This window comes from Mytilus edulis, chromosome 1 (assembly GCF_963676685.1).
Source record: "Mytilus edulis chromosome 1, xbMytEdul2.2, whole genome shotgun sequence".
Classification (NCBI taxonomy): domain Eukaryota; kingdom Metazoa; phylum Mollusca; class Bivalvia; order Mytilida; family Mytilidae; genus Mytilus; species Mytilus edulis.
In genome coordinates this window covers 7,507,301-7,579,389 of record NC_092344.1, presented here as the reverse complement: position 1 = coordinate 7,579,389, position 72,089 = coordinate 7,507,301, and the positions used below count along the sequence as shown (strand labels likewise).

The following is a 72,089-nucleotide window of genomic DNA, read 5'->3' as shown; positions in this document are numbered from 1 at the left end:
AAAGATTTTAATATGCGCATATGTTCCTTGACTTTAATAATAATAATAAAATTCTTTATTTAACGAAGGTAACACATTTCATATCAATGATAATTCATGTCACCACAAAAGTGCTGATTATTTGGGCTGTTGAAACATGCGGTTCACGATTGCTTACAATAAAATGATCTTACTATTATTATTATTATCATAGATTATTACTGTTGTTGTTATTCAATTATTTTATTTCATATTTTCATCTCATCTTGTCATGTGTGTTTGTGTTGTGTTATATAACTTTTGATGAACTTCATTGTAGCATTGTAACTTTATAGTGTTTGAGAAATAAAAAATCTTGAAATCTTGAGCCGGATCACCCCTACCCAGTCCGATATGCGGTTTAAAAAGAACAAAAGAATTCGACCTCTTATGTTAAGAAGGTAGAAAAGTGAAATGAACTTTGTATACGGTTGTCAAGATGTCAAAAAGTTACTTTCCGTAAAATTATTATGAATATTTGCATTCACGTTGAATAGTTTTCGTATTGTACAACTGTTAAAAATGCAACTTGCAAACAATCGTTTTTAAAACGACCATAAGTCAAGTTGTTACGTCAATTCGGGGGTCTCCTTATAAACTGCTATTTTTTTTTGCCCGACATAGAAAAAAATCTGGGGATAATTACGATTATAGAAAAATGAATTATCTATCGGTTCAGACCATTCCCAAAGTGGCACACTTCAATTTGACATTTGTACCCAATTTCAAAGTTGGGTGTTATATGGCGGGGTTTTGTTAATTAATTAACACATGGAACACACTCCGTCCTATATATGTAACATCACATGACATTTTAGTGATTAAAACTATTATTTAAAAATAATATTTCCATGTTTGACATGTTTTTATTCTTAAACAATTACAATTACTCCGACAGTCATAATTTCTGAAAGTTTTGTTACATATTTTGTTACAATAGTTATACAGTAACCCGGATTGGTTGACCAATGTCAAGTTGAGTTTTTTGGGGTAGCATAGATTTATATCGTTGTATTCCTTTTGTTTGTGTTAACCAATTGTACTTTCGGAATTACTTTTTAAAACATCTTTTATTGATCTTGTATTTTCTTTTTAGTTTGCGTCTTATTTCTTTGGTATAGTTCTCTGGTATCATATTTTGACCCTGTTTGTGTTCGATCCTATATGCTCGTATACTAAAGATGTATGTATATGCCACTGTTATTGTTGTTGTTACCAATTATGTAAATCAATTGTATCTGATTTAATGCCCTTTATGGATTAGTAATTTGGGGAAAACAATATTATATTCTATATTCTATTCTATAGTATTGACAATTCGACAGTTGTCCGCCAATGGCGTTAACTTTTTATTTCTTGTCAATAACATAAAGTATGCCACATTGATCTGAGAAAATCGCCCGCCAGCCCAATCTTAGTCAAATTCCCGACTTTGACGTCCGACACCTGACCAATTATTTGCTTGCAATCGAAAGAAAGCAACAACTGTGAAACGTGCAACACTGTTCGGTCAAAGCAAGCCAGGAAACCATCCCTCAACAAGGAAGCAACTATTTAACTTCAAAGGGAGTATGGTTTTCTTGTAAGAGCTTGAACATTTTTTCCGCCTCCGTTAATCAAATATTTTTTTCTTTCAAAATTTAACACTATATATGGTATTGGGAAATCAGAATTCGTAATGAGTACTTTTTTGGGTCATAAATTTTGCCTGACAACAATATTTTTTCCAACGAATTGAGGATCAGACGATATCTTTTTGAATGAATCTTACCCTCCCCCTTTCCCGGTTTCATATTTTGCAGAGGAATGTTCCTTATGTAAATAACCAGCACAAAGACTTTCATTACATATATATGTTGTGAACAAGTTATCATTTTGTACAAATTGTAATTTAAAAAAATTGTACAAATTATAATTTGTTTTTTGACTTTGGACTTAGTACAAATTGTAATTTGTACAAAAAGTGCCTACAAATTACAATTTGTACAATATTTGACGAAAATTCACTTATAACTTGTACAAAAATTCATAATATGGATTTTGATGAAAAAAGCATGGATACACACCATTGTTATTAAATGACCATACAGTATATCTTATTTACAAAATACAAAATTATTCTTTATCATTCGTTTGGGCAGATGATTGAAGTATGGTATTGGGAATTGCATCTTTTGACTTACAAAATATCTCTTCTTAAACACTTTGCCACGGCTTATTACTATATATATATGGTGTCAATTGCTTTAATAAGTTGCCAAAGCTATATATTATCCTAAGATTTGTTATTTACACTCTATAACATGTTTAGTCATTTACTCAATTGATGTAATAGTGTTAACATGGATGGCATTGTTGATCACAAGGAGAAATTTTTATGAACCTAGCAGGGAATATTACACGAAAGAATAATTCGGTGTACACCAAGGACAATCATAATGGGCTTATAGTTAAATTGTGTAAGACACCGATATTGGAACACCGATCATTCTTACAAGGAAGTGTGCACTGTGTGTACAATAGATCCAAGACTAATATCTTACCACAAAAACACCCAGTAACTATCATAACTTGATGTTTGGGTTAATGTCATTAAACATATTCCTCAGTATGATCGTGTCCAAACCTGTCCTCGATATATCTAAGGATAGTTATGTCTTAGAGTTAAATCGAAGCTCTGAAAGACGCATGTTTATTCACAGCAACGGTTTTTTGCGCTTCAACTCCTTGTATTTGAAGCAGTTTAAAACAGCCTTTAATAAACAGGTTGTCAGGTGTTTCTTTCATGTAAATGCAAAGGCGGTACAGTACTTTTAAATGTCAAAATTTGAAAGTCAAAAGATGATGGGCAATTCCCGATGCCATCTCAAACGAATGCTAAAGAATTGTTTTAGTATTTGATAAATAAGGTTAATTGTGTGTTCATTTATTAACTATTCTGAAGTGTGTATCAATGTTTTTTTTCCACACAAATACACATTATAAAATATTGTACAAGTTATAAGTGAATTTTCGTCAAATTTTGTACAAATTGTACAGACACTTTTTGTACAAATTGTACAGACACTTTTTGTACAAATTGTAATTTGTACAGGCACCTTTTGTAAGAATTACAATTTGTACAAAATGATAACTCGTACACAACATATATAAGATGCCCAGGTGGTCGTGTGGTCTAGCGCGCCGGTTACAGTGCAGGCGGTTTAGTGTCGCGATATCTCAGTAGCATGGGTACCCGGCGAGGGAAGAACAAAAAAAATGCGAAAGCAAATCTACAGATCTAACATTGTTGGGTTGATGTTTAGACGATTTGTATATATATATATATATATTAAATTGAGGGTAAATTTTATGGCCTTCCAAATACCGTTTCGATCCCTAATATCACTGAAGAGACATTTATTGTTGAAATCCGGATCTGGTGCACTAAAAAAAAATATTGACACCTCATGTTTGTGGCATAACATTTTGGCCACAAGTTTATTGTTTTCTGTTTAGTATTAGATTTATATTTAGATCCATTTTGTTACATCTTGTGATCAATTTTATTTGGCAATCGCCAATGGCAGTAAGCAGGGTTAAAGAACATCAGTTGTTCGACCTGTTAGTCAAATGCGTTTTGTTTAAACATACTTTTTCACTTTTTTGGTCTTTTGGAAAATTTTGTTTGTGCTGTATTTAGACCCTTCTACAACGAAATTTGTTTTACATGCACACGTATAAGAATTGCGGTTTTTATCCAACGCAATAATAGGTCTGAACGTAGTTTTCAATTTGGACTTGTTACTATACTATATATAAAAATATTAATTTTCGCGAACCATTTAGGTCACGGAAATTCCAAAATATGGCATCAGTAAGGAGAGTTGTGCAAATAATGTAAATACACAGAACCCCGTCCAAACTTTCTTTAGCTAATAGTATTCATCATTTTCTATTTTATATGTACTAACAACATTCCATTTTTCTATAATTTCGATTAAAAAATTCCAAAATCTGAGCTAACATAGGTCGAATGCCCCAAATAAACATTTTGTGATTGGTTGAAGTACTGTGGCGTCGATTATAAGCATAGCAAGCCTCGATGTAAAGCTCACGCTTCACAGGAATAAGGAGAGTTTTACAAATAATGTGAATACACAGATCCTCCATCCTATTTATGTTTTGCTGAAAATGTTGCAGTGTTCATCATTTCTGTTTTGATTCTGCTAACAACATTACATTTTTTCTATAATTCCGATTTAAAGATGTGGAAACCCGTAATAAAAATAGATGGCCTCAATGATTTAAAAGCAACGCAAGAAATTCCGTTAATATAAACATGTTGAACTTCTACCCTGAGTTTAACCGGGGTTATTAAAACCGATTCACAAATAAAATTCTCCTTGCGCTCAAATGTAGTTCTTAGTGAAGTATACTGGTAAATTCGTTTACGGACATTTATACACACTTTATTATTAAAATATTACCAGGCTTTTGCATATTCACGTTTTTTTTTTAACTTTAGTCAAATTTTATTCTATACATTTTTTTTTACGTAAAGCAATAGGAGTAAGAATATTATTTCGCGCCAATTTAACCAGCATCATCACCATCATCAAAATTATTTACCGTTATCTTTGTGAAATTTCAGTTATATAGTTTATTAATTAGAGAAATTTGAGTAAGTATTACTTATTAACGTTAAGTTCTACTGATGTGCTTCTCTAGACCTTTTTGACGGTCAGTTTTATCTCATTTATCTCAATATTATCCCCGATGACAGAAATGTCAACCCGACCTATTTGTGTCAAAAGTGAAAATCGCATCTATTTGATGAACTTATTTCTTCATAAACTGTACATGCATTATTTCTGTATTATTTGATAACCAATCACATTCACGTTGCATGTTTGCATGATAATGGGTTATGTATTAGTGGATTGTAAGGGCGATGCAACATGTGAGGTCTGCGCGATCACGTGAAATTATTATTTGTAAACAAACATGCTCCCCGTGTAACACGTGTAAATTATCCTTTCAAAGTGTTATGAATCTTTCAATCACTATTTTATGATATATTTTTCTGTTTGTTTTTGGGGAAAGACGGCTTCAATCCGGAAAAATCAGAATGACGAGATATTCTAAATATATCCAACCTACATTAAAATATAGTGACGTCATTATTGGAATGCCAAACTACACAGAAGCAAGGATATCCTTCATTTGTTATTTAAATCATTCTCAGAGATCGTGCACTAATTAAAAATTGGTATTTGTTAAACTTAAACATAATTTTGTTTGCTGTAGATGATTCAAACATCAAAATGCAATACTTTAATTAGTAGGTCAACAGCTTTCAAAGAAAACAAAGTCAGTGGGGACACAAAAGATTGGGGAGAGAAACGATTTTTTTCACTTTTTTCTGTAAAATCCTGTTTTGAGAATCTTCCTCCTATTCAGGAGCACCTCAATTGATGAGTAATTATCCACTTTAAAAAAATAATGTATCTGAACACTTAAAATGTGACATTTAGTATATGATTAGTAGTCTTCCATTTAAACTAAATTTGTGTACCAACATTATCATTGTAATGGTAAAAAAAATATTAAATAAAAAAGGTTGCATTTTGTAGTTTTAACCTTTTTATTCATGAAATTTACAAATATTTCAAAATTTAGGATCTGGAAACAAGCTTCTCACAGTTTACATCAATCATATTGTTTTGTATAAGTACATGTATCCCTGTGATGAGAGTTGTAACCATACCTGTCAACCTGTGAGGTTGAAAATGCAGGTCATGACCTGCATTGAAGAATCAAATCTCAGGTCATAACGCGTACGAACTTTTTCGAGCTGAATTTCAGTATTTATGGTACATTTTCTTATAATGTATATCAAAGATACCAAAACATCAAAGCATGTTCACTTGGTTAAGTCATTTTAAATCTTATTTATTATTATTTCATTGCGCTTTTAAAGATTTTTTATAAATTTGTGTAACACAGTCTAATGTTCTTTACTTTTTGTCATCATCTAAAATTTATTTTTCAAATGTAATTTTAAAACAAGACTACTGGCTATGTAGCCTTTAAACATACCATGTAGAGGTATTACATCTATGAACATTCATCTCTCAATTAACAAGGAAATTAGACTATGATAAAATATAGTAATACAGTAAAAGGAAGTATAAATGTAAAAAATAATTTTCAACTTTAAAAAAAAAAAATTGTATAAAGGTATAAAAATAATGAAAAGTTATTTTTCAATATGTATTTGAATTATATATTTTTATGATTTAATCTTTTTCACCCATAAAACGTAAAAATAAGGAATAATTTTGAATGGTGACAAATAAGGGGAAGTAACTCTAGTTCAAATATGTTTGTAAACCAGTAGTTCAATTTATTTACGACCTAAAGCTAAGGTAATTGGTGTTAATTAACAGTGTGTTTGACACCAAAGCTGTCAAGTGAAGCCATGAACTTAATGGGTCACTTAATTTGACAGTTTACATAGCTAGATGAACTGCCTGTTCATGGAAGAATTACGAATTTGCCGGTATTTCAAAGGAATATTACTGATGAAAATCAATCTCAAGGCTAAGAAATACGGGTGAAATCGGGTCATTTTCGGAATTCCCGGGTTATTTCAATGACCCGGCGGGTGTCCCGGGTCAGTTGACAGGTATGGTTGTAACTGGGCACTTAATCCTTGGAAATTTAAATTACTAGATTTTTCAGTCCTAACTTTCTTGACAAAAAAATTAAAAATCTTAAGAGTACTGTCACAAAAAATGGAAAAATCGCCCTAGCCTGCAGTTCAGTGGTACACAATTGAGATTTAAAAAAAAATGTAATTGTCGTTATTAAAATGACAGAATTCAGTTGAATTTCAGATAATTAACTATCAACTTTAATCAAATGTTTAGATTTAGAAGATGCAGATCTCTTCCATTGGGCAAAACTGAATCCCAAACTAAGGAAAGGAAATTACATTAAACAACAATTGATTTCAATATTGTCAACCTGTTCTTATTTTCATTCTTACTCCCTCCCCCCAAAAAATAATAATAGCGAAACAAGGGACGTCTTTCCCCTCAGAGCTATTCAGCTCTTTGATTAGGTTTGTATATCAGTAGTCAAAGTGAATTAGACATAGTTCTGAGTAGTGTGTGTGTTTTTTTAGAATTAGAAGGTAAGTCTACATAACTTCATAAGTCATTATTTAACTGAAGTCTGAAAAGATGACTCAACTTTCCCTCTAATTCTCCCTCTATTTTTCAAACCTGCATACCAAATTAAAGGGCATTTGCTCCCCTTGAACACTATTTGGCCCCTTCCTTGTCATTTCCCTTTAAATTTGCTCAAAAGTCATACTTTGAGTCCATTTACAGTAACGGCTGATTTGTGATTTTACCCTCTTAACTGCAATTTTCATATTGTACTACATATATATATTAAAATATTAACCATTTAGGTCATGGAAATTCCTAAATATGGCATCAGTAAGGAGAGTTGTACAAATAATGTGAATACACAGAACCCCCATACAAATCATCTTTAGCTAAAATTATTCATCTTTTTCTATTTCATATGTACATTATGTACTAACAATATTCCATTTTCTATAATTTCGATTAAAATGTGCCAAATTCTGAGTAAACATAGGTCGAATGCCCCAAAATAAACATTCCCTGATTGGTTGAAGTACTGTGGCGTCCATGTGAAGCATAGCAAGCCTCGATGTAAAGCACACGCTTCACAGGAATAAGGAGAGTTTTACAAATAATGTGTATACATAGACCCTCAATCCAATGTATGTATTGCTGAAAATAATCAATTGTTCATTTATTTTCTGTTTTGATTCTGCTAACATTCCAATTTTTTCTATAATTTCGATTCAAATATGTGAAACCCTGCAATAAAAATAGATGGCCTCAATCATGTCAATGGTAAAGGCAACCGCTAAAATTTTCTGTTAATATGTTAACATCTTAAACTTTGAACCTGGGTTCAAAGGTATTAATTAATAAACCGATCCACAAATAGAGATCCCCTTGCGCTCAAATGTAATCCTTAGTGAAGTATACAGGCAACTTCGTTTACAGAAATATATACACACTTTATCAGTTATATATTGTCATGCTTCTGCATATTCCCTTTTTTTATGCTGAACTTTAGTCAAATTTTATTCTATACAAATTTTATTACGTAAAGCAGTAGGAGTAAGAATATTTTGAGCGCCAATTTAACCAGCTTCATCGCCATCATCAAAATTACTTATCATTATCATTGTGAAATTTTACTTACGTAAGGTTTATTAATAGAGAGTAATTTTGGTAAGTATGGCTTATTAATTATAAGGTTCTGGAGATGTGCGTCTCTAGACCTATTCGTGTCAAAATCTATTTGATGAATTAATTTCTTCTAAATTATATATGCATTAATTCTGTACTATTTGATAACCAATCACATTCACGTTACATGTTTGCATGATGATGTGTTCTGTATGAGTGAACTGTAGTGTATTGCAAGATCAATGCAAATTGTGACGTCAGTCCGCCTTCACGTGACATAATTATTTGTAAACAAACTGGCTTCTCATGTAACACGTGTCTGAATTGTACATTTTTAAAAAGTGCAATCAATCTTTTAATCACTATTTTATGTTATTTATGTGTCTGTTTTTAGCTTTGCATATTAGCTGATCAATAGTCGAAGTAAATCAGACTTGGTGTCATTTTTCCTGTTCTGAGTTGCATTTTTTTTTTTATAGAATTAGAAGGTAAGTCTAAGTAAGTCATTATTTAAGTGTGGGATTGGAGTTGTCCTGATCACGAAATTCTGACATAAAAAACATGAAATCCTGAAGTCCCAAATTAAAAAAATATCAAATCCCTACATCCAGATTGAGAAATTAAAAAAAAAAGACACACACCGAAAGGGTCAATAGAACATGGGTTTGAACGCATGAAATCTCTAGTCTAAAAATGACAGTGATAGAAAGATAAACAGATAAGCAACTGTCTAGGGCCAAATAAGGGAGGGAAAAAAACAGTATTAGCACTATTTCGCAGGACTATATACAGATGCATAGACAGACCAAGGGGGTGGGGGAAATTAAGTTGATTATATACACGTAGGAAATCATTGAACCATGACGGGATATGGCAACCCTCTGGTCAGTCAGAACCCCCCACCCCTTTATGAAAAGTTCTGGATCTGCCACTGAGATTTGCAGGTTTTCTTGGTAACGATACCTTAAAATATCACCAACTCTGATTGCATGAGCACACAGTTTGATTCATTTTAGCTCATTAGCTGGGCTCACTTGCTAAAAATGTTCATTGCGGTTCACTGGCAAATATTTTATGATAATCATGTGCAGGTAAGCTGATAATTTATACATGTGTGCAAGATAGAATGATAAACAGATAATCAGGTTTTCTTCGTATAGATCCCTTAATATATCCCCCACTGAGGACACAATTTGATTCACATTAGCTCATTAGCTACACTCGCTCGCCATTAAGTTCATTGCGGCTCACTGGCTTAAATGAAGAATAGCTGATAACATGTACATACATGAGGGTGATAATGCCCTTAAATTTACTGTCAGGTGTCAAAAAGTCATTTTCCGCTACCGTTAGCTTCAAATTAGTTTAAATTTAACTCGCTGTGATAAGTGAAAATATTCTGAAGGTGATTTGACAGATTCTCAAATAATTATCATTACTGTTATTTTTGGAAAACATATAGCGTGATTTGTCAAAATTCAGCTGATTTTTTTTATCTTCTGAAAAAAAGTGTACATTTTATCGTCACGTCTAAAAATTACCGTTGTTTTCATTTGGCAAAAATACTTCAATAAGGTACCCCATTACTTCCCTCATACATGTACATTTGTATATGGTCAGATCATATGTTTTCGTATGTCATTTGAATTTGTACTTCGCCTTTTCAAATGAAATTGTGACGCCAGAATGCATTCTTAATAGCACAGTAACTGATGAGAAGAGGACACATATGTCAACCAAAATCTTTGCAGCCACGTCAAAATGTGTGAGGACACCATTTCAAGCTTGCGTTCATGTTGTGTGAAAACTGTTTTAGGAAGCTGAAAAATACCAACAATAGAACAACAAATAGATAAGGGAGCTACCATTTGACAACTCGTCTAAACATCAACCCAACAATGTTTAGACGAGTTGTATATACATTATGTACACAGCCATGTATCACCATCATTGATGGCGATCCGATGGATACATCTGTTGTAGGGTTGTCACTGACTCAGACGTACTTATATATATATATATATATATATATAGATTGCCTAACAATGTAATTTTAACACACTATTTAGTATGTAAATATAAGAATGTTTAAAATATTTACAAAATGATGAAAATAAACGCACAGTCTGTATGTATGTGCCTGTCCCAAGTCAGGAGCCTCATAATTCAGTGGTTGTCGTTTGTTTATGTGTTTGTACATATTTGTTTTTCGTTCATTTTTTTATACATAAATTAGGCCGTTAGTTTTCTAGCCTTTTATTAACTGTCTATGAGGTTTGGGCTTTGCGCATTGTTGAAGGCCGTACAGTGACCTGTAGTTGTTAGTTTCTGTGTCATTTTGGTCTCTTGTAGAGATTTGTCTCATTGACAAACATTTAACGAAGTTTATGACTATAGGCTAGCGGAACATTTCCTTCATAGCTGATGAAGATTTCTGTTATATTTTACTGTCATGCAAAACCGAATATGAACTAGACTGTGAGCAGGAATAAAAACGTTTTCAATTTTTATGCTTCTCATATATGTTTACAAATTTTGCAAAACATTTTGTTATAATTTGTATATATTGTGTTATGCATGGTTATTGTAATATTATCACTATCTCACTTAAGGGAAGCTAATAAAGATATATATATATATAGAGGGAAGAACCAAAAATTTGCGAAAGCAAATTTACAGATCTAACCCAACAATGTTAGATCTGTAAATTTGCTTTCGCATATAAGTGCCTATAAATAGCAGCACATGACATACAAATCTATGGGAGTGTGGATCTGAGGTGTGGATTAATCAGTACAGAGATTAATTCAATTACACAAATAAAATTATAGATTGCCTAACAATGTAATTTTAACACACTATTTAGTATGTAAATATAAGAATGTTTAAAATATTTACAAAATGATGAAAATAAACGCAATATTTCGCTAGACCAACTAGCTTTATCAAGCGTGCATCTATCCAGGTGAAATCGGATGTAGATGATAAGTAACTTTTGCAGCTCAACGTCTGTGTTGCACTGAACTGCCTTCAAAATAAGAAAATTTTGCAGCTCAATGTATATGACCTCTTGCATTTAGCTGCTTTGAAAATAAGAAAATTTTGCAGCTTAATGTACATGTTGCACTTGGATTTAGCTACCTTAAAAATACATAATTGGTAGTTGAAGTTAGCAACGTCCATTGGCCAATATTACGGGATAAAAAGGACGATGCTTTGTTTTAAATTATTCTTTATCTTTCCTGTATCTTTTTTCGTCTTTTTCGTTAAGACCATCAGGTTCTAAAGTGTGGAGTTGGTGGATCCAAAAGTTTTCTCTTCTCCTTCTCGCCGTGGTGTCCCATTCGGTGTTGACTTCTATAATTTGGAAAGTGACATTATCAAAAGGATGTTTCGTTGAACGAAGATGTCTTGTGAGAGGACAGTTTTTGTTGGCCTATAGTCATAAACTTCGTTAAATGTTTGTCAATGAGACAACTCTTTACAAGAGACCAAAATGACACAGAAACTAACAACTACAGGTCACTGTACGGCCTTCAACAATGCGCAAAGCCCAAACCTCATAGACAGTTAATAAAAGGCTAGAAAACTAACGGCCTAATTTATGTATAAAAAAATGAACGAAAAACAAATATGTACAAACACATAAACAAACGACAACCACTGAATTATGAGGCTCCTGACTTGGGACAGGCACATACATACAGACTGTGGCGGGTTAAACATGTTAGCGGGATCCCGTTCCCCTAAACTGTGACAGTGGTATAACAGTACAACGATAGAACGAACTTTAAAAATCAGTTGAAAAAGGCTTAACTCATCAGATGGATAAAAATACAAGTGGACTTGAACGGGTACTTGTGCAACCTAACAACAAAAATACACTAGGTACAAATCTGAGAATACTCGCAGTTAACAGGCAGCTAGTCCAAAGCCTCTAAAAACTAATAAAAAATCATCAATCTAACACTAATATTTTCCTTTAACTGTTTTTAAACATGGCTCCAATTAAAAATAAAACGAGTTCAGATGGTCAAGTTCTTTGAACAAAGAGAAAGGGGAAACCAATGGCACTGCTATATCATGTCAGCAATTATATCATCTAGCTTCAATATGTTAATAAATATATGAAGAAGAAGAAATACAAGGGTACATCTGAATAACCATCAGTTTTACAAATATATGAAGGATACGTTAACATCCCCTTTGTTCTGAATACGTTTGACAAATTCTGTATGTCAGATAAAAAACAGTTCATATTGTGGAATAATTTTATTCATATAGATTATTTCTCCTACATATCATTATATATTGCTTTCTATGGTTCTAGTTGGAATCTCAGATCAGCATATGATACTTTAAAATAATTCCAAGACATCTGACTTTCAGATGTATAGCAGCCAGAACTTCCATACATCATTTAAACGTGCTTTTAAATTGGGGCTTTTCTGTCAATGGAACAGGTAGGGCATCTCAATTGCTTGCACTAGACGAGGGTCATTAGTCTTTTATACGCTGATGTTTAGTAATCTAGTAATCTATTCGGAGACAATCTTCATCACTTCTTGATAAAAATACTGTCTATCATCCTTTTCGACACTGAAGAAAAAATAGAACAGGTAATTAAAACGGGCTTTCCAACCACATGTTCAATGCACAAACGGATCTTAACACAGAACTTTTCCCCGGATCTGCCACTGGGTTTATACATCAGATGCATTACAAAAAAATACATGTTATGATATATACTAGTATATGCAACAAAGAAAAATATAAATTGAAAATGTGGAATTATCATTTATGTCTACGAAACCACAAGATCCTACTTAATTGACCATGTTTTCAAATCATATATGTTTTCATTTGTCTGTACTTGTTAGAAACATGTACTGAATTCATTGTTAGTTTAATTATCAATGTTCGGTTATTGCATATTCTTCAGAGCTGTATCTTTATCTAATGAATTAAAATAGAGGGGGTGGATATATGAACTAAACATTTGTCTTTATTTCCAACATATCTAACAAATATGTGAGAAATACCAGTTTTAGAATACAAAATATCTATCTCATTATGTAAACAGATATTGAAGGATTGTTACGGTATTTTGGTGTTTTTTTAAAAACACCCCCCATTTTTGTAATATACACCACAAACACATTTAGTTAGGATAAATAACTTCTAAACGGTAGCGCTATAATGTAAGGCTTCAGAGGTTCATATAATTCATATTCCACAATTTTATCGGATTTTTTTTTACTATCACTTCTGAGTTATATATTATCATTTACATTCAAAGTTTTTGTCGGATTTGTTTTTACTATCTACCGTTCAACGATCTTCAACATTGATAGTAAAAAAAATCCGATAAAAAACGTTGAATTTAAATGATTTGAACCTCTGAAGTCTTTTATTATAGGACTACGGTAAATAGAATATTTGAAATTGAGTTAATTGTGTGGGTTACTTTGTCGCTTTTTTTAGTGTGTATTTATATAATAGTTCTTGAAAAACTGGTCATTATCGTGATATATGGACTGCCCACAGGACAGTGGTATTGACTAAGATAGTGATAATGACTGAGCCGAAGGCGAGGTCATTATCGCTGTCGCAGTCAATACCACTGTCCTACGGGCAGTCCATGTATCACGATAATGACCAGTTTTTCAAGAACTATTATGTTTATTTCATTGAGAAACCATGTTTTGGAAAATTCTCATAAATTCAAAACGCCTAAAGCGAACTCGAGTAGTTGTACGATTTCTATAGTAAAGAGTGAAGACCAGTCGTAGTAATACTGCCATTCATTTTAGTGCGATTTTTCAGTATATAAATTCTTAATTAAGTTCTCTTTAATTTTACAATTAACGAAAAAATATAATTAACAATTCAACAACTTAAATGTTATATTAAAAACAGTAACATGTTTTATAAAAGGTACATCTTTCTAATCAGAGAAACCACGCCCCATCGGTCATTAACAGAGAAACCACGCCCCAACAGTCAATATCAAACGGAAACCACGCCCCAACGGTCATTATCAGACGTAAAACACGCCCCACCGGTCCATATCATGTAAAAGTTCATTAACGACCGGTTTTCTGGTCCGTTTTGTTCTGTTAATGACCGATGGAATTTATTACTGAAGATTAATGAATGTCATGTGACCCCTTTTTATCCAATAAGAAAATCTTATTCTCAACCGATATGAAATAATATATAATGTTACAGTGTAACAAACCTATCAAACACCCCGTAAAATATAATTGTGTTTTCCCGCGTTTCGTTTAGTATAAGTATAGCGGGAAAATATTGTATTGACGGGTACGGGTCGTATGAATATATAATAGGGTCACAAATAGTGACCAATGGGTATACTTTCTGGTAGTAAAGCATATGGTCACTTTCAAGCTGTCGTGCAACGAGTGAACACTCAACTTAAGATGGACGCCGAAATTCTATCCAAGATACATAATGAAGTTCAAGCTGCATTGCAGACCACACAGACAACAATATTGGAAAGCATGACCACCCTTCTAGATAACCGCCTGGAATGTTTCAACAAAAATTTCCAGTCTACTCAAAAGGCAATAGCGGAATCCCACTTGGCAAAGACGTTGTCCGATAATTACAAGTTCAAGAAAAGGGGAACGAGGAACAACACAAACATAACAGTAAAGTTTTGGTGAAGTTCAAGGAAGCTAACAGTGAACTAAAACGGTAACATCTCACAAAGGACAATATCGAGTCGGCAAAGGACAAGATAACAGAAGGTATGCGTTTAATTAGAGACGGACAAAAGTTAATAAAGCTAGCTGACTCATCAGAAGCAGGTTGGTGAATTGTTGCAGAATATATCGCTAATCCGTTAGCTGAAAATTCAGAGGACGAGAAAAGAATGTACAAAGCCCAAACAAGAGCGGAGGCAAAAATAAAGAAAGGAAAGTTAAAAAGGAAAACAGCTTCTAGTTCACCAGCTCCGTACATCATTCCAACAAAAACATCCCATATCGACAGACCAGGGAAATGTTTCAACTGCAACAAGACGGGTCACTGGAGAAGAGAATGTCCAGAGGTGACAAGAAATGCAAGTCAGAGTCGAACAAGTGATAAGATAAGTACTGTTTTTTGTTTGATATTAATGACAGTAATAGTAGATATATATACAACAAAATTGTCTTGCGACAACCCCTCTGTTATGAAATAAACAACCAAAACAATGAAATTGACATCTCAAATGTAAACATTACATCGCCGGCAGATAGCTTAAGAACTCACATTACCAAATGGTTATAATAGAGGTCGGTCATTTAAAGACGTATCAACCGTATCGTTTACGTTGACGTATCTGCATCTGCAGGTTTATCAAAAAACAGTATGTGATCTCGAGCTTTGATTTTATGTACTTTCAATAATGCAAATGAGCATCTTATTAATTTCTTATGCAAAAATTAACAAAACAATTAGGAAATATCGAGAATTTGTGGAACATGTTATCCGCATTTAAAGATATTCCGGATAGGTGAAATAGTTTACAGGCATGATAGGAGTGAAGACGGTAAAATCGTTTATTTGTGTGCTAACTTTTGCTCACGTAGAACTCAGTGATACTCAGTACTGTTTTATTAAATGTCCATGTATTTATATGACATCTGAAGACAACTCATGTTTCAATTTCCTCTTATGATAACATCGCAAATGAACAATATTCAAAATGTATATACAAGTAGTACTCTAAATTATTTTTTTGTATGTTTATTCATGTAAGATCTTGAAATATTTTTAAACTAGATTATTAAAGAATTGTGTACGATATTCGTGTACCTGCCCTATATTGGCTCATTTTTAAGGGAATGTAAAAGAAGTTGATATACCCCCTTATTATTATTTTTACAAAACACCACTATTGCAAATTTTGAAAGTGAATGTAAAAATACTTTGATTGTTTCGAACGTAAAGTGTTCTTAAGCTCGGGATCACATTATATTTTTGATAAATCTGCAGATGCGGATACGTCAACGTATACGATACGGTTGATACGTTTTTAAATGACCGACCTCTATCAGGCGCAAATGAATATATTTTAGATGTTATAAAAAACGGATATAAAATACCGTTCATGGTAATACCAGGTAAGGTTGAACTTGAAAACAATAGGTCAGCGAAGGATAATCCTCAATTTGTTTTAGGGGAAATAAACAAGTTATTACAAAAAAAATGCATAAGCGAGGTTTATTATATTCCACATGTCGTTTATCCTTTAACGGTGGCGGAAACAAAAAAGATAAACTTCGATTAGATCTTGACGCAAGACACATTAATCCGCATCTTTTCAAATTTCGTTATAAATATGAAGATGCTAGCACAGCTCGACAAATCTTTAATAAAGGTCACTTCTGTTTTTCATATGATTTGAAGAGTGCCTATCATCACTTGGAAATTTGTTTTTCAGATAGAACATATTTAGGTTTTAAGTGGGAAAATAAGTACGACGTGTTTAATGTATAATTACCTTTTGGTCTGTCAACAAGTGGATTCATTTTTTCCGAAGTCATGAGAGAACTTGTAAAGTATTGGAGAAACGAAGGTTTTAAAATAGTAATGTATCTAGATGATGGTCTAGGTGGAGGCAAAACCTATTCTAAATGTTGGAAAGCAAGTAAAAAGATCAAGTCGGATCTTGAAAGTTTTGGTTTTGTCATAGCACACGAAAAATGTATTTGGGAGCTGGCACAACAATTTACGTGGCTCGGTTTTGATTGGAATTTGATCGATGGTCTAATACAATTAAGTGGAAAAAGAGTCGTAAAATTGAAGGACTGCTTAAACAGTTTGTTTTTGCAAATATGATGCAATATGAACGTTTTGGTGAAAGTTCGATTTTTAGCTTCTATAGTAGGTCAAATTATTTCTGCACAAGCAGTTATTGGGGATGAAGTTCATTTGACAATTCAGTTTTCATACGATTGCATATTAGCAAAAGCCAGTTGAAATTTTTTGGTGGTATTGAATAGAGAGGCAATTGCCTAGTTTGAGTTTTGGTTAAAAAATATAGACAAGCTTTATGAAAAGGGTTCTGAACTTAGTCAGTTGACGAAAGTTACATCTGGAAATGTGCAGATGTTTTGTGATGCCTCGGATGAAGGCTATGGTGATCATTTGACCTTTGATTCAACAGACGAATCAGATGAACCAAATATGTTTGGTAGTTGGTCCATTACTGAAACGAAACAGAGTTCAACCTGGAGAGAGTTAGAGGCGGTAGGCAGGGTTTGTAAGAACTCTGTCTGTAGAATAGAGGGGAAATCAGTTAAAATATACACAGATAACAAAATGTATCACATATCCTTAAAGTAGGAAGTGAAAAAAAAAATATTTACAAGAAAAAGCTATGTCTGTACACGATACATGTAGTAAATATTCAATTGACATGTCGTGTGACTAGATTCCTAGAGAATCGAATAATAAAGCTGATAAATTAAGTAGACAGTCAGATTGTGATGACTGTGGTATCCAGTCGTGGGTTTTTGAATATTTAAATGATTTATGGGGTATTTTTCACATGTGACCTTTTGCATGCAATTACAACACAAAATGCAAAATGTTTAATTCTAAGTTTTACAGTAAAGGTACATCAGGCATAGATGCTTTTAGACAGAACTAGACAAATGAAAACAATTGGGTAGTTCCTCTTCCTTCACTAATTACAAAGGTTATTAACAAATTGACAATAGAACGTTGTGAAGGTACTTTAGTTGTACTGGAATGGAGATCAGCACCGTAATGGTGTATGTTAACACACGACGCAAAATTTCTAAATTTTGTAGTTAATTTCAAATATTTCCATGGATATAATTTAATTAAGAAAGGAAGATGCCAAAATGGTTTATTTGGCAAAAAATCAAATAAAATTAGACTTGTTGCTTGGAAAATAAAATTTTGATTTGTTATTTTTATATTCACAATAGATTTAAAGATTAATGAGCATGAAGATGCAGCTGTTTTGGAGAGTGGAGTTACAACAGACAGTCCTTTATATCAGCTATATCCTAAAATGTGCAAGTTACTGCTAGGAAGCAGAAGTGACAATACTATTAAATCTTATTTTTACGCATTTAGACGTTGGGAACAGTATATAACTAAGCTAGGTTTAGCTGCTTTGCCAGCCCAACCTATTCATATTGCACTTTATTTTACTCATTTGCTTGATCAAGGTTCGACTTTTCACCCTATTGACAATGCTTAGTACGGGATTAAATGGGCACACGAGATCAATGGTTTGGCCGATCCTACAGAAAACTCATTTGTTTCATCCATACAGGAAGCTGCAAAACGTACGGCTTACAAAACTGTTACTAAAAAAAGAACCGGTTACTACTGATATGGTGATACAACTTTGTGAAAAATATTCAGATTCAGAAGATTTGTTGATTGTAAGGGATTTAACTATGACTTTTTAAGGGTTTGCAGGTTTTCTAAGATATGATGAATTAAGCTCTTTACTTTTTAGCAATGTTAAAGTTAAAGATGATTTTCTAGTTTTATATTTAAACAAAAGCAAGACTGACCAGTATAGGCAAGGAAATGAAGTGTTGACTTCCGAAGGTTTTTCAGTGGCTTGTCCTTTTAGTATGTCTTTGAAATATGTTCGGTAAGCAGGCTTTGTTGAGGGGTCAGAAATGTTTTTGTTCAGACCTGTTTTTAGATCGGGGAATACTTGTAAATTAATTTACAAAAATAAAAAGCTTAGTTACACGTCAGCTAGAGAGAACATTATTTCTAGACTTAAATCAGTCTCTGGTAATTTAAACTTAGGTTTATATTCTCTTCGTTCTGGTGGGGCAACTGCAGCCGAAAATCATGTTGCTAACGATAGTAAATGTTTGAAAAGACACGGGAGATGAAAACTGAGAAAAGTAAAGATAGTTATATTTTGGACTCCATTGAAAAGAGGCTTAAGTGTCACAAACACTGGGACTGTAACGTTACTTTTTTCCTGATCCCCCGTTCTTTGTGTTTTTCTATCGAGCATGACGGGCTATCGACAAACTAAGATTATGTCTGCGTTGATTATATTTGCCAGGAGTATATAGTTAATACTTGTGTTTTCCCGCGTTTCGTTTAGTATAGCGGGAAAATATTATATTGACGGGTACGGGTCGTATGAATATATAATAGGGTCACACATAGTGACCAATGGGTATACTTTTGCAACGAGTGAATACTCAACTTTCATTTTTAATGTACATATATATACGTTGATATTTTTAATGCATTCAATTTGCCAATACACACATGTTTAAGGTGCAGGTCAGAGCACCTGGCCCTGGAGACGGGATTGCGCACTTGGCATCCACTGACACAGGTTTCTAGAGTTTTTTGGTCGATTATATCGTTTTATCTCTAGTTGTTCCTGGTCGGCCCTGACCGTCTATGAAAGGGTGCATTTAGTCGGAAGTTTGGTTTTGGTGTATTTAGGATCATACGTACATTGGAATGTTTGAATATGCATTGTAATTGTAGTAATGATGATAATAATATTTGTAAATATTTATAATACAATCTGGCGTCCATCGAGCATGACAGTAAATAAAAAGCTAGAAAACTATCGGCCTAATTTATGTATAAAAAAATGAACGAAAAACAAATATGTACAAACACATAAACAAACGACAACCACTGAATTTTTAGGCTCCTGACTTGGGACAGGCACATACATACAGACTGTGAAACAAACTTACGACACATCTATGCAGCGCAACGACATGAAATTTGGTCAAATCGCAGGTTATCTTTGACCGTCGTACGACAGTAGCACGATATTTTGAGCATCGTGGCACTATCGTGTGTCGTGGGACGACAATTGGACATGCACCGTTTTTGCTCCACGATTTTTTGTCGTGTCACTGTCTTCTTGCTGTCGTGAGAATGTCTTACCGCAGTGATGGGACTGTCGTGCGATAAACACATTGCCGTGGGTACCAATATAAACCATTTGAATAACAAAAAATCGTAGAACTGTCTTCGACAATCTCACGACTGTCGCAAGACATTCGTGATACAGTCGCACGATTGTCTCAAGATGACCAAATTTCGTACGATGCTCGCACAACATTGATTGTCTGTCGTACAACAGTGGTACGTTCGTCGTGCAGCATATTTCCGCTTTATTTAAAAGAATACAATTCGGCGGTAATGAATGTTTAGAAAAACATACCGACTCCAATAAGAGCAAAATATGGTCCTGTTAGCGTCTATTCTAGCACGTGAACATTATAGGAACCAGCTAAACCTGATTTAAATTCGCTGACCAATTATGATATAAACTAATACGAAAAACGTTGTTTACTTGGACCGAACTTATAATGATACTGAACAATATGAAATCAAATGGCAAATGGTATGCAATAAATCTTTAGATACTAGTAGTACGGAGTAATACGGGCTAGTGATCCACGACTATTTTTCGAAAGTCGTACGACAGTCATACGATAGTGTCAAGACAGTCGTGCGACATTGACACGACAGTAACATGCCCATCCCATGACATGAAAACCTGAAAAATAGCTCCAAAAAACTCACGATTAACGTACAACTGTCGCATGACTGTCGTACGGCTGACTTGCTACAAGCCCACGACAGCACATTTACAATTGTTTTCCTGTCGTTTACCGATCGTGGAACCATCGTGGACATGTCGTAGCTGATGTGACCACTCGAAATGTTTTTTGACAACTATTTTAAAGATCTTCCACGACAAAAAATCGTACGATCTGTTGTGACCGGGGCTTTAACAACAAGACACTGCTACCTTTTTTTGCCCTAGATCACATAATTTTATGAAAACACATTACATAGATAGGGGATACTGTGGTTATGTACATGTTTTGAATGTGTAGGTGGCACACTCAGAACAATCGTCTCTAGATTTAAAAAAAAAATCTTCAATCGGTTTCCGGGTTCACGTAGCAACATGTTTCTTTCCATTCCAGCTATTCCTGATTTTGAATTAATCCAAAACATGCATTTATCCGGGTATTCCCAAAGCTACAACTATTAAACAACTCACTTATACCAATGCTGATCGTCTAATTCCTAACTGATTCCTTTAATCGTAACACCCATCGTTGTCGCGTCTACCATTGTAGGTAGCCTAATTACATGATTTGACAGAAGAGCGAAATAAACAAGGGGAGCAATTTTATCGAATCGCATTCCGGACTGTACCAGATCACCCCAGCTTAAGTTTATTTGTTTTGCATGCTTTCTTTTGTTCTGTAACATTTTGGCGGGAATGTCAAATCCACTATAAAACTTATAATTAATTATACGGAAATTAAAATTAACGTAGAAAAAGTATATGCTGGGAGTCGAACTCAAGACCTTAAGCATATCAACACATACCACCACACCAGGACGACTGGATACCAACTATCAGTTATGTAACATACTTAAAGGAAGCAAGATATTTTTATAAGTGGCGCGAGTTTGTAGACCTTTATTCAGTGGGGTTTAAACCCTTTTCGTTAATAAGTAAGTTGTCAGATTGTTTAATTTGATTTTACACTTTTTCAAAAGTGGGGCGAGTCGGTAAACAAGAGTGGGTCGATTATTAAGCGGGGATTGGCCAGTGGGGCGAGTTGACATTGTTTTATCTACTCATCGTGTTCGGGGGTCATAAAGAGTATATACAGCAATATAAAAAGTGTATTATAATGGTTGTGTGGCGTTCTAAACTAGATTTTATGAATTATAATTGGTTTTTCGTCTAATCTGAAACAGCTGGGATGTAAAATAGTTATCCCACTCGAACTTTGTGTGTCAGTGTTAGATCATCCTCTGGCCTCCGGCCATCGGGGTGATCTTACACTGACACACCGCGTCCTCGTGGGATAACTATTAAAGACAATAAAAATCAAAACCAAGGAGTAAACAAAGACTCACAAAACAAAAGGACATTTACATTAACAATTATAAATAATAAATAAGAAACAACATGAACTCCACTAAAAACCGGGAGAGAAATCAGGTGCTCCGGAAGAATGAGCATTTCCTGCACCTATACGGCACCCGTCGTGTTATTTCTTTGTTCAAGTCGGTAATGATGGAAGGTTATTATGACTGAGGAAGAATATCAGATATAATTTCTGCCACACTTTTGTCATAATGGCCAATCAGCTCATGATGGCGACCGTAAAATTTCTTGAGTGATGACCTTAATTTGATTGATTCATAGCCCAGTCTTAACAACTTTAGGGAAAGCAGTATTCCTCGTTCAACAAAATCAAAGTATTGAGACACATATACTACATATGCTGGTGACGCTTGGATGTTGCTACACAGAAATGGAAAGTTGACTATAGGAAAATTAAAAACATCGCGTTTGTCAGAAATTTTGGTATTCAACCTATCATTAGAAGTCATGAAGAAGTGTTTCAATGCAGTGGTTAATTCTTGGTATGATAAAAAAATAGCTTTTAGTTACTGCATGTACTATTACTGTAACTTGATATAAAAATATATTTCCTAACATCCTTTTTCCTTTTTCATGATTTTGTGTTACATGTGTTTCCTTCCCGACACCCACATCGTAAAAAATCCCACTTTTTATATTCAGATCTCAGGAAATATATTAATTTGATCTATTGATTTACTTTTTTTTTTGGCTGTTTCAAATGATTTTTTCTTACCATAAAAAATTAATATTTATATATATTGTATAGTAATTAAACTTCAAATAGTAAATCGGTTCGATTGAAGTATTATACGGCAGCTTCACTGTTGTGCCTTTAAAATACACCTATACTGCACGTACAAACTATGCTAGAGGAAAAACGATGATTTTTCAGTGTTATTTTCAACCTTTTTCAGATGCATAAAGCATTATATTTAGGACTATTTGGAAATGCCCTTAAATTGTATGAAGATCAAGAATAACTGTATTTACCAATTTCATTCACAAATTATTTCTAGAACGGGTTTGTTGTGACGCCTCCGGGTGTGGGAGCTTCTTGCTGCATTGAAGACCCATTGGTGGCCTTCAGCTGTTGTCTCCTCTAGACTATGGTCGGGTTGTAATGGGTCTTTCCCCGCATAAGCAATTTCACACAGCAAAATATAATGAACATGTTTACTTTTATATAAAGTTTCTTTAATAAGGAAGTTTATTAGTAAATTGAGTTGTTTTCGCATCACTTAAGTAATTACATGTAACGAACTAACATAGGTCCAAGTAATGTGCAGTGGCTGATCCAGGGGAGGGTTTTCAGTTGGAACCGCCCCTTTTTTGGGGTGATGATCAATGCATTTGAATGGGCACATGGTTGGACCCCCCCTTTTCACAAAATGGCTAGATCCGCCCCTGATGTGTTTCAGTTTAGATTAGAGTAACTGAGACAGATCCAACCATTTTTTAAAAGGGGGACCTCACCCAGGATAAGCAGGGGCGGATTTAGTAATTTTTCAAAAAGGGGAACATAATGTAAATTAAGTTTTTTCGAATCACTTGAGCACTTAATAACATAGGTCCGAGTAGTGTGAAGTGGCGGATCCAGCAGGAGGGTTCCCGGTTGGAATCGCCCCTTGTGTGGGGTGATCAATGCATTTGAATGGGGACATGGTTGGACCCCTCTTTCAAAATGGCTAGATCTGCCACTGATGTGTTTCGGTTCCGACTTGACTAGCTGAGACAGATCCAGCCATTTTTAAAAGGGGATCCTAACCCAGGATAAAGGGTCAGTTCCAACTGATATCCCTATCCAAATGAATTGATCGTCAACAAAAAAGGGAGGTTCAACCTCCGGAATCCCCCCTCCCCTAGATCCGCCACTGACCAGAGACTTAATGTGTACAAACCTGACGTAAAATTATGTACTATTGAATAATAAATAATATCACATTACCTCCAAAAATCAATAACTGTTACAGTACATTTCACATGTTTCAATAATCCAAAAACGATGTTTATGTAAAAAGTTCCCGCGCAAATGTCATGTGTTACCGAAACGGGAAACACACAAAAGAATTGTAGGTGCATGTTGTCATTCGCATTCCGATTAATTTACACAGTTCAATAAAATATACATGTTAACATTATCTATATTGGTTTTGAATTTAGTTACTAGATCAGAAAAATGATTTGTTTCTCGCAGACAACACAAAATAGTATACATATTAACTCGACACTTAATCTAAACATCCCTACAACAAAATGGGACGACCAAACAGATTTCCTAATTTTGATAAAGGTGAAATATGTAGAATAAGAATTGTGCACTCTGGAATAAGATCATAAATAAAGCCCTATATAAAGTGTAAACCAAAAAAAAATAATGTATGAAATCATTGTTTATTACATCTGCTTGCATAATAATATTGAAGTTGAAACTAACAACGATCACGTGTATCCTGTCAACCCCTGAAAAACATAATATTGTCTTCTTGACTACTTCCGCAAACCGTGGTCTGGTAAAATGATATATTGTTATAGTGTATGTTAATCAGGATGTACAACAGTAAAAACAGTTTGTTTTTGTACAGTGGCTACCCCTAATACTATTTGGAATTTTTGGTCATCAATGCTCTTCAACTTTGTACTTGTTTTGCTTTCTTTACTATTTTGATCTGAGCGTCACTGATCAGTTTTATGTAGACGAAACACTCGTCTGGTGTATTAAACTATAAGCCTGGCGCCTTTGATAACTATTAGCATGTCGAAATGTTCTATTGTATTGTTTATTTGTGTATTTCTCCTTACTAAATGTTCTTCCATTTATTTGTACTGTAGTCCGGTCATGTAAATGTTGTCATTTTAGTGTTATATTTAACATTGCCATAAAAGTGCAAGGTTTGGCTAGCCACAAAACCAGGTCCAACCCTTTTTCCTTAAAATGTTCTGTATCAAGTCAGGAAAATGGCAGTTGTTATCTTATAGTTCGTTTTTTGTGTGTGTTGCATTGTCGTTTGGTGTTTTACTGCACTTCAGTGATTCTGTTGTTTCGTTTTTTTCCTCTTAAAGTTGATGCGTTTGACGTTTTTTCTATTTGTATCCATCTAATGAGTTAATATAAAAAGAAGATGTGGTATAATTGCTAATTAGAAACTCCCCACCAGAAACCAAATGAAACAGAAATTAAAAACTATAGGTCACCGTACGGCCTTCATCAATGAGCAAAGCACATATCGCATAGTCAGTTTGAAAAGGCCCAAAAATGACAAATGTAAAACAATTCAAACAAGAAAACAAACAGCCTAATTTATGTACAAAAAGTTGAACGAAAAACAAATATGTAACACATCAACTAACGACAAGCACTGCATTACAGGCTCCTGACTTGAAACAGGTATATACATACATAATGTAGCGGAGTTAAAACTTTAAGCGGGATCCCAAACCCTTCCCTTAACCTGGGACATTGGTTCAACAGTGCAACTAAAGAACGAACTATAAAAATCAGTTAGAATAGACTCAACTCAATACGTGGATACAACTAGAAATATATATAACAAAAACACAGAGTGAACGTGACCGGGTACTCGTACATCCCAACAAAAAAACACATTAAGTACAGATCTGAAAGTACTCGCAGTTACTGCTAGCTCGTACAAAGCCAATAACAACTAATAAAAAAAATCGTACATCTAGGATTTAGTTATCAATCAGTACACATCCAGCATCATATGGATTTAGTTTAAAAACGTTTAGACAGTCAAAGGAAAAATGAAATTCAATGCATATCTAGGACTGTTTTTAAAGATCGTTCGTATGTTGTACTGTTAAACTACTCATAGGCAGATCCAGGGGGGGGGGGGCTTGGGGGCCCGGCTCCCCTTTTGTTGGAAAAATTTGGTTGATTATATAGGGAATCATTAAAGCATTACTTTAGTGGGCCCCAGCATGACTGAAGTGCCCTCCCCCCTCCCTTAGGAAAAGTTCTGGATCCGCCACTGCTACTGTCCCAGGTAAGGGGATGATTTAGATTCCGCTAACATGTTTACACCGCCACATTCTGTATGTATGTGCCTGTACCAAGTCAGGAGCCTGTAATTTATTGCTGTGTTACATATTTGTTTTTCATTTCTTCTTTTGTTAACATTAAATTGTCCGTTAATTTCTCGTTTGAATTGTTTAATATTTGTGGTTGCGGGGCCCTTTATAGTAGACTATCCGGTATGAGCTTTGATAAATTTGGAAGGCCGTATGGTGACCTTTAGTTGTTAATTTCAATGTCATTTGGTCTCTTGTGCAGAGTTGTCTCATCGACTTTTTTGTATTTTTTATACTGACTTAAAAACAGAGTTTTTGCTTGCATAGTATAGCACGTTCCTCCAAAATCAGTCATCGTAACCATACTAAAATCACTTAGCACTATAAATACGTTCTGAATGAAAGCTTTTTCATATAAATTTCAAACACAATTTTGTTACCAAAGTTTAATTAAAGTAGATATAAGAAATTATAGGCAACCGTGCGGCCTACAAGAATGAGAAACACCCATATCATATGATTGGCTACAAACATCACTGCCATGCTAAAATTAACGGCCTGCTAGTCTCGAAATTGAACATGCTCATCTTGAAACATCAAACATATGAACGCCATATAACTTTAAACCTAAATGATTTTCAGTTTTATATTACAAATGAGTATGACCTTACTAAGTTATCTAGGGGAACACTCTCAAGAAATCTAATTCAGGAGTATCGCAATTTTGAACTTTTCAGTTAAATGTTACCTGTAAAATGGCATACTGAAATATAACCTTGTGGCGCAAATTCAATGCCCCCAAACAAATATGTCACAACAAAAAATCAAAATGACATGTAGACACTCTATAGACAAAGCTTATTGTTAAAAAAAGAATTGATTGATTGATTGATGGATGTTTAACGTCAAGTGGCAAATAGTACATGCATATTTAAAGTCATAAGAAACCTCAAATTAAAAAAATAATGCATATGTTAAAACTTATGTACATATACTTTTTTCTGAAGAAAATTCTTTAATTTATTCATATTTAGAAGAAGTTTACTTTATTTTAATTGCTTCCTTCCCCCGACATATTTTCCGTATGCAAAGTGACCTCAGTGTGACCCATCTCGTAAAAATTCGGTGATCGCAATACGCATGGATGTCCTTAAAATAAACTTATTATCATTAATTTACATGTTAAACACGTGCTCACTTTCCATGCTTTTTGTTGATTTTTGTTGATTGTTGACAAACAGGTGACAATCGTTAAACTTCGGCTTCAAAACACGAACTTTAATTATTTGCCATATTTTCACAACACTGACCGATTGAAAAAAAAAATGATAAATTCGTGCACAGAAAACTAAGTTTATGATGTTTGTATGCATCGGTTCAAGAATTGGAAGAACATTATTTTTTTACCGGTCACTCGTTTCTTATGACTTTAGACGAGAACAAATGAAAAATGATTACAATAGGTACGCCCTGTAATAGAGGCGTCCGATATTAAGGTCGGATAAATTTTGACTACAAGGGGAAATAAGGGTACAGTGGACAGGAGAGGAACAGAAATTTAGACTTGCAATATGTCACCTACCGACCTCTCAATAAAGGCAGAAAACAGAACAAAATTTGACATTTTTTTTATTTTTGTATAAAAATATTGAGCATTTTTTTTGAATTTTCAAATTTCTAGTAGACACATATCTGCTTTGTTAAATATCTAAATGCATATTGAGTATACATTATAAAATTGTATGTTTATCTAGAGATTTGGAACACTTTTCTCTTTGTTTTATTAAAAATTTAACAAATTAAGACCCACTCACGTTTGAGTTATCCAATCCCCCGACAGCTACATTTGTTACTGAACGTCATATCATGATATCAGCAGGAAACATTCAGGAAGAATAAGCTGTTGTGATATTATTTGTGGTTTCCTTTCCCTTTTTAGTTTGTTTAAACAATACAAAGGAAATAAGAGACAATTATTCAACCAGTTGTTAAGTAGCAGTAGTTAATAACACACTACTTTATTTTGCCATCGCATTATATTTAAAATATAACAAAACTATATTACAATTTCGTACAGAAAAAAGGTTTTTTTTGGTAAACTGCTATAAACCATCGATTTATTGCAATGGCATATACTACCGAGGTTTCAACCTTTACCGATGCATTGAATGCCACAAACACTAGAACTTTCGTCAAACACTCGCCTGTTCCGTCGGCTATAACATTTACTTTGGGAGTAGTTGGAAATATTATTGCTATTTTTGTGCTTGTTCGGAGTTCTGATCGACACAAATGGAACGTTTTTTACAGATTTGTTACTGCATTAGCAATCACAGATTTATTCGGTATTCTAACATCATCCCCGGTGGCTTTTGCTGTATATGACAATAATTTGAAATGGGTTGGAGGTGAACCGTTGTGTCACTATATGTCCTTTATGTTGATTTTCTCAGGATTAGCAACAGTTTTGCTAGTTGGTGCCATGGCGTTAGATAGGTATTTAGCTATCTTGCATCCATTCAAATATAATTCAGCTTCCAGATACACTATAGTTAATTTTGTTATATTTGGAATTTGGTTATTTTCTGTGTTGATTGCTGCCTTGCCGTTGTTTGGACTTGGTGAAAATGTGAAGCAGTTTCCACAAACATGGTGTTTCTTCAATTTTTTCGGCGACAGAACGGAAGATGAATTTTTTGCATACTTTTATTCTGCACTTGGACTTGGAACAATCTTTCTTACTGCTGTTTTAAATGTTTGTGTCATACTTGGACTAATTACCGGAAAAAGAAGCCAGATTCGTCGAGGAAGCGTTACTAGTCGAAAAGCAAGAGCACGGACGGATGTTTATATCACCATTTTTCTAGTAGCAATATGTGTAGTGTTCGCTGTTTGTTGGGCGCCATTTCTTGTAAGTAAAGCATTTCATTTATTCATGACAATAAAATTTGCAAATATCTATGATGAAATCTATCAAGTAGTCAATCAAGTTCGCAACCATAACTATATAAATAAATGAAAAACCGCCCACACAAACAGAAAAACTATCAGACCTAACTATCACATATCTTCAATCAGGATATGCAATTAACATGTGACAGTGTTGAACATATTTTTATGTTATCAATGCAGCAAAACACCAAACTCTATGACATTTATGACCTATACAAGACCTGCATGCACCAAACACAGGCACATGGATTCAAAATTGAATAAACTCATTTCTGTTACTGAATACAAGTTAAAAATACGGAACCAGCTGCTGTTGAAATTATGCTGTCCTCAATTTTTGAGTCGGTGAATGAATTACGAAGTCGATTGGTGAACTTTATACAACAGCGCCATGAGAACGTTATGAGTGGTGTAGAATGACAAGAATTGTACAATGTCCAAAGAAAGTTTTCAATACAGTTTCAAATTTTAAATAGGCAAATCAAATGTGTCCACCAAACAACAAGACACAAGGACAACAGTTTATTCGCGACTTGTTTAGTTTCAGGTTTGAGGGACATCCCAATATAACCTAGCTTTGTATTAAAAGCTTGGCCAATAATTTAACTTGTGCTAATGCAAATGAATTCATCTTCCCCTAAGACATCCAATTTATGATAACACTTTCAAAGTTATAATATACCTTTTATAAAATATAAAAATGTTAAAGATGAAAATCTCTAACTGCAGTTAAATAGCATTGAAAAAAAAACACTTCAAAACTACTAAGTCGACATTTATCTATACATGGATAGAGACTTCTGTAAATTTGAAGTCGACATTTAGCTATACATGGATAGAGACTTCTGTAAATTTAAAGTCGACATTTAGCTATACATGGATAGAGACTTCTGTACATTTAGCTATACATGGATAGAGACTTCTGTAGAACCCATTAATTTGAGGATGATCACCATTGTCGTCGTTGATGTAATGTGAAAGGAGGACGAGACTGATATGTGATTTAGAAGCATCTCTCCCTTGGCTACAGTCCTTTTTGGTATAATAGAGAGTCAAAGCATACTGTCAATGTTCAACTAGAAATATCTGCCCGTTGGGTACAGTTCTTGTGACATATGTAGAGTTTTCAAGCATACAATCAATGCCAAACAATGTTATAAAACGACAATAATGCGTTTGTAATTATGATAAAGACATTGACTGGTAGCCTCTCAGTTCGATCATATTGAGTTTTTGTCTTAGGCTTCATAAACTTGAGGATCTTTTAAACAAAGGAAGGCTTAGTGGTCGTGTTCTCTCTTAGAAATAATACTGTGTAGTTTCAAACTGGTTTTGTCTATTCATTACTTTTCTATGACAGGCATATTTGAAATAGGTCGAGTTTATCGATTTTATACATATAAAAAATTGAATCTGTATTTTGCCCCGTCTCATTTGTTTGAGGGGTGTAAGCCACGAAAACAAACCCGAACGACGTAAACAAAACTAATAACAAATCAACAAAACAAAAAAAATTAAGCAAAATCAACAACTAAACAAACAAGCAAAAACAAAACGCAAAAATATAAAAGCAATATTATCCAATTTTCTATAGGACTTTTTTTATACTTTATATTTCTTTTTTTTCAGGTTAGAATAATCATCAACCAGAGTCGTACTGTATCGCGAAACATAAAAGCAGACCTTTTAACCTTGCGACTTGCAACTTTAAACCAAATTTTAGATCCATGGGTGTATATTTTATTCCGGCGTGAGATGTTAAGCAAATTCGCATTTTGCTGCAAAACTCAAGGTCAAGATTCGTTGTTCAGAAGACTTGTTAGTTTTACGACAGGAAGCTTCAGGAGTAATACACCAACGACTGAGACCAGTACAAACGGGACACCAGTACCACAAAGACGTCACATTATCTCAATCGCGGCACGCCTTCCACAAGAAAGTTATAAAGATGACAGTAGGGACAGCGATAACAACAATCAAGACGAGACAATAGACGAGACTTTAATGTCACAAGACAATATGTAATTCCATAATATACACTTGTTATATCGACCATGGTTAGCAATTCTGCAACATATGCAAATAGTTCGAGGCTTGCGAAGTCCAGAATATTATCAACATTTTATCATTGATCTGGATTATTTTACAAGTAAAAACATCTAAAGAAACTATAAGCACTTTTATCAAGAGTATTTATGTATTTGTTTGAAAGTTGAATGCTGGAACTTTCGTGATATTCCAGTTACTAGACATGGTGAAGGGCTGTCATAATCAATACTGTATAGGCTATACTTTGTATCAATATTAAATTATGTTTATCATTTACTTATTTACGTTTTATATTTTTAAATTTTCGAATCGGCACAATTGACCAGATGTCTTTTCAAATGTAAAAAGAAATAAGTTATATCAAATAAAAAATAAACAGCAACCAAAAGGCAACCATATGGCTACTAGTTCCTGGTTTATGAGAGGCTTTAAATAGTACGGCAGTGTTAATCTTTTAAAAAGGTGTTACAATGAAATATAATAATAAACTCGAAAGATCAGTTGGGAAGGACTTTAGTTATCAGATATGTACTAAGCATAAAGCGTATACAGTTTTAAATGAATACGTAAAAAGAAAAATCACAAAAAATACTGAACTCCGAGGAAAATTCAATACGGAGAGTCCCTTATAAAATGGCAAAATCAAAAGCTCAAACACACCAAACGAATGGATAACAACTGTCATATTGCGGACTTGGTACAGGCATTCTCAAATGTAGAAATAGTTAATTAAATCTGGTTTTAAAGCTAGCTAGCCCCCTCACTTGTATGACAGTCGCATCAAATTCCATTACATTGACAACAATGTGTGAACAGGCATTACATAGATTGACCTTAAGGAAAATTTGATTTTTTTTAAAAATAAATAATTAATAATTTGTTTATTAAAGTGTCACATATTGAATGCAGTAGAAATAATTTATATAATATACTATGCATACATAATTAAACAACACACAGCAAGGCCAAAAAAACCGCTGACTTACGACATTATTCAACTATCCTCAGCGAAGTTCAATGATATTTTATTTGTAAGTTAGATAATACTTGGTCATGTTTTGTGAATATTTTAAGTCCGAAACTTGTTTTATGTATGTAATCACTCTGATTTTCAAAGAGTACTTTTATGATCTATATATATATATAAAAAAGAAGATGTAGTATGATTGCAAATGGGACAACTCTCCACAAAAGACAAACATGACACAGAAATCAACAGCTTTAAGTCACAGTACAGACTTCAACAATATGCAAAACCCATAGTTCTGATTGTTCATGATGGGAGAAGGGCAAATTGTTCTTTAAATGTGACAAATTTTGAAATGTATACCAATGAATTGAAAATACTAAAAACAGGAGAATGTCATAATAATTAGAGAATATAGAAAATACTAAAAACAAGAGAATGTCATAATAATTAGAGATATAGAAATACAAAAAACAGGAGAATATCATAATAATTAGAGAATATAGAAAATTGATTGATTGTTGCTTGTTTCCTTAGAGTTCACAGGCAAATATTTAATGTATATTTAGGACAGGAAAAATTTGCCTCAGGAGATGTTGTGGTCTACAATCGTAAGATCTAATGTAGCCTCTTGCACGCTCTGATGAACCAAAATATATAAGTCCACTTACGGGTGGATCGGGACTTGTCGACTGTCAGAAGTGCCGTATTTCTTTTGTTATTTATATATTCTTTACAGAGAGTTGATCAAATTGGTCGGGAAAATAGGAGTGACATGATAGGGAAAATAGAGGTGTTGACATGATGGGGAAAATAGAGGTGTTGACATATTTATATCGAAATATTAAAAAAAAAACTGTCTGTGACACTTGGTCCAAAACTGTAATATAAACAAGCTGAATTATAGCTTCATACAATTAGCAAATAAAAAATATAGCTTCAAAGAATAAGCAAATAAAAACTAAAGGTCGCCCCCGATATCATAAGGAAAAAAATATATTTTGCAATAAATCCCAATTTTTTGGCGGGAATATGGTGAAATTGAGTGAAATGTCATTTTGAGCCTTCAGTCACAGATACACATAATAACGATAATATTTTTAGTGACAAAAGTACAATAATTTAATATTTTTAATCAATCAAAATATTCAAAAAGATAATTGTGAATTTACGACACAAAATGTTCGTGTGAATGGTAATTCATGCATGAAATTATGCGCAGTCGAATAGTCCCGTTCCCCTTAATTAGGCTAATGTTTCTTTGAATCTTTTGGGAACAATGGAAATATTAGTATATGAATTTGTGTGTGCTGTTGGAGACCCTAATCTTAAGTGTTTATCATAAAAAATATCGACATATCTGAATATTTTACGATCAGTTTCACGAAAAGTGGTTGCTTAGTGAGTTACCACAAGTGACCAGATATAACACTACACGTTTTCTTTGTTCAGGAAACATGTTTAACATCGCTGTCAACAAATTATTTCGTAAATTAATAAATGTCTAATTCAGTTGTGTTGAAGAATTGATATTGAATCTACTATTAAGTTATTAAGCAGAAAATTTGAATGTATCTATTGTGTAGTCTATATTAGATTTTCTTTGTCAAGAAAAAAGAATAGTTATAACTTTATGTCAGTTTATTAGTCAATGTATCAGAAGGTCTAACTGAAATTTGTGTCATTCATCAGTTAGAATGTTTGGTTCTTGGCGTTTCTTTAATACCTCAATATTGAAGTACGAACTAGCTGTTCGGAGGTGTGGGAATGGAACAGCATGGAAGTGTTTGTGGAATATTGCTCGTATTTTTGGAGATGTGAGAATGGAACAGCATGGAAGTGTTTGTGGAATATTGCTCGTATTTTCGGAGGGGTGAGAAAGGAACAGCATGGAAGTGTTTGTGGTATATTGCTCTTATGTTCGGAGGTGTGAGAATGGAACAACATGGAATTGTTTGTGGTATATTCCTCTTATGTTCGGAGGTGTGAGAATGGAACAACATGGAAGTGTTTGTGGAATATTGCTCGTATTTTCGGAGGGGTGAGAAAGGAACAGCATGGAAGTGTTTGTGGTATATTGCTCTTATGTTCAGAGGTGTGAGAATGGAACAACATGGAATTGTTTGTGGTATATTCCTCTTATGTTCGGAGGTGTGAGAATGGAACAACATGGAAGCGTTTTTGGTATATTGCTCTTATGTTCGGAGGTGTGAGAATGGAACAACATGGAACTGTTTGTGGTATATTCCTCTTATGTTCGGAGGTGTGAGAATGGAACAACATGGAATTGTTTGTGGTATATTCCTCTTATGTTCGGAGGTGTGAGAATGGAACAACATGGAAGCGTTTTTGGTATATTGCTCTTATGTTCGGAGGTGTGAGAATGGAACAACATGGAATTGTTTGTGGTATATTCCTCTTATGTTCGGAGGTGTGAGAATGGAACAAAATGGAAGTGTTTGTGGTATATTGCTCTTATGTTCAGAGGGGTGAGATTGGAACAGCATTGAAGTGTTTGTGGTATACTGATCATACATGTATGTTCGGAGGTGTGAGAATGGAACATAATGGAAGTGTTTGAGGTATGATACTCGTATGTTCGGAAGTATGTCAATGGAGCAGCATGACAGTATTTGTAGTATATTCCTGTTATGTTCGGAGGTGTGAGAATGGAACAGCGTGGAAGTGTTTGTGGTATATTCCTGCTATGTTCGGAGGTGTGAGAATGGAACAACATAGAATAGTTTGTGGTATATTCCTCTTATGTTCGGAGGTGTGAGAATGGAACAACATGGAAGTGTTTGTGGTATATTGCTCTTATGTTCAGAGAGGTGAGATTGGAACAGCATGGAAGTGTTTGTGGTATACTTATCATACATGTATGTTCGGAGGTGTGAGAATGGAACATAATGGAAGTGTTTGAGGTATGTTACTCGTATGTTCGGAAGTATGTCAATGGAGCAGCATGACAGTGTTTGTAGTATATTCCTGTTATGTTCGGAGGTGTGAGAATTGAACAGCATGAAGGTGTTTGTGGTATATTACTCGTATGGTCGAAGGTGTGAGAATGGAACAGCATGGAAGTGTAAGTGGTATACTGATCATATGTTCGGAGGTGTGAGAATGGAACAGCATGAAAGTGTTTGTGGTATACTGATCATATGTTCGGAGGTGTGAGAATGGAACAGCGTGGAAGTGTTTGTGGTATATTCCTGTTATGTTCGGAGGTGTGAGAATGGAACATAATGGAAGTGTTTGAGGTATGTTACTCGTATGTTCGGAAGTATGTCAATGGAGCAGCATGACAGTGTTTGTAGTATATTCCTGTTATGTTTGGAGGTGTGAGAATTGAACAGCATGAAGGTGTTTGTGGTATATTACTCGTATGGTCGAAGGTGTGAGAATGGAACAGCATGGAAGTGTAAGTGGTATACTGATCATATGTTCGGAGGTTTTGAGAATGGAACAGCATGAAAGTGTTTGTGGTATACTGATCATATGTTCGGAGGTGTGAGAATGGAACAGCGTGGAAGTGTTTGTGGTATATTCCTGTTATGTTCGGAGGTGTGAGAATGGAACAGCGTGGAAGTGTTTGTGGTATATTCCTGTTATGTTCGGAGGTGTGAGAATGGAACAGCGTGGAAGTGTTTGTGGTATATTCCTGTTATGTTCGGAGGTGTGAGAATGGAACAGCGTGGAAGTGTTTGTGGTATATTGCTCGTATGTTCGAAGATGTGAGAATGGATCGGAACAGCATTGAAGTTTTTGTGGTATACTGCTCGTATGTTCGAAGGTGTGAGAATGGAACAACATGGAAATGTTTGTGGAATATTGCTCATATCTTCGGAGGGGTGAGATTGGAACATCATGGAAGTGTTTCTGGTATATTACTCGTATGTTCGAAGGTGTGAGAATGGTACAGCATGGAAATGTTTGTTGTTTATTCCTCTTATGTTCGGAAGTGTGAGATTGGAACATCATGGAAGTGTTTATTGTATATTGCTCTGAAAGCCGATAGAAGACATTTGAAAAATACCAAAGGAACACTCGAATACACAAATCAAAAACAAACTGACAATGCTCCGGCAAAAGAAACATCAAACAGTAGTACACAAAACATAAAATAGAAGAAAACTAAAGACTGAGCGACACAAAACCATAACCGGTGGTGATTTCATGTATATTTCGACTGTGTTGTTTTATAAATATGTGTGCAACTCATATATAGGTCAATTGCATTCGAGCTGTATGAAAATATGAATTACACTCATGTTCTTTGTACCGTGCCAGAGGAAAACTGATATTTATAAAATATTTCAATTAGATTGTTCATATCTCCTCTTAAATGTTATAATAGAATCAAGTTGCTCATGTTTCTGGTCGACCTAATGAAGTTTATCTCACACGACCACTTTATTTATAACAACTAATCGATTCCAATATTTCTCGTTAATCATTTTTACTTATTATCAAACATGCCGATGGATATTCAAAATGAAAAACACACGTTTTTTCTTTATTCTATCTCCCTAACAATATGCTTAAATTATGAAATTTCAAGCTTCATTTAACGTAAAGCTTTATCATGACATATTAAATGAATGCAAAAAAATATTGTTCGCCTATTCAATAATAAAAAACATTAAGTGTTGAAAAGAAAAAAGAATCAAATTGAAACTAATGAAATAACTTGCTTATGCAACAAACAGCAGCGCTACGATATGCTGTTTTCAACATTTTCATTAAAACAGTTTTGGCTTGTATCATCGAGTGCAAAAACCATTAAATTTATAGCTATATTATATCATTCTAGAAATAACTCCTTCAAATTTCTCAAATATAACCTATGATTTTCTTTCGTCTTAAATGGAGACTGCATCTGGGATCTTCAAATACATTTTTCTTTAATGTTATGATAAGTGTAAGCTGAAAATATCTACTATACCATTAGTTATAATTACGAAGAGAAATAATTAACACTACGAATGTTTTCTCGTTAAAAATACTCAAATGTGCTAATCATGATCATTTTAACACTAATTGCTGTATCGAACTACATAAGCAAAGAAAATGATCCGTTCGTATTTATTCAAACCTGGATTTTTCGTTGATAATCATACATAACTCGAGATTAATTGCAAAATCAATGACCAGTTATCGTTTATAGCTTAGCACCGCGTTGTGGATAGACTTAAAGTATTGGTTATTGTTCCAACAGTCGAATATCAACAGTCTGACATAGAAATACGAGAACTTAGTCTCGTTATGTCTCTCTTAGGAGTACAAATGGAACATAATTATTATAAAATTTAGACTATGTTAAAAAGACAATGCTTTTTTACTGTAGAAAATTGAAGTTGTTGTGAAAAGAGTCTACAGAATAGTTTTTTCTTATGGATTTATTTAAAATTTTCGATCACCTATAGTTGAAAGATTTCTGGCGAGATAATGTATTTATGGACAAACAAGTGAACGTTATTTTTTTTGGAGAAAAAAAGATGCGTAAAATTAATTTGTAAACAGGAAATCGTAAAAAAATCTCATTGTTTTATTGTGTTTTTCCTGTCAGTGAAAAAAATAGATAGAAAGGGAAGTATAGTGTACAATTGGACGGATACACACTTAAATAGGTTGTAATACGACTTTTAGAAATCAGTATATGACCATATGTTCAAATGGAAAATTTCTCGTTCACCAGTATTCCAGATTTGAAAGATACCAATTTAACCGTGAAGTCATTCTTAGCCAAACCTTCACCGGTCCCGTCTGCAGTTACTTTTACTCTTGGTGTCACAGGAAACATCATAGCAATATTTTTCCTTTTCAAAGCATCAAAAAGTCATAAATGGAACGTGTTTTACAGGTTCGTAACAGCTTTAGCAATGACAGATCTTTTTGGTATTTTGACAACATCTCCAGTGGCGTTTGCCGTTTATGACAATGATCTTGTTTGGGTTGGCGGACAACCGCTTTGTCATTATCTATCATTCATGCTCACCTTTGCAGGAGTTGCCACAGTAGTATTTGTGGGAGCCATGGCCCTAGATAGATACCTGGCTATTACATTTCCATTTAAATATAGTCAGTGGAATAAAGATACAATCGTTAATATCATTATTATCGCGATATGGATTGGGTCAGTGTTTGTGGCATGCTTGCCGCTTATGGGACTTGGACATAATATAAAACAGTTTCCGGGAACTTGGTGCTTTTTCAACTTTTTTGGAACCACTGTTGAAGATCAGATATTTTCATACTTTTACGCTTCAATTGGTTTAGGTGTAATTTTAATGACTGCAATCTTGAACATACTTGTTATAGTAGCTTTGACTCATGGGAAGAGAAGCCATGCTCGACGTGGGAGTATTAGTAGTAAATCTGCACGTGCAAGGACAGATATTTATATAACTGTGTTTTTAGTGGCTATATTTGCTACTTTTGCTATTTGCTGGACACCATTTATGGTAAGATTTACATTTATGTCTTTTTGGTATATCTGTTGTTTGGCTACTATATAACCGGTGTATACGCCAATTCTTTAATTCATGACCCCTCCCCCCTAAAAAAAAATAGAATGTTTGGTTGTCAATTTCAACACAGGCTTTTTGTTTAGAGACTGACACTGTTTTAATATATAAGAAATTTAAAAACAAACGCATGTGAAATTATATGCACAGAAGACGATCATTACTGGATACTGGCAAGAAATACAAATGAAACAAATTATAGCGTTACACATGTATGAAGGCTTAACCAAAAGCCATACAAATCACTCATAATACTTCTTTATCATAGAAAAGTTGTGAGACAATGTTCAATAATTATGATAAAAACGAAAGTCTCATAGCAAGTTTTCTGTTTGGCCAATTTTTGTCATGAATTTAAATGTTCCATACAAATTATATGAATGATAAGAGGAGCGATTTTACATTCACCCACAATGTATCATCAACCAAAATGAAAACATTGAAGGACAATCAGCAACGACAACTGGCTACCAGACGCCAACCGTGATATAGTTATGACAGCACACAATTATATATATATGTGTATTTGTAAAAAAAAAATGGCGAGAATAAACATTTTGATCATTTTTCCTTTGATCTTTTTTTGTGATAATTTTTCATATCATGCTACTCGCTTGAGATAGAAAATTATCGCTAGAAATTAAGGAAGCGCCTACGTTGCGTTGCTAATGAAATTGACATGAAATTGACAACGTCGTCATAGGTAAAATAACGATAAACAGATGCATGAAATTGTCATTGGTCATCTCAACTCGATTGCTTTTCTCGCTTTCGCTGTACCGGCTCAAGCGATAAAATCAATCCCGTTGAAATGATCAACGACAATCTATAAATATATATATAAGTAATAGAAAGACGCTCATACCATTTTTAAAAACATTATAGAAAAGTTATCTCATTTTAAGAAGACGGTTCCTTTAATTTATTACTGTTTAATGATTAAATCTCATTTATAAAATCAATGTCTAAAGGGAAGACATAACATTTCAAATCATAACCATCATCCTGTCTGAACATGACTGTTTAATTTTCTATAAGATACTGAAATATTGACTAAAATTTAAAAAAAAAAAAGAAACGTTACATTTCACGCAACCGTAATAAAGTATCAGCATTCGTGCATAGTTAAATACTAGGCACCATATCTATATAAATAAATTTGGTGTATTTACTGTCTTCTGATTGGCTAAAAGAATTGGCTTTACTTTCAATGTTATCAATTTTTATTGAGACTAACGTTGTGTATTCATACGCAAACATCTGTGTACGTTGTTATTGGTATTAATATATATCTTTGAGCATTATTTTTGATAGAAATTTATTTATAATGAATGGCAATAATTTATTTTGAATTTATTGAACCATAAAATTAATTTTTGACTGTTCACATTTAACATAATCCGCTTCGCGGATTATTCAATGTGAAGAGTCAAAAATTAATTTTATGGTTCAATAAATTCAAAATAAATAAAAGCCATTCATTAACAACCATCTAGATTACCTCCCAAGGCTGCGGATAGTTATGTTACCCGATATAAACATAAGATATTGATATAAATAGGCAGGGGGGAAAACGCGCAATAATTTAATGGCGATTTTCTAGGTCTGTTGGATTTGATTTCATAGAATAATTAATTTGTAAATCGTCGTTTTATTTTTTCAGAATCATTTTTGGGGACCAAATCCGTCAATAAAATGGTTCTTCCTGATGGTTTTCAGTTGGTTTATGAAATCATGCAGGGTTTGAAAACATAAATTCTTGATAGTTTATTGTGCTACCCTTCACAAAATATATACATTTGTATGTTTGCGATAATGATTTTAGAGTTTTCACAGAGATATCGAGCTAGTTTCTTGAAAGAATTACACTGAGAAATATATTTGATGTGAACGAACTTCTCATTTAATTATTATCGAATATTTATTGATATAGATAATGCCAGATCACCTCATGGGAAGCATATAAGAACCATTAAGATATGACTATTAACAACAACAAAAAGTTCTTTCTACTTGGGCAATTTATAGTTTGAAATGATATACATACACAAGTATAATGACTATTTTTATAGTTCGTTCTTATGTTGTACTGTTATGCCACTGTCCCAGGTTAGGGGGGGGGGGATCCCGCTAACATGTTTAACCCCGCCACATTATATATGTATGTGCCTGTCCCAAGTCAGGAGCCTGTAATTCAGTGGTTGTCGTTTGTTTATGTGTTACATATTTGTTTTTCGTTCTTTTTTTTTTACATAAATAAGGCCGTTAGTTTTCTCGTTTGAATTGTTTTACATTGTCTTATCGGGGCCTTTTATAGCTGACTATGCGGTATGGGCTATGCTCATTGTTGAAGGCCGTGCGGTGACTTATAGTTGTTAATGTCTGTGTCATTTTGGTCTTTTGTGGATAGTTGTCTCATTGGCAATCATACCACATCTTCTTTTTTATATTAACAAAATGAAAACGTTCTTTCTACTTGGGCAATTTAGAGTTTGAAACGATGTACACTAGACTTGCTACAATTCCCTTTCTATTATTTCTCTCTTACCAATTTATATGTTTACTGATAAGTGCCAGTCTACTGATTGCCCTTCCTCCTGCAGATGTCAGTATAATTGTAATCTCCTAGTTATAGCAGTAAAATTATTAAAGGGGCAAAATTGAAAAAAAGAGAAAAAAACATAATTAGGATGTACACACACAACTATATTGCCGAAAGCTGTATGCTGATTTTCAGATGTATTTTGATTACATTGTTTCAATATTATAAGAATGGTTATTCTTCATCACTGAAATAAGATAAATTAATCCCATGGAATGGCTTTAGGGACCTTGTCAGTAATTAAATTAAGAATGGAAATGGGGAATACCTCTATTCCAAATATGTACTATTGATCTATTTAATTCAGAGACGGATCCAGCCATTTTTAAAAGAGGGTTCCAACGCACGAGAAGGGGGGAGTTCCAAATATATGTCTTTATTCAAATGCATTGATCGTCAAAAAAGTTGGAGTTCCAACCCTTTACAACTGGATCCGGCACTGTAATTGGTAGCTTATCTGACCCTAACATATAGCACATGATTGCAGTTTAAACCACAAGTAGAAATAAGAAGAGGTTATGAAAAAGATATTGTATAGAAACCTCTTGAAAATCAGATGTTGTAAAATTGCCAATGAGACATCTATCCACCAAAGTTCAAACGAAGTGGATGTAAGTAATTAAAGGCAATCGTACGGTCCTTAACCATGCGAAAAACACAAAGTGTACAGTCGGTTATAAAATACTCACACAATAACAATATAAAACAATTCAATTGAAAAATATAGCTCCTTCTTTATAAGAAATGAATTAATTTACGAAAAACAAATATGACAGACACGAATCAAGGACAACCACTGAACTACAGGTTCCTGCCTAAAATTGAAGACAACATGTTGACCCTTAATTGTATCTTTCTACCATCTTACCAAATTTATATATCTAGTCCTGCTGATAACTGTTGCTAATATGAATCTACCAACGATTTTAGCTATGTTCAATTATTGGTAGACCTTTTCTTACTAATAATTTTGCGATTTAAAGTTTCTTGCATTCAATAAACAGAAGGTAGGACCTCAACATTTGATTTTTTTTTGCTACGGTTATATTATCTGTATCTTTACCAAATTCCACCATAAAAAACAAAACTTAAATTTCTCTCCTACATTGTATTTTTAGCAATGTCGGCCATGTTGAATGACAAGCGGGATAATCAGAAGGAAAAAAAAACTTAATGAGATTTGTGGTCACGTTTTGGTTAAAATAGATTTTTGTAAAACTCAAAAAGCGACGGTCGCGAAGCGTTTAAAATAGTCTACTTAGCCATTTGGACAAGGAGGTGAGAAAAATAGCAAATAACAAAAAGACAAAAGACTTTAGAATGCAGTGAAACGGGATTGTCATTGATTTAGTCATATTATTAAAATTATAAATTAACTGTTTCGAATTTTTGAAATACCAAGTCTTTTCTACCTCAGGAAAAGATTACATTAGCTGTATTTTGAAATACCTTTATGCATTTTGGTCCTCCATGCTCTCCAACCTCGTTCTTTATTTGACCTTTTAAACTTGGCTTTCTTTTATTCGAGCGCCACTGGTGAGTCTTTTGTAGACGAAACGCATATCTGGCGCAAATGCAGAATGTCAATCCTGGTATGTATGATGGTTTTTTAACTCATCAGATCGATATAACACATGATGTAAATAACGAAATGACCATAAAGACATTTAGAGTATTCAGTATATCGATTTCATAGTACACTTGAACCAGATTTTACATGCCGTCTGTTTTCTCATTATGGATTTGACAAATTTTATTCCAAAAGTTAAAATTTTAACAAAACGAATGTACAAGTATTTATAGGTAAATTTAAACGATAGATATAATTAACATAACTTTCCAACCAACCATCCATTTGTGAAATATAGCTTCGGAGTTATTCGAGAGAATCGGAAATTAGTTAAAATTAAGGTACCGAACTACCAAAGCTTTGAAACAACCAAAGATTTTAAGAAATCAAACGTTGTGGGCTGACGTTTCTAATACAGTATTGGTTTTAAAGAAAGCCGCCCATTTAGATGTAAACGCTACAAAGGCTGTAAACAGTAGATGTAACCTTCAACAACATTCTTTAGTAAGGCCACTAAAAAAACCAACCTTTTACATTATAGTCTGCTCTTTTTTTGTTCTGTTAAACCAATGATATATAGCGCTCAAAACATATTCAACCCCGCCACATTTTATATGTATCTATCCCAATTAAGGGTCTGTAACTCAATGGTGGTCGATGATTGCTATCTGTTATATATGTTTATCGTTAATTGTTTTGTAATAAACAAGTATGTTGCTCAATTGTTTCTCGTTTTGTCACTGTGTCGCCTTTTACAGCTGATTGTACGCTATTAGTCTTTCTCATTGTTGAAACCTGAACGGTAACCAATAGATGCTTACATCCAAGTCATCTTGATTCTGGTGGACAGTTGTCTAATTGGCGATCAGATAACATTTACTTTTTTCTTTATTAATCTACACCATCTAAATGACATTTATATCATAAAGTCATTACTTTAACAACATGTGTATATAATCATGAGCACTTACAATTTTTAGATTACATCTGTCATTTTGGTAAAAAAAAAAAGATTGGAAATGATGAAGGCTAGTTGTGTTGAAATATTTGTTCATGCGATATTTGTTCATCTTATTTGCCTATAATTATAATGTATCAGTGTAATTGTACATTTCATGAGTTTAAACTCTTTATTTCCTGTTTTTTTGATAAATAAAAATAAAATAGTATAATTGTCATGGACACGATAGATTCCGTGACTTATATATATAGTTCAACAGTGTACATTTTAATTTAAATAAACCGATATAATATCTTTTCTATTCCTGGTTTGAGAACAATGGCCAATCTAATAATTGCAAATCAAAATTTAAGGTTTTAATTTTCGAGATTGGTTTACATCATTCCCAGAAGCATAATCCGTTGGAATCATGGTATGGTTAAATTATAGGCTCCACAGAAAGAAAATTATTCGATTGCTTTTTCTTATTACACCAGACCCTTGTGAATTATAAAAGTTTATTCATTGTGATAACGGTTTTAAAGCTTTTCATAATTATATTTTTTTCCTACACAAACACGTAACTTTATAAGAGATAAAAATTGATTTAATGATGACACGAACTAGAGTTATTTTTTTTTTCATTTTAAGTTTTTTGTGTTTCTTTTTTATGGAAAATCTATAGCTAGATACTTTGATATCTAAACTACATAGATTTTGAAAAAAACTCAAAGCTAAATATAATTATTGTGATTGATTTCAAGTGTACATTATCTCTAGTCATAGACAATGACTAACGTAAATTTTCAAATCTATTAGAGGATGCTCGTGGTACTGTTACATCTGAAATCACTTGAAGTAATAGTATAAGATTCTTTTAAGAAGGAACATTTTATAAACATTATTTATTTCATACTTTTGAATTTTAAATGATTTTTTTCCAGTTGTATGCTTATGCATAACGAAAAGTCAATTTCTATCAGATATGTAAATTGTGGTTTTTCTTCAAAATATGAAAAAAAATCAATATCCTTAATAACATATAACTAATATTCATAATACGTTCCTACTAAATCCGATAAAAAAACAAGGACAATAAAAAACATAGTAAGCTTACTAGTATATAAATTCAGCCTGATTCTCTTTTCAGATTCGAATACTAATCAACTCAACAGGCGTTATTAAAATCGACAGAAGAACAGATCTTATAACGCTGAGATTAGCCACTCTGAATCAGATTCTAGACCCGTGGGTATATATACTGTTCAGGCGCGAAGTCTTAGTTAAAATAACAAAATTCATCAGAAAAAGGAGAAAGGGCTCATTTCTTGTAAGATTAGCGAGTTTTACAAGTAGTTTTAAGAGTCATGTGTCGGATCCAGAACAAATGGGAAATTTAGATAAAGAAAAACAAATCGCAGATGTGATAACACCTTTACAGGAGGATATTAAGCCTTCACAAGATGGTGATAAGCCTTATCAAGATGGTGATAAGCCTTCTCAAGATGATGAAAAGCCTTCACAAGACGATATAGAGAAGCTGACCGTTGACGTTAATAGTGGTCATCTAGATCAAAATGGTTTGAAAAAGTTTTCACAAGAAGATATAAAGCAACTGACCGTTGACATTAATAGTAGCCATCAAGATCATAATGGTCAGGCTAATACTACTGACAATCAAATTGACGTTGATGAAGCTTTTATACCAACCAATAACATTGAATAAAAACTTTCAAAAGTTGTATCTGTCAGCGATAAATAGATTTATTTATTACTGTGCCAATATTATTTAGGGGTCGATATAAACAGAATATATAACAACGCTAGTCTACCAACATATCTATTTGACGCTTAATTCGTTTTATTATTCGGAACCTCACAAATGTTTTAGTACTACCGCAGAATAAAATGAATTACATATTATCGTAAAACACGTGTCGACGACCAAACGTCTCTCCTTTAAACATTTATGTACACAAGCAAATGGTTTCATGGTACCATTCTACACTCGTGTGCGGAAGGTCGTGAATGCGATTCATCTCAAACCAAAGACTTAAATTTTGTTGCTGTTTCTCCTTTAAATGCTGTTTATCTAGGAGTAAGAACAAAGTCTGTTTGCTCTGTTGCTGGGTATTATCTTACTATCCCAAATATTAATAATACGATAAAGCGTCACGATCTTTTAAGAAATGCGAAAGATACCAAAGGGATGTTTAAACACATAAGATGAAAATATACTGACAACGCTAAGGCAAAGGAAAAGAAAGAAAAATAAAGCTTCAGTATACATAATATCGCAAAACCTAATCAAAATTATCAAAAACTAGGGTTGATCTCAGGTGCTCGTGAAGGGTATGCAGATCCTGCTCCACGTGTGACCAAGTAGGTTTCATATTGACAGTACATTGACATGATCTAGTCTTGCTATACATATCATAATGTTACAGTTGCGACAGGATTAAATAGTCATCATACAAGCAGCTCTATAGTTGTCATAAACGCACATGAAAGAGACTTTCTCTATGTTTAATTACTAAACCGGAGGTTTTACGAATAAAATTTAAGAAAGAATGCAGATATCTTCTTTTAAGTTTCAATTTTCGTTTAAACCAAAGCATGTTCAAAACAGACCTTTCGGTCGTACAAGGAAAGTTAGTATGATCACGTTCCAATACGCAGAGCATCACTTCCATGTATATTATACATTTCACGACTGTTTTATTAAGTCCAGTTTTATCTTATCCTTATAAGTATAAATAAGAATTGTTGTCTCTTTGACACATTCCCCATTTCCATTCTCAATTTTAATTTTAGATGTAATAATTACATAACATAAAAATCTGAATCAAATTCAGGCTTTTTCTAATAGTGCATTTTAATTTAAAAAGTTATAGTCAAATAAGGATTAACGATGCTGCAAAAGACCACATTTTATCTTTTTTTCAATGAAAGTCAAATAGCATTATCTACTCTTTATCTTATATCAAATCATTGCCTTTTTTGTTATAGATGAATATTACGTCTTTGATATCAATGAAATGTTTGTCGTAAAGCAATACAAGATTAAACTGATCAATTGTTCGCAATTATACAGATAAGATTTAAAAGACAACAATGTTTGTCATTTTTCTTAAGATTGATATACATACTTTTCCACAATGGCTAGAGGTATAGGGGAGGATTGAGATATCATAAAAATGTTTAACCCCGCCGCATTTTTTTGCGCCCGTCTCAAGTCAGGAGCCTCTGGCCTTTGTTAGTCAGGTATTATTTTTAATTTTAGTTTCTTGTGTATAATTTGGAGTTTATTATGGCGTTCATTATCACTGAACTAGTATATATATTTCATTAGGGGCCAGCTGAAGGACGCCTCCGGGTGCGGGAATTTCTCACTGCATTGAAGACCTATTGGTGACCTTCTGTTGTTGTTTGTACTATGGTGGGGTTGTTGTCTCTTTGACACATTCCCCATTTCCTTTCTCAATTTTATGCAATATTAGTGCTTAATGAAGTTTATCGACATATCAGTATAAGTTAACCTGAGGGGGGATAGGAGGGGTCCTGATCCCGAAATCCCGGACTTAAAAAAACGAAATCCCGAGGTCCCGAATTTAAATAAAGTAAATCCCGACGTCCCAAAATCAGAAAAAAAGAATTCCCGGATCCCGAAAAGGTCAATCCCGAAATCCCGAGGTTAAAAACACCCTATCCCGGAGTCCCGATAAAGGTCCTATCCCCCCTCTAACCTGGCAGTAATAGGAAAAACAACAGCCTTTTGAAAAACTTACTTGATCGGTTCTGATGGGAAACCCTGATCTAAGATTAATTAGTTAACATGTCGACCACTGCACTTTAACACCAATCTATGTCACTGTAAATATTGCTGCAGCTGGAAACGCATTATCTTCTCAGACTTTTAATGGATATTAAATGTCGTAATGGACTGTTTTGAAATCAGTATGAAGTTATCAGATAGCCAATCAATCATTATTTAGAAATGCAGTTAAAACGTTTAAAGTAAATTTTTGATTATTTCCAGATGTGAACCATATTTTTGTTGTACAGTTTGAGGGTATCCATTAAGAAGATAATTACAAAAAAATATAATTGATTATAATGGGTTCTTCATTGCTTGACATTTTCTTTATCATCTTGGTACAACTATACAGAAATAGTGTTTTTACTTTTACTTTGATATGAATAAAACGAAATTGGAGTAAACTTAAATATGACAACAACTTAATGACAAAACACACATACACACGCACAAAAAAAAACCAAAACACCAAGATCTCCAATAGTCGGTAACAAAGATTGAAACTGCAAGTACATTTTTATTATTATCAATTAATTAAGAAGTCATGCATATATGAGTTTCTGAAAAAAGTAAGAAATTAAAATTACAACAAGAACATGTCTATTACAGGAACTTCTTAGGAAGAAAGATAAGAAGTTAGCAATATCCTTTAACTCTACTTTCCGCTATATAGATGATGTTCTTTCACTAAATAATTCAAAATTTGGTGACTATGTCGAACGCTTCTATCGCATTGAACAAGAGATAAAGGATACAACAGATACAGTTAAGTCGGCCTCATATCTTGACTTACATCTAGAAATTGACAATGAGGGTCGATTGAAAACAAAACTTTACGACAAAAGAGATGATTTCAGCTTTCCAATTGTGAACTTTCCATTTCTAAGTAGCAACATTCCAGCAGCACCTACATACGGTGTATATATCTCCCAATTGATACGATATTCCCGTGCTTGCATTTCCTATCATAATTTTCTTGATAGAGGGTTGTTGCTCACAAGGAAGGTATAAAATCAAGCGTTCCAAATGGTGAATTTGAAATCATCTCTTCGTAAATTTTACGGACGCCATCACGAGTTGGTTGACCGTTATGGAATAACCGTTTCACAAATGACATCGGATATGTTCCTTACGTCGTAATTACAATCCCCTTCCCTTTCATAAATGTGACCTACCGAATTAGACTATTTACCGGATTTGTTATCTCATAAGCAACACAACGGGTGCCACATGTGGAGCAGGATCTGCTTACCCTTCCAGAGCAACTGGGATCACCCCTAGTTTTTGGTGGGGTTCGTGTTGTTTTTTCTTTAGTTTTCTATGTTGTGTCGTGTGTACCATTGTTTGTCTATTTGTCCTTTTTATTTTTAGCCATGGCGTTGTCAGTTTATTTTCGATTTATGAGTTTGACTGTCCCTCTGGTATCTTTCGTCCCTCTTTTACAAAGTTTGGTATTACTTCGACTGCTACTAGGTCTAAAATAAGTTATTGTATTTGTAGCCCTCTTCAAACAAATGTATTTGTTATAACATATCCTTAAGATGACAATTGTAATGATAATAACATTGTTAACGATTCAGATAATCCGGATATTGTTTTCATTTTGTCATATCCGTCAGCTATTATTTGTAAGAAATTCTTTTTAATCATCAACAAAATCTGAAAGTAAATGGAGATTTTAAGACTATAGATACGCGTATACCATTGGACTACATAGTGAAAAAGTAACTTACAATATATTATGGCGCAACACCTGAATACGATTTGGCAAAAGAGCTTATTTTCAAAACTCAAACAAGAGCGATAAGCATGAGAACAATGCATTATTTTCACTTATCATGATACATTTACAAAATAAACAGGGTTAAGTATCATATCGACATATTTGTTGCTATTCCAAATGACAGGAATGATTTAGGTGAAGAAGGTGAACGGTTATGTCCTGTCAAATGGTAGGGATTATTAAGGTTAAGAGGGTGAAAGGTTGCCCTGCCAAATGAGAGGCATGATTAAGTTTAAAGGGTTATCAAGGTAAAGAGGCTGAAAGGGTATGTCTTGCCAACATTAACAGATAATCAAGGTTAAGAGTGTGAACGGATATATTCTGCCAAATCTAAGGGATAATTAAGGCCACTAGGGTGAACGGTTATTTTGTTTTATTATTGAAGTTGTCTGACCATGTTGAAATATAAAATAATTCAGACGCCATCTTTTTATTATGCATCAGAAGCACCTATCCAATGCTTTGGTTTTATGCTCGTGTAGTTGTTAGTGTAATGATACTCCAAATCCGTTTTGCTTCCTTTCTACTCTAACATAGTTACGGGAACGACTGATATCGACGCTATACTGTCACCGTGCTGTGTCTTTTCTGTTTCATAGCTACATTATGTTTCCATTGTATGTCATCATAGGACTAAATTAATAGTTTGACGTTGAAACTACATATTATTTACGTTCCACCAGAGATATGAAATTCTACATTAAAAAAAGTCAATCACATGTTATATTTAATACAGATATCATGCTGTTTTTATTTAATCTCTGATATTATACCGATGTTTATTCAAGAATGTAATATTTTTTTGTTTCAGATATCTAGGTGTAAAAACTTTAACCGAAGAACTTTTATTTAAAGCGCTTCATACGAATAAATCTAGAATGATCAACACTTTCACAATTCTATTGTTATCGGCCGAATATTATCAGTCGATACAACTGCTGGTTGACTGTTGACTCTTCAACTTTTTACTTGTTTGGTTTTATAACTATTTTGATCTGAGCGTCACTGATGAGTCTTATGTAGACGAAACGCGCGTCGGCGTATAATTTTTGTTATCCTGATACCTTTGATATGTCAGACATGATAATCAACATTAGTGAATCAATAACAATATGAGTTGTTTGATGTTTATCTGTGTTTATACATACAATAATTTTTTCAACTAATTTTCTATTTGTTTTGGAAAATTGAAGAATACAGTGTTTTTTTCATATTGTAAATGAACAAATTATCAATAAGCATGATTATATTTGATTTGATCATGTAATTATCATATTGTCAATATTATAATACGTTCATCATCTAATGTAAAACAAATTATTAATGTTTAACAATTCTCATCGGGACTGTATAATATGTTTCATTTATATCGGTTCAATTACATGAATTATTTTTTACTAAAAATTGATTTCTAACATCATTTAAATGTTTTATGGGTTAACTGGATCCCTACATCTTTGAACCTACGATTTATAACGTTTATATTGTGCCTGCTAAACATCCGTCTTTATTGTTTTGAACAACCGCGTCTAAAGAAAAATATATCAAATTTATCATTTAACACATTTATATAATGCTCAACGTATTGACGTAGATTTTATGCATCAAACGCACAAATGACGTATAATAAGGGCCATACTTTGACCTATAATGGTTTACTTTTATAAATTGTGACTTGGAGGGAGAGTTGTCTCATTGGCACTCGATCATACCACATCTTCTTATATATATATTATAAAATAAAACACTTTGACTGAAGGTCAACGATAAGAATCAAGCGTAATTCGACACTTGTTCTTCTGTCAAAGGAACTACTCTAAATGACGTATATGTTTGGGTTATAATAATGTAAAGCATATACGATTAATGGTATCAGGATACTCGTCTGAAATGTATCGATTGGGTTCTATTCATGATTGTGATATTTTGGCAGAGTGTTGATTCTAATGGTGGGTGATGCGTACACAGCAGAAAAAATGTTTATCAATTATGCACTCTGACTCTCTCCTTGTGTAGTTCCCTCAATAAGTTAATTTTACCTTGATTCGTATCTTCCAAATACATGTATTAGATTTAAACACAGGTAAAGTACTGTTGATTTTTATTTCATGCTTCTTGATCAATTATACCATGTTCATGTAATGTCAGTCACAGAATACCAAAAAAAGCAATAACTTTGTAATATGACAAGAACGCAACACATGATGTATTTCTCTATGAAACACAATCATGAGCAAATTAAAAAATCACAAAAACACCGAATTTCGAGGTCAATTAAAGAAGTCCTTTGGCAAATGTAAAAATTAACATTTCAAACACTTTGGCAAATGTAAAAATTAACATTTCAAACACATCAAACGAATGGATAACAACTTTCATATTCCAGACTTGGTATCGGCATTTTCTTATGTAGAATGGTGGATTAAACCTGGTTTTATAGCTAGCAAAACCTCTCACCTGTATGACAGTCGCATAAAATTCAATTTTATTGACACCGACGTGTAAACAAACAAACAGACATAACAGGTTAAGTTGTCAAAATAGACGTACATTTTGATTTGCTTTTCCTGTTTTGGTGATTTTCAACACATTATTTGTTTTTAATTTTCTAGGTAGGTGTGCTTGTCCGCATTCGGGCAAAACATACATATTCACTTAAGTCAAAATCGCAAAAAGAAAATTTCTTAATTGTTTACTGTTATTTATTGAAATCACTGATGCTATTTATCTGATTTTTTTCATGTGGGAATAGTCTTGCTATTATCATTCAATTTATATATTTTCTCATTAGAAAAAGGATCTGAATAAATTGCTATAAGCAGTATATATTAAACAACTCTTAAAAGTTTTGACACGTTTACCATGAACGATTTTGAAAAGGGAAACCATGTCTAAAATAACAAATTATAGCTTCTCAATATTCGTTTTACTTTTGTACTCTTTTATGTTTGAATTCAAGGGACAAAAAATGACCGTCTCCTTAGCTTATATTTGACAATTATATTTCAGTGAGTATATCAAGGATTTTATTTGACAGATTTATTATAGTTTTGAGGTTACAGAAATAAGAGACGAAAAATTCAGCGTATGACAACCTTTTCCTCATTAAGAAAAAAAAAGTATTTAAATTGGATCTTTTTTCTAAAGTTTTTATAGTGTAAAGTGTACTTCATTTAAAAAAAGAACATTTATTTAAAAAATGTAACTATTCAGGGAAGAAGCGTCAGAAATTATACACATTTAGATGCCAAATGAAAAATAAATCCACAATCATCAGAAATAATAAGTAGGTAAAGAAGTGTTTTTGTTATATATAATTAGGATATTTTATGTCCGACTACAACACGACCAAGACCTGTTTATTCATTTATCAAAGGCAGTAATAAGGTTTACGAATGCGTGAAAATATTAAGTTTCTTGTTAACTGGTAAAAGAGCGTTGGTAAGGAGTGTCATTGGAATTTATTGCCGAACATGAAATATTTTAATGCTTGAATGTTAACTGTTATGCGAAAATAATACGACAAATTTGTAACTGCAGGTCGAAACATTTCGGAAAAACAAAAATAAATATTGCCCAAAAACAAGTCACACAATTGCTCTTTGCGCCCTTTCTTCTTTATGTCTATTTAGCTAACGATTACAAGTTTAGTACAGAGTCATTGTACTATAAATTGGCTTCACTGACATATTCCTGATATTTCAAAGAGATATTGCTTTTACTCTGACAGATACATATTTAATGTGTTATTTTCATGTCATTTATCGTTTCGATTTTCTTTTTAATTGAAAACAGTCGTTAAATTGCCTTGTCCGATATCATAGAAGTTTATATAATGTTGATACTACTCCACAGCTTCTTAGATACTCAAAGCGGTGCCAGGTGTCTGTCTTGAACTTTTAATGAGATATGCAAGTTTGTGGCACGCTTTCGATTGATCCGTTGGATAAAAACGTTCAATTTGGTTATGGTTATTTTTCAAGGACTTCCCGTTTTTGAATTTACCTTATAGTTCGGTATTATTGTTAAACTTTTGTGTTGCATGATGACGGTATCTCTGTTACTTTGAGATTAAGAACAACATTTAAAGCGCTGTTTCATTATAGTTTTTCTTTAGTTTTGTAATTAATAATAAAAACAATACCTCAAGGGTGACTAACTTATGGAAATATTTTCATTTCAGTCTTTTGTTCGACCAAGAGTAAAACACTTAACAATGTGGAGTGTGCGTTGGGTTGTGTGGGGTGTATCAATTTGCAACCACGTGTAGTCAGAATAGGGACGTTACATCCGGTACCTCGAGTTAAGAGGATGTCACATCCTCTACACGCTTATTAAAGCTTCCATGTCTTAAATGACAAATAAAGGCAATAGTAGTATTCCACTGTTCGAAAGTCATAAATCGATTGAGAGAAAACAAATCCGGGTAACAAACTTAAACCGAGGGAAACTCATCGAGTATAAGAGGAAAACAACGAAACAACAGCAACCCTAAAGTGCAACAAAAAAACAAACGACTATGGTGTCCTAACTGCTCACCAAAGCACAAATAGATCCAAGTGGAGCAATTCGGTTTCGATATACAATTTCGTTGAGTTAAATTAAAATCAATGTCATCAAACAATATTAGTAGCATTACATTTCTTGTAAATTGAAATCGTTCAATAACCCTATAGTCAAAGGTTATTGTAGAAACGAACATGAAAACATTTCAAAACTTTAACGTTGTTTCTCTACCTTTCTGCAAACAAGACGGCAAATAATTTGTTTTTAAGGCAAAAAAAAATAATAGACAAAATGTATGACAACAATAACAATTGTACCTACAAACACATCGCACAAAAACAAGTGTCTCTTTCTTGCTTTTACTTCTTTGTGTCTTATTCGCCTAACGATTTTTTGTTTATCATCGTTGCAAAGGATTCACTGACATATTCCCTGTTATCTTCAAAATTTATTGCTTTTCTCTGACAGATCCATATTTAACTGGTATTTTCATGTTAAATAATGTTTCGATTATTCTCTAAATCGTGATTAATATCCAATATTTGTTAGATTTCCTTGTCCGATTTCTAGTTGTTTATATCGCTAGTGATATTATAAGTTATCTACGTTCATATCCGTAGATATGGATATTTTAACATCCTGAAGTATCCCAGTACACCATGAGGCGTAGCCGAAGGGTGTACAGGGTACTGAAGGGTGTTAAAATATCCATATCTATGGATATGAACGTAGATAACGAATTTATCCCCGGTCTAAGTCTGAATCGGGCGAGTTTTATGGAAATTCGGTTTCAAAGTGTAACGTGAAAACAACGTTTTTTTTCATCATCTAAAAAAGTTTGAAATTTGGAAATTTAACATATTTTTTATGAGGTGTAGGGTACTATGCGTTTCCTCAGTTTTAGTTTGTTACCCCGATTTTGTTTTTTGTCCATGGATTTATGAGTTTGAACAGCGGTATACTACTGTTGCCTTTATATACTACCTTTGGTATAACCCTACAGGTAGTCAAATATAAGCAGTTTTTAATACGGAGACAGAGAAACTGGATTGAGTATAATTTGGCGCTCAATTTTGTAAGAGTTACGTCATAGATGGTGTGACGTCAACGTGGGTCATTTGAATAGCTAGGTCAGTAGTCCCATTCCATGAACATGTGGTAGTCAAGTGATGTATTTATTGAAATGAGTGTAAATGATCGGCATAATAGGACAAAATCGTTAATGAGTTAAATATTTAATTACAAACATCATGGATAAACTAAAGAATTCAATATTTCACAAGGAGCAATCATGGAACTAAGGAAAAATTGCGTGAAGTTCCCCGGGGTAATGGTTAGCAACGTCCGGGGATATGGGTTAGCAACACCCAGGGGCTATGGGTTTTGTAACGACGTGCGTTAACCAATCAAAATCCTAGATATATACTAAGCCGGGGATAAAACCTCAATATACTCAGTCCTAACGTGATGTGCCATTGTTTTGTTTTATATCAAGCATGAAATAATACACGAACCAAGGAAGAATAGGGTATATAAATATGGTCACATAAGTCATCTTTTGACCGCATTCAAACTCTTATAAAAATGTAGATTACGTTTAACTTAAAGGTCCTTAAGTAGTCTGATGCAATGCAAAACATCTGTCATTATCTAATTCACATTGTCCATGCCCTCTTTTCCCTGTTGTACTACCTTGTAGAACCTTCCTGTGGGTATTAATTGTCTATAGTTTCTTATTTCAAAACATGTAAAATAATTGCCGCCGACCAATCAATCAATAAACTAATACTCTAAATATGTCCTTTTGCATAGGTATTGATAGAATTCAGAATATTTCAGAGTATTGTATATCTTTCATTTTGTCCTGAGATCTGAAAATGGCTGATACATTTTTTTCAAAGCTCTATGTGTGTCGGGGATAATGATTTATTTTCGTTTGAAGTATTGTATAACTGTAAAAATGGCTCATACATTCACATTTTGATAACTTATTTAGGTTGGCGCAACAAGAATATCAAATCATTAAAAGTAAACGGTGTAATCAACTTAATATGAAATCGAATGAAGGATGTGTGAATTACATCATTTACATAGTGGTAATCTATATTTAAATATTTAACGAGTTTGTGATGAATACCATGAAATTAGAATAAATTTAATGGAGTAATTTAAATTCAATACAATTATTTATAATCATTTTCTTTATAACTTGAGAATTATCTATACAATGTTGATTGCTAGTTTCGATAAAAAAAAAAAATCAAAAACCGAGTGCATACTAACTGTAAAAAGCACATATTATATTATTTCTTGAATCTGATCTTTACAAAAAAAAAAAAACAATGAAGGAAAGACAATCAATTGATTTACAACATGAACCCTGTAAAAATTCCTTATTTTTGAGAAATTGAGAAAAATCGCATGAAATGAAAAATATTCTTCATTTAATTCAATACATTTCCGCAAAGTCGAATGATGGTATTGTGTATGGTTATATTTATAAATTAACTGTCTACAAAATTTAGAATTTTTGAAATACTAAGGCTTTTTTACATCAGGCATAAATTACCTTAGCTGTATTTGGCAAAACTTTAAGGAATGTTTGGTCCTCAATGCTCTTGAACTTCGTACTTTATTTGGCCTTTTTAACTTTTTTGGATTCGAGCGTCACTGATGAGTCTTTTCTAGACGAAACGCACGTATGGCGTATATAAAAAAATTAGTCCTGGTATCTTTGATGAGTTTAATTAAAACTTTTCTGTTGTTGAAGGCCGTTTGAATTCTTTGGTGTCTTTCTGATTTAGTGTGTTTTCGGTTGAAATATGAAAGTCGTTTGATTTATGTATTCATTTTCTGGAAACTTATACAAAATACTTTAAAGCTTCTGCACTGCAATTTATAATTATCAAGTTCTGAAGTTTAGTTGTCAGAAATAATATAATTACTGAACATGTGCAATCTTAATTATACTTTTTACTTGATGAACAAATCAGGTGTATATTTATGTAGATTTTGAAATTGAATAATCAGACATGACCGAGTTTTATGAATTATTGCATACATATATGAATCTTATAAAGAGAATACAAATTTTCCATCACATTATTCCTTAATTTCCGATATCAGCTCAATATAAACCACATGATAGTTCTAATCGATGAAATTGAAGGAAGTTTGTTTCGTGTAACTACCAAAAGACATGCTAATGTCTCCTTTGGTCCAGATGAACTGACAATTATAAGTCATTATTTAGGATCATAGTTTTTACAAATATCAGAACAAACTTATTGATTGCATGAACTATTGATTTAAATTGTTTAATTTTCTTATGTTTACTTGTGGCCTTATAAAAAATCAGTAATACATCATCGTTTTTAATGTCTAAGATCTAAAAAGAATATTGAATCAAATCCTAAAGAGAAAACGTCCTATTCAAAATGAAATTATATTGTATATACGATTTTAGCAATACAGTTGGTATCATTTTACTTTAATGATCACCCAATTTTAATCTATATCTTCACATAGTAGTAGCCTATCTTTAAAAAAACAATAGTAGCGTACCAGTACAACAAACTGAACCCTAAGTACAGGGACACTTAAAATAAAGAAGTGAGTAACAGCAAAGAATGTTAAGATTGTTCTTATAAAGATATGTCACTCTGTTCACGTGCATATGCAGTTCTGGTAACTGACATTTACTGTATTGTTTACAGCTGTAATGCTATTATATTATATTAATTAAGTGCACTGTAATGTAAATTGCTCATGTGTCCATGTTATGTAATTTTGTTGTTGACTTCCAGAGGCATTGTATTGCTTGTCATCAAACAACATTACCCGATGAACAGGAATGAACAGTATACTATATAATATATACTATAGAAAAAAAAGTCTGGAATATCAGTCACAATCATTATTATCTACAACTGCATATGATATACATTTTCCAACTCATTCGGTATTCAAGAGTTGGAAGCTGATTCTCAGACTTTGTTAAACGTCACCAGTGACTGAGCAGAAAGTTTATGAACCAGGTGTTTGTCAAAGAAAGTCTCGTCCTCTTTCTAAAAGATTTTCATCGGAAGTTACCAAGACCTTGTTATCAAAATCTTCCGTTTCAACTTCACAAGTAATACACGATGGTCTTTAGTAAAAAATCTTAATACGGACGTTGTTTATCTTCTAAATAAATTGCTATAGTAAATTCTTATTTGTCTTTGTAAATTATTACTTTCACTATACAGTCTATTTTTGGTGATAAACACCGACGTGACTTGGTACTTATAATCCAGTCATTGTGTTATTGTGCTATGGTAAATTTTTGTATTCTTGTCTTTCGTTTCTGCTAATGTTCATTGTCTATATGCCTTTTTATTTTTCTTTGTCGACATATTTGTTTATTTTTTAATTGGTTTAGATTGTAACATAATTTTGACTGATGTACCCCCTATTTTTGACATTTTTACTTATCATATCTGTTTGTTTAGTTCATACATCGCTTTCAATATAATGGATTTTTTCTGTGACTGTCATACAAGTGGGCGGTCAATCTATCTATAACAACAGGTTTAATCCCCAATTTTCTACATAATAAATTTTCTGTACCAAGTCAGGAATATGATAGTTGTTAATCATTCGTTTGATGTGTATGAGCTTTTGATTTTGTGTTTGGAGTTTATTTTACTTTCTACAAAATACACTTGATTATTCCTCCTGTAAAGGGCTTTATTAATTTACAATTAAAAGTTGACTTCTTTAAAAAAAAAAAAAAACATATGTAAATACAGAAAAAAAACATTTCCTACTAAGTATAATGTCTTGACATAACGATTGTTTATTTTGGCAAGAAAAACATATTTTGTTTATTTCCTGTTTGTCATATATTTTTGTTTTTCATTATACTATTTGTTTCATGTTAAATGTAATTAACATAGATTTGTCATCTCTTGCTTGTATAATGTTTTTTATTGTTTCAAATTTTGTAATCAAATGACGTATCATTTTGTGTTCCGGTACGGGTTGTTGTCATTGTTGAAGGTAGTCTATTATTTGTTGTTTGTCATTTGTTATTAAGTAGATAACTATCTCATTGGCAATTAAACTATTCCTTTTTTTATGTCTCGTTTATGAATTTAAATCCTTATATTTAGAAGACACTAACACAATCGTGATGTTGATTCTTATAAATCTCTACTAGTTAATAAATAACATATAATTATCATTATGACCAACGTTGAACCTTTTTGTCGAGTTCAAATGCTTTATTCCATTCGTTACGGGTTGGATTTGATTAGTCGAAACCAATTTAATTCTTATTTAAAAAGTTCAGATGCGTTGTTGTTTGAATTTTTTGATTGGGTTTGATCAAAATCTTGTTCTTATTTGGCAATACAATTAGTTTTGAGTCATATATATACCGGTGGTATCATTGACATAAATTGGAATCAGATGGCGGGAAGGGCATTTGGGAATAAGTTTCTGTTCCAAATGATTCCCCACATAATCAAAAGAAAAACAATTGTGAAAAGATATCACTAATAAACCACATTAATCATGGTGGTGTAAAGACACAGATATATACGTATAAATCATTCTGTAAATATGAGAATGGGCTCGTAAAAACAGGTATCCTTCTTTTTCATGTTTTGTTTAATTTTACTCCAGTTGTGGAAAAGGATAGGCCAGAGCTACCAAAGGAACATTCAAAGTCATAAGTCAAATATAAACTGGAAACGCAATGGATAAAAAATAGAAAGACAGACACACAATAGTAAACAAAACGTAAAATAGCAAGAGTTAGTCTTAGCAACATGAACCCCACCATTATCACAAGTATAAAAGACACTTTCTCTTAAACAGTATTTCATAACAGGCATATGTAAGCAAACAGATTTATGGAACAGTACTTTTCCAGGGAAAGGATTTACAGCTATGAATATAAGATAAGACAAAATATACACACAGAGTACGGATACAATTTATGTTGACAATATTTGATTTTGGATTAAAAGCTTATCACACCAAACATCAAAACTTACAATACCAGTACACTTTGAAATAACTCATGCACAATATCTGTGTTTTTGCAATTTTGCAAATGAAGGAGTTTATGAAAATTTTCTCTAAATTGTGATAATATTTTTTCATCCTTACGTCATAAAAATTGATTCAAGCGACAAAGAAATTAATCGGTGAAAAGCCGCCAAATATTTTGTCAAAACATGAGTAATTGTTTATTTGTTCTTGTCAGAGATATGATTGTTAAATTATCACTTATCTTTGGCTTACATATTTGTTCGCACTCTTAACATTTGTCTTTGATTGCACACAAATAGTCTGTGTCAAGTGCATATTGGAACTGCATCAAAGGTTATGTATGCATAACAGATGTCATAACATAATCTCAATACGTTAGGTAATCATTTCGATTCCCACTAACTGTATTTTAAGTCTCTTTCTTGGAAATATGTAACCTTTTGTTAGACATTTGGAGTGATAATCGTTACTTTTGAACCGAAATGACTTTGCTGTGACACCTGGCGCCTTTGCAATGACATTTGCAGCAACATGCATTTGAAGTGACATGGTTATAAAACTTAGCATGTCACTCCTATAACATTTAAAGCGACATGACTCGATTGTTACATTTGAAGTGACATAAAATAGATAATTGAATATCCATGCCATTTGAATTGACATGACGTAATTATAAATTTGAAGTTCTAGTAATCCAATTTGAAGTGATATTTGTGATGTTTGAAGTGACATATGTTATGGCATTTAAAGCCACAGTTATAACATTTGAAGTTACATGACATAGTTATGAGATTTGAAGATACATGACATAGTTATGACATTTGAAATTACATGACATAGTTATGACATTTGAAATTACATGACATAGTTATGACATTTGAAATTACATGACATAGTTGTGACATTTGAAGTTACATGACATAGTAATGAGATTTGAAGTTATAGTGCTGACATTTGAGGTAATGTGTCTTTGATATTACATTTAAAGCGATATTACTTTATTCTGACATTTGACATTTGTTAATTTTGCCAACATACAATCGACTGTGCTTTTGGATCTTATTGAGCTCATCTTGTTACCGACTTACTTTCCGGGAGACTATATAAAATAGTCTAGCAGGAAGAATGATAAAAAGCTAGCAATATTAATCAACTCATCTTTCCGATCTAACTTAGCATAAAGGGTACCATTGATAGAGCATTGCCTCATATATTGCCTAACATAAAGAAATTTAGCAACTAGCGTCGACTGCAAACTAAGTCTTGTAATATGACTATACGACAAAAAAAGATCATTTCAGCTTTTTATTTGTGAACATTACATTTACATGATTTTAGCGATGGTGCATGTAAATGGGGATTCATATCCGAGGTTATACAATGTTTCTAAGCTTATGTTTTCTATCATAATTGATAAAAGTATGCTGCTTGCAATGAGGCAATTTGATTGATTGTTTGTTGTTTGATTAACATCAAGTGGATCGTCATTATGAAATGCCAAATATTTGTTTCAATTGTTGTAACCACAACCCCAATCTCATTTTTGATTTTAACATGACCACAGAATGCAACTTATCACTGGATTTATTATTGGCATGAGTAGCACGATGAATGGCACAATGGAAACACAGGTTTTACCTCTCAGGGCACCCGAGGTTCACCTTGCTCATTTTTTTCTTTTACATTTCACAATCATTGTCCTGTTGGCATCTTCACTTATTATGTTAAGGGAGACTGCAGTCCTTTCGACACTCAATTTAATGATTATTCCAGAACAGTTTTGTAACTCGAAGCAATGCTGGTTTACTATACTTGAGAAAATCGTTATAGATTGAAATAAATTGCAGCGGTAGCCTTCATTCTAGTTTTACACACTTATAAAGGCTTCAATGAAAACATTCTTTTTCGCAGTTTTAATGCTTTTTAATTATGAATTTCGATCATTTTTGTTTAAAGATTTCTGTGAACTTAGCAAACAAATTACAATCAAAATATTCGTTTCTTCATATATTCAAGACTATGGTAACCGAAATGATTTTGACGTTTCAGCTTTGTCCATTAATACCTTCTAGAGAGTTCCTCATAGTCCTAAGCATGGTACAACTTTTACGAAGCCACCATTTTCCAATAACTATTTCTATTGAGTATACATAACCGTTGACTTCTAGTTTTACGGAAACTTATTTAGTAATATGATTATCGCTATTTTACAAAATTTTCCTTTGATCTTACTGCCTGATAATGTCCTTGTCAGCACAGAAGAGTGGAAAATTATCATTAGAAACAAAGGGCGCAAGTGCCCGTTGTCAAAGAAATTAACAACGTCGTCATATGTAAAATGACGAAAACAGTTTTTCATTGGTCATTTTAACTCGATTGCTTTTCTCACTCTACGGTTCCGGCTCAAGCGAGAAAATCAATCTCGTTGAGATGATCATCGATTATCTATAAGTATCGTATTTGTTTAACAAATCCCGTTTGATATTTGTCCTCGTGATGCACGTTTCAAATATTTCATAATTTAATATGAAAGTATTTATAAATCAACAGTGTTTAAAAGAACAATACATTATCTTCCTTGAGACGACCGGAAAATGTATGCCTTCAAAGATATTTTATTTCTAATAACTGTACATTAATTTTTTAATTTTGTAATTTAAAGTAGGGTTTTAAATGTTTAATATCTCATTTTGAAAAGTCTTTAATTTGATATGCTTTTTTTTCTTTTGACTTTAAATATTCACATGATGATGCTATTATTCGTTTGTTTCTCTGTCCTATATTTTCGCCCATTTATTTATTGTAACCCTGTCGTGTAATGTTGTCATTTTAATGATATAATTAACACTGCCATTAAAGCGGGATGTTTGGCTTGCCACACAACCAGGTTCAACCCACTATTTTTTCATAAAATGCCCTGTACCAAGTCAGGAAAATGGCCATTGTTACATTATAGTTCGTTTCTGTGTGTGTTACGTTTCGAAGTTGTATCGTAGTTCTCTTATATTTGATACGTTTCCCTCAGTTTTAGTTTGTTACCCGGATTTGTTTTTTCTCTATCGATTTATGAATTTTGAACAGCGGTATACTACTGTTGCCTTTATACATTGATCAATCCAGCTGTCAGTTTTTAGCTACTTTATTTTGAAATATGTTATTTTAATTGTGTTATCATTGCGCCAACTGGTTTCTAAAATGATAAATATCCTTTTCATTTAAGAAAAACCTGGCAATTCTTAGTTGTTATAAGCTTAAAAGCGTATGATTCCTCAGAGTTTTTTTTATAATTACGTCATCAAAATTTATTTACACACACTTTGTCGTAAAAATAATAAAATAATATTTATGATGCAATCAATTCGTTCATGATTCTTATGAAATCTGAAGTGGCTAATTGATTTTTATGTTTCTTAAATTTATTTTCATTACTAGTATTTCTATGTAGCAACATGCCAGCCGCACCTGCATATGATATATATATTACCCGGTTGATACGATATTCCAGGTCTAGCATTTGTTATAAAGATATCCTTAAAAAAAAGGTTGCTGCTCACAAGGAAGCTTTTATACCAGTGTTTTAAATGCTGAAGTTGCATTCATCCATTAGCAAATTAGACGAACACCATCACTATTTGGTTTACTATAATAAAATGTCTGTTTCACAGATAACGACATATATGTTCCAGTTGTCGTACCCACAAGCATGTCCCCATATCCCAGAATTTGACCTACCGGGTGTCATTTCGGATACTCTTGACGATCCTAGTCGATTCCGGATAAAATAAAAAGACAACAGTTTTAAATTATTACATTTCTTAATTTCAAGTAGTCAACTTCTTCTAAGAAATCCCGACAGCCCGAATTTATTAAGTTTATTTGCACTACCCCTCCCAGTTGATTTGAACAAAAGAAACCCATTCGTTATAAAAATGATACATTATTTACCCAGAGGTTATTTGACTGTCGCCTTTTTAGTAAATATATGATTTGTCATGAAAAATAATAAAAGAACTGTAGACGAAAAACATTTTTAATTATTCCGTCTAGTTGCGTCTACCCTTAACTATGTTTAGAGTAACATCAAGTCAAAACATATGTTTTACAGATAAAACCAATTTCAAAGCTAAAATTATATTCACATCATTGACAACATAAGATTTTTTTATTTCACAGATAACCGTACTCTAAAACGTATCTTATGGATAGATGGAATAAAATGGAAACCAGTGTTTAAGTGAGTCATATTTTTTGATTTAGTAGTGGCAAGAATATATGTTTACAGGATCATGTTTATTGATACTTACATAATATCATATCTTCTCTGTTACACGTGTATGAGATAAACGAAATATGTTTGAACCCAATAACAAGATATCCTTGCAGTTCAAGTGTTTTCATTATGACCTTTAATATAAACCATACATTATTTATTTGTGAGGTTAATTGCAGTGCACTCAATTAAAGATACAAAATAAAGATAAACAAGACAAACTGTATCCTGAAATATTAATAATATTATGACATACATGTTGTCAATTTGCCAGGCAGTTAATAACTATTACGATTCATTAATGCATTATAATATGTTTACAGTTAACTTTTCAATATATTTTCTCAAACATGTAGAAAAGAAAATATACACAGAGGCATTCTTAAATCATAGGTCTAACAAAAGCAGACGATAGCATGGCCAAAAAATATAAATACAAAATGAGAAACAACAATAACAATGACAAAAACATCAGATCAGATAAAGATTGAGCAACACAAACTCTTCCAAAAATTCTGTCGTGTCTATAAATAAGTGATAAAAAGTGGTTTTCGTTAATATTACATGTATATTAGTCAATGACGACGAGATTGAGGTTACAAGAAGTGGAGAATATCTATAGATAAATGGGACACACATATTCCATTACATTTAATCAAACCATGATGAATCTATAAAATTTTCGATGAGAGAAATCTCGAAAATCTCGTTTTCTCTAAGAAATGTTTACATGGTTTTTCCTAAGAACATATCCTTACGGTTCTACCTTAGAACTGGTCTATATAGCATAGAAAAGATGCTTACATCTCTAGCATAGAACAGTTGTGTGTTAGATTTATTCTATAACAGTAACATAATACCTTTGATAACTATCACTACAAACCAGTAACAGTCTGAAATGATCTATATCTGTACTCGAATGTACTGTTTTTTACTCGACCAGTTTGAATTAGTCTGAAATAATACTCGACTGTAGTCTGAACCATACTTGATAGTCTGAACTTGTACTTAACTATTCTAAACGAGTCGGAACCATGCTTGACCTAATCTGAACCATGCTTGACCTAGTCTGAACCATACTCGACTTATTCTGAATAATACTCGACCAAGTCTTAACCAACCTAGACCTATTTTTTGTATGTTATCAATTTTGGAACTGGGTATTTGACAAACAATTTCAAATTATAAATTTATTCATCAAAGCAATTTAAACCATAATTTCACAATAAACATAATTATATTACTGCAACACCATATTTATCAATTGTTACACATATATATAACCATTACAATTAAAAACAAAACAAATTATCTCAAAACTGAATTGTGACTAATATTTTCAATGTTATTCAAAAATTTGAATCTTTCAGGTATAGTTTATGGTTACTGGACAATTTAATTATTTCACCTTAGGCTAGTATAGTTTAGGGTGTCAGTTGAGTAAAACAAATAATTCCGTGAATTTTTGTAATAAAATACATATACATGTAAAATAGTATATAAAGCAAGAGAGGGACGAAAGATACCAAAGGGACAGTCAAACTCATAAATCCAAAACAAACTGACAACGCCATGGCTAAAAATGAAAAAGACAAACAGAAAAACAATAGTACACACGACACAACATAGAAAACTAAAGAATAAACAACACGAACCCCACCAAAAACTAGGGGTGATCTCAGGTGCTCCGGAAGGGTAAGCAGATCCTGCTCCACATGTGGCACCCGTCGTGTTGCTTATGTGATTACAAATCCGGTAAATTGTCACTTAATCAATTTAAAAGTGACACTTTTGTTTTGTAAAGCCATGAATTTATATAATCATTATAATCAAACTTCCATAGCAATCATTGATAACCTTTTGAAAAAGGAAATATGTCTCAAAGTTTCAGTAATTTAGAAAAACATATTTATTTCAATTAAATTCAAATATGTTTTTTGTCAAAATTAAAGACATGGCATACAAGAAGCACTTGATAAGATGTATTTGCATTAGTACTTTTGTGTTTTACAGGTAAAAGAAAGCCCTATTCTCTTAAACTCGTGTATTACTTCTCTAGTGATTTCAAAAGGCCTTGTGGTTTAAGTTGTACAGGATGTAGCAATTTTGGATGAATGTTATTTAGAATTTAATTCTCTCTGACCAGGTGTGATATGTTTAATGAGTTTTCCCCAAGCAGAAGGTATTCAGAAATTTATACACTAATCAGAAGAACATTTTTTTTTTTAATTTCATTAATTTCATTATTTTCTTTAATTTTTATTCTACTTTCAATTTGATATAAATCACATATAATATATCCAAAATTATAATAAAAGATGTATTTATAAAATAAGGTTGAACAATTTAAGTGATGTTTTTGGCTGTTGCTACATGTACATGTACCTCATTAAAAAGATAATTACATTACTATAGTATGTAACCATGAAAACTATGTAGTGTTTATTTAGATATTTTGGAAAATTAAGATAAAAAAAAACCATGCCAAACAAGATGCACCTTAATTATATTTTATTACCCTCAGTATAACTGTAGTTTAGGTAAAAGAAAATCTTTTATTTAACTTATAAACTGTCTAACTTTAAAATTAACAAAATTAAATTATTGTATAAGATAATCTGATTTAACCTTTTCAATTTGATAAATCTGAGAATCATGTAAGGATGTAAAAATTTGATTTCATATAAATATATATATCTTTATTTTATTGTGGCTGTTGTCATGTAAGTTAAAATTAAAATAAAAGTAGACGTTTGTTTGCTCAAGTATGGTTCAGACAGGTCAAGTATTGTTCAGACCTTTGGTCGAGTATGGTTCTAACTGAAAAAAATAGGTCTAGTGCAGGTTGAGAACGGATGAATTATAAAAAAGAAGATGTGATATTATAAGCCTGTTTACGACTAGTAGAGAACTACTTCAGACTATTTTCAATGTCAAATATAACGGTCAATAAAAATCAGTACAGTCGAGTACGGTAAAGACTGGGGTCGAGTAATGTCAAGTAAAATTCAGACAAATTCAGAAAGGTCGAGTAAAAATCAGTACAGTACTAGTCGAGTACGAATATATGCCATTTTAGACAGTTACTGGTTTGTAGTGTATGTACATGATAGACTTTCTGACAGTTTTTTAAAAAGGGAGACTAAAACTGGAAGCAATTGTACGCTAACCGTTCCTGCTTAAGAAACAATTTTCTTTTCTTTTTAAATCTTTATGTAAGTGAAGATCGGTGAATACTTGTAAAAAGAGTAGTGAAGAAATGAACTATGTATTAAACTATTGCAAAATGAAAGATATGTATACTGTATGTACATGTAATCTAGCAGACTTTTTTTTAATGTTTAGTAGAAATGTATCCTCATCTGATTCATATACCAACCTGAGTTTATGGAGTTTCACTATAACTGCTATTCAATATTCCATGTGGCCTTTTTTTTTAACTGTTTCATAAATGAAATTAAATAACAACCTGAAATTTAGATTTTTCTGAAAGTTCTCCAAAACGATAGGTTTTTACTAGAATTTTGTGTCGTTCTATGATGGATTGCTAACTTGATTTATGACTTATCTTATGCATGATTACAAATAATCGAAATCCTATGCCATGAATCATTTGAGATAATGAAATTCTCATTTTAAGGAAGCAATACAACTGAGAAGAGTCCAAAAAAGTCATTTCATGACGATTAACAAGCTGTTAAAATTAAAAAAAAAATGAGTTCGGATTAAACTATCAAAGCTTTGCATTATCATTGTAGAAATCCAATATAATCATGTTACAGACAGACTATCGATATTTTAAAAAGCATAATACTAGATATAAGAAGATATATATAAGTTGCCAAAATTATTGATAACAGATGTTTGCTCTTAGGTCGGGTTGTTGTCTTTTTGACACATTCCCCAATTCAATTCTTAATTTTATTTCTATACCATTTGGACGTACGTTCTATTATTTAGCATATTACAGACATCGTTACGTAGTTCATATTAAATTGTCATTATGCCTCACCTACGAAAGTAGAGGAGCATTATTTTTTCTTGTCTGTCCCTCCGTTTGTCCGTTCGTTCGTGTGTCCGTTCGTTTGCCGTGCGTCCGTGCGTTCCGCTTCAGGTTAAAGGTTTTGGTCAAGGTAGTTTTGATGAAGTTGTTCCCAATGATATGATCTTTTTTTTTTTATTTTAATGCCAAATTAAAGTTTCAACTTCACGATCTACTGAACAAAGAAAAAGATAGTGTGAAGCTCAGGTTAAAGTTTTGGTTAAAGTTTTTTGGTCAAGGTAGTTTTTGATGAAGTTGAAGTCCAATCAACTTGAAACTTAGTACACATGTTCCCTATGATATGATCTTTCTAATTTTAATGCCAAATTAAAATATTGACGCCAATTTCATGGTCCACTGAAAATGTTCGAATCATAAATGATAGTGCGAGTGGGGCATCCGTGTACTATGGACACATTCTTGTTTATACTGGTTTGGTTCATGTTGTTCAATCGTTTCTCTTTTTTTCACATAGATTAGACTGTTGGTTGTCCTGTTGATGTTTTTTATCACTAATCATCTGGGAACCTTTACAGTTTGCTGTTCGGTATGAGCGTAGGCTGGAGTGTTGAAAGCTGTACTTTGACGTTCAATGGTTTACTTTTTACAAATTGTGACGGATAATTGTCTCATTAACACTCATTAACAATCGTTAACACTCATAACCACTCATACCACATGTTCTGATACCTAGTTACTGTTTGCGGTTTTTGTCATGATCAATTTTACTTTTGTCTTATGAGTGTGAATGTTCTATTGGTATCTTTCGTATCCATTTCAATGTACTGATTTGTTTTTGCAGCTTTTTAACCTTAATTCTACCAGGGGTGAGACAAACATTATTAGATATTGTAACCTTAATACAGTGAGTGAATTTGGTCAATTGAATAATTTTGTCGTCTTTTGAATAACATAAAGTGACGGTAACCTATAGTTGTTAATGTCTGTGTCATTTTGGTCTTTTGTGGATAGTTGTCTCATTGGCAATCATACGACATCTTCTTTTTTATATAAAGAACCCGACTATACACAGTCCCAATTAAAAAAATGAATGCATTGTTCAGGACGTTTTGAAGTGTAAACGGACAATCCTTTGACTATACAGTCCAATTACAAACAGACTAACATTAGACTATACAGTTCAAGTATAAACAGAAATACATTGGATTATTCAGTGCAGGTATACATATAATAATATTATAACATTGGACTATACAAAATCTATGTATGAACGGACAAACGTAAGACTATATGCACTCATTAAAAATGGTGATTTCACAGTATAATATAGTAAATAATTTACTACAAGTTTAACTTACTCAAACTATGTGCATATTAACAAGAACAAACATATTTATTCAATTTTGATTAATTACAAAAAAAAAAAAAAAAAATCAAAGTCAGATTTACTTCTTTCCCACACTGGCAATAATTATTGTATAAGAAACTCACGAGCACTCGTCATACTAAAGGTTAAAATGATAACAGATATATCTGATTTTGAATTGATGGATAAGCAGACATTTTAAAATTAATTGATAATTATAATGTAGACATTCTCTTCTCTTGTATATCTCTATGAGATAGATATGAAATAAGATTGAACAAATGAACAAGGTATCGTTAAAGTCGCAGTAAATTTCACTATGACATTTGAGATAACATATATTTTTTTATGTGGGAGGCTAATTGCAGTGCACCCTATTAAAGATACAAAATAATGATTATCAAGACAACTGATATCCTGATGTATTAATAATGTTTTGATGGCAACTCTCCATAATTAAAACTACTGTGAAAACATTGATTCATTGCAACTTTGTTAAAGTAAACTCTCTTGTCTGCTATTTGGTCGGGTTGTTGTCTCTTTGACACATTTCCCATTTTCATTCTCAATTTTATCTTTAAGATATTTGGTGAAACTTGTAGAAGAAATATTGTTTTAAGAATACTTAAATTAGTTTTATGATATCTGAAACCACTTTCTTTTTTTAAAACCTCAATTCGTATATATAAAAAAGAACTACAACATAAATAAAATATAACATATTGATATCACCTATCTTACGGTTAGTTAACTAGGCGTTAAAACACATTTTTACTTCATGTGTTTTGCAAAGTTAATTTCATATTTCAAAAATCTAGATAGGTTCCAGAGGAATGTACCCTGCACATACATTTCAGTAGTTTAAGATTCGTGGATATTGCTGAACATTTTATAGAATTCATCGGGTACCTATTACGATGGACCTCGTCGGTATAGTTCTAAAAAAAATCGATGTTAAGTTTTAAACAAAATGCAAGTTACCTTCATGTCAAATTTGACAACAGCTATCAAGTATCCTTTAAAATAAATTTTCCTCAATAACAAAACGTGATGCTAATGAAAGTAAATGAAACATCAGAAGTTGTTTCATTAAACAAGCCGCTCATGCACACAGGCATATCATTGATAATGATAATATATGTTTCGAACCCTCGTTGTAATCAAGAAAAATCGTCACCTTGAAAAAAGAAGATATAATAAACGACAGATTTGATTTGTGTTGGGTCGCGTACCAGGTTTTTTTTTTGAAGAATCTCCGCTTACAATGGTACTATGTGCAAAGGAATTACATACAAATTAAAGAATTATACCATTAAATCTTCAAATTATAAAATATTTTGTGCGCAAAAAGTTTAAGTAAATCAATATAGATCTAGACTAATTTGAGCAATTTAACCAGAAAATTACATAAAACTAAACAATATATAGCATTTAAGAGGAAGACAAATATAAGAAAACACTGTTAAATGAAGGCAACAGTAGTATACCGCTGTTCGAAACGCATTAATCGATAGAGAAAAAAAACAAATCCGGGTTACAAATAAAAACTGAGGGAAACGCATCAAATATAAGAGGAGAACAAAGACATCAGTTGCAACTCAAAAAAGAAGATTTGTCATGGGAATAATAAAATGAACACACACAAAAGATACTCTTGTAGGGAAAAAGGAGTTAATTCCCTTGTCATTCCATTTTTATATTCGGAAAAGTAACTCCTATCATGCTTATTAGTCGCATTTACATTTCTATGTTTCATTTTATTATATAACAATCTATATTGCAGCTATCCTAACAACAGAATAGCATGTCTAAATGACATACATTGAAACATTTTTAGGACTTCAACAGTGAGCAAATACCGTAAATTCAGTTATAAATTACCACGAAAATACTAACGAATTGATTTTGTGAAAAATAAATAAATAAATAATAAAACATATAAAAGATTCTAATAATGATACCGCTAGATCAAAAAGTGGGATTCATAATGAATACTATGAATCAAAACATACTTTATGGCATGCATTTTATATATATTGCAAATTTTAATAAGCTAGTTTCTGTTATTACAAAACACATATACTCGACTTTTCTGAATAAATAACGGATTTTCTAGGCATATTTGATTTTTGAGATTTCAAATTATATTTTATTTTGTGAACAAAGAGAGATAACATTTTGCTCTGACTAGATAATTAAAACAAGAGAACCAGTTTAAATGACATCCAATCTTCCAAATGAAGTAGATATGCGAACGAGATAAACCAAAACACCTTATTAATCTAATTATAAGATGTAGAATAAAAGAAAAAGCACAATTGTTTTACATATTTCCGAGTAACACTTAATTTTGTAAGGTGTTAAGGTGTTGACAATATTGGTGAACACTTTCATACCTGATATGAAGTGGTA

General features: G+C 32.7%; 2 protein-coding genes and 1 pseudogene across 2 annotated transcripts; all 3 read left to right on the top strand.

The window, feature by feature from the left end:
- Nucleotides 1-15,198: 15,198 nt before the first annotated feature.
- Nucleotides 15,199-18,955, top strand: LOC139506777 (uncharacterized; annotated as a pseudogene).
- Nucleotides 18,956-28,218: 9,263 nt separating this feature from the next.
- Nucleotides 28,219-31,567, top strand: LOC139522974 (prostaglandin E2 receptor EP4 subtype-like). Its single transcript, XM_071316670.1, has 2 exons — nt 28,219-29,197; nt 30,868-31,567. Exons 1-2 carry the CDS (start codon nt 28,412-28,414, stop codon nt 31,261-31,263), a joined length of 1,182 nt encoding a protein of 393 aa, XP_071172771.1. The 5' UTR covers nt 28,219-28,411; the 3' UTR covers nt 31,264-31,567.
- A 5,716-nt stretch (nt 31,568-37,283) lies between these two features.
- LOC139522966 (prostaglandin E2 receptor EP4 subtype-like) lies at nt 37,284-45,652 on the top strand. The gene is made up of 2 exons (XM_071316657.1): nt 37,284-38,718; nt 45,044-45,652. The coding sequence occupies exons 1-2, from the start codon at nt 37,930-37,932 to the stop codon at nt 45,617-45,619; spliced, it is 1,365 nt and encodes a 454-aa protein (XP_071172758.1). The 5' UTR covers nt 37,284-37,929; the 3' UTR covers nt 45,620-45,652.
- The last annotated feature ends 26,437 nt before the right edge of the window (nt 45,653-72,089 follow it).

Coding starts and splice junctions, on each gene's coding strand:
- LOC139522974 (XM_071316670.1), top strand. CDS start 28,412: ATGGCATATACTACCGAGGTTTCAACCTTTACCGATGCATTGAATGCC. Junction 29,198..30,867: donor TTTGTTGGGCGCCATTTCTT/GTAAGTAAAGCA, acceptor CTTTTTTTTCAG/GTTAGAATAATCATCAACCA.
- LOC139522966 (XM_071316657.1), top strand. CDS start 37,930: ATGGAAAATTTCTCGTTCACCAGTATTCCAGATTTGAAAGATACCAAT. Junction 38,719..45,043: donor TTTGCTGGACACCATTTATG/GTAAGATTTACA, acceptor TTCTCTTTTCAG/ATTCGAATACTAATCAACTC.